Here is a 60948-nt window from a genome sequence, read left to right on the forward strand (position 1 = left end):
ATTAAACTTATAAGCATTGAATTAGAATTAATTTTGGTATATTAATATAATGATAATTATTTATTATTGGGTTAAAAATCCAAGTAAAGTTTATTGTGTGTTTGTAAGTGGCATAACTCAGAATCAGAAAAACATTCCACAATGCAAAGTTCAAAACATCAGCCCAATGGAATAATGAGCAAGAATCAGAACCAAGATACAAAGATAGAAGGTTATGCATTTGTTAAGAAATAGGAAAAAAGAAACAAATGGGATATTTGGTAATATTTTGATGAATGAGAGACAACTAGAACACCCACAACATAACAACAACGACAGAAGAGCAAAATGGATTGTAATTGCAATTTCAAAAGACAACAGATGCTGGTGGAGCAAAATAAAAAAACAATACATGTCAAAGAAGACAACAACACAAACAAAAGAAGTAATAAAGCAAAATAAAAAAACAATGTATGCTAAGAAACAGGAGTGAAACTAGACAAAATATTAGAAGGGAATCAAAAATATTTATACAATAAATTAAGACTAAAATAAAATTTTAAAAAGAGAATAAACTGAAATTTACATATAATTTACATGTAAAAAATTGAAATTAGAGGGTCATCGCCCCCCTTTTTTACTATCTGGCTCCGCCCCTGCTAAGAAAGACAACCATAACAGGGAGAATCAGCAAAGAAAATGAATTGAAGAGGCAGTGAACTAATTTTGACGAAGCAAGCTTTTTACTATATAGTTAGTTCTTAACAATATATGAAGGCAAAAAAAAAATAGAATAAAAAATTCAAAGCATTATCTCATACATGAAGAATTATTTTCCTTCAATTTTGTGGTTCATTTTAGATTTTATTATTATGACTATTTGATGTTTATCTTTCTATAATTGAAAAAAAAAAGATAAATTATTGTGAGGTGAAAAATAAAAAAAATCATCAGAGAAAAGAGGCAAAAGAAATACCTTGAAAAGGTCAGAAGAAATTTTTTGTGTATTTTGTTATTGTTGAACTATGAGTAGTTTTCTTTATCAAATTGAGATAGTATTTAGTGGTTATCGAACCAGTTTGGATTTTTCTTTGCCAAATTGAAATAGCATTTGGTAGTCACTAGGCTTAGGTTAGACGTTTAGTGGTTGATACTACATGAATTAGATTATAATTAATGGAGGCCACTTACATAAAGACACAAAAAATGTCTTTTTTTAAAGACGTGCATATGTGTTATAATATGATTGGACATCTTTATTAAACCGGTTAATAAATTATTTTTTAATAAACCAGAATAAAATCGGTTTATTATAACAAAAATAATAAACCTAATTGTTCGTATTATAATTATTAGATCCGGTTTGTTCCCATCAATTTACACAATATAAACCAAATTATATTTAAATTTTTTTATAAAAAACAAATATATCCTTAATTTTTTATTTTACAGACATTTAAATCCTTAATAATTTAAAAATACAATTAAATCTCTATAAAAAAAATTGTAACCCTAACCCTTTAGGCCTTTATCTTCCCCAAGCCCAAATTTAAGCCTAACGGTGAAATAAATTGTAACCCTAACCCCTTCTGGGATTCTCCCAAGCTCACTCGATCATGCTCAAACCTGGAAAGAAGGGATGTTCTTGGTAATACAATTCATCAATTCCCAGATTTAAAGTCGCAATCTTTCGAGAATTTACAGGAACTTACAGCAGGTAAAGTGGCTGCTAATCTTGAAAGCCCCAGGTCGAGAATTTACAGGAATTCACCTGTTGAACCTTGTGTGGGACAGGAGTTTGAGTCAGAAGCAGAGGCACATGTATTCTACAATGCATATGCCACGAGTGTTGGATTCATCGTACGTGTTAGTAAACTCTCGCGATCAAGGATCGATAATTCTACTATTGGGCGGATTTTTGTCTGCAACAAAGAGGGATACAGGATGACTGACAAGCGTGAAAATGTTATACGGCAAAGGGCTGAGACAAGGGTTGGTTGCAAGGCAATGATAATGGTAAGGAAAGTAAAATCCGTTAGCTGGGTTGTTACATGTTTTGTAAAGGAACACACACACCCTCTTGCTGGTCCAGGAGGTGGCAGAAGGGATTTCATCTACGAACAATATCCGGTCAGTTCTCCTTCTTCCATTGCTATGCACTACTAAATTAGTTATCTTCACAGTTACTTCATGCCAGATTGATTAGAAATGACAAATTGGATGGATCATGATGTCACTATTAAGCTAAATGTTGGAGATTAGCATCAGGCTATTTCAGAATGAAGTTTTTCAGGATAATATTGGTTCTTTTACATGTTTTCAGCTTATTTTCCCCCACTTACCTCTTTGTTTTCTGATACTATTTTCCAGGGCGAATGGGATAGAATTCGGGAATTAAATCAGCAGTTGACAGCAGAGAAAAAGAGGTCTGTCACCTACAAAAGACATCTTGAAGTCGAGCACATTGACGTCGACGAGTATAACGAGACCCTATTGAAGAAAATACAACACATAGTAGACAATGTAAAGGAGATGGAAAGCAAAGAAGAACAAAGTCAATTGAACTTTCAATCAGCCACCCTTTAAATAATTTTCCGTCCGACGAAACACAGAAACCAACCGTCAATTCAAAAATATTGCGATGCGAAGCATACAAAGTGTAATGTTAGTAGTATTCTGCTAATTGCTGATCCTAGGGTGTTTGCTCTCTGTTCCTACTTTAGATGTCTGGTGGAGTTCTCATGCAATGAAATTCATTGTATTGTTTTCTTATTTATGCTACGAATGAATGACACTTTTAATTGGTAGAAGAAGAAAGCCAATTACTGTCAATGCCTGGTTTCATCTGAGTTGATTATTGTGGTGTTGTGCCAAAAATATGATATTATTACTCAAGAGAGGCATTCAAATGCCATGGTAGAGTTGAATTGTTCCATTTTTTTATTGGGTTTGTAAAACATGATCCAAGGCTTTGACTCTTGTGTCTAGTAATGATTAATCTATTTTGTATATATAATGAGACTTGTATGAGCATGTTGTGCTCCCAATCCATGTTCATGTTTTCTCCCTTAGCTCAGCTTCCATCAATTGATTTGCTGTAAACTGTTATGTATGATTTTCTTTGCTGCAACGAGTGAAGTAATCAATGAAAGTTCAACCTTCCATTGCTAACTAGATTTACTACTATAAAAAATGGTTAAGACATTAGAGTGGATCTCAAGTATATAATCCTAAAATTTGCTTTCTGAATTTATTGTTTCATTTTTTCTTTGGTGTTATCATGAGAATGAATTTGTTGATTATTTACATAATCGTTACTTCTATATGTATTTTTTTACTATTTATTTTCTTACTCCCATGTCTTATGGGAATCTTAGGATGTATTCAGCTTGTATTTTTATTTTTAGTACTGAAAATAAAAAACATTGAAAATGGTAATAGAAAATAAAAATACAAATAAAATATATTTTATGTTTCAAATAGATATCACAAAATAAATAAAATAATATATATAAAGTATATATCAAAAAGTCACCACAAACTTCAGACACACACAACAAATTTTCCATATAAAAATGCAGAAGTCAGATTAAAATGTAGTTTAAATACAAAATAATGTCATATTCTTAGTTAGGTAGTTCTCTTCATAAAAAAAGGTCAAAATCAAACCATAGGATATATGAGCAAACCATAAGATATACGCCAAAACATTAGAAGAATTACAATTGAACTAAGAAGCAACTATTAATAAGTAGCAGAGCTCATGATATGGTGCATCCATTAGCATCACCATAATATGAGCATGGAGGAGGAGGAGGAGGAGGAGCCTGTTGCTGCGGCTGTGGTTGTGGTGGATAACGCTGTTGATGATGATAGTAACTATATTGATACGGTGGTTGTTGTTGTCTACCATAACCCATTGGAGAAGGAACACATTCATTGTGGTTGTTGTGGTTGATGCACATTATGTTCCTCCTATTTGCTATCATAAACCAGGTTCATGATCCCAAAAAGCATCTGGATCCGGACAAAAGAGAGAAAAATCTTGGATTTCTCTATTTGCTATGTGCCAATTGACAAAGCGAGCTTGTATCGACTTGAACAGAAAAAGGATGACCGAAAAAAGCCAGCATTTATCATCTTCCCTGCAAGACCATATTCAAACTTGAACACAAGGACCAACATAAAATATACTAGAAGCAAAGCAAAAAGCCCATCTAAAAGCAGTTTCTCAGAGGAATAAATAAATGGAATTATTAAAATTTTTCTTTTTTCATCACAAAGACAATGCTTTATCTATGATAACTCAAAACTACAGGAATAAAAAATTATGAGGGACATCCAGTAGTTATTGCCAAGTGGTGGACTACTGGAGAGAAATAGATAGAAGCTACAGACCCAAATTACCGTAAATTATAAGTTGAACAAGCATCAAAATATAGCCAAAAGTGCCTCTTCCAAGAACAATGTGCCTAACAAAAAGCAATTTAATCTTTATAGTAGCTACAACATATAAATCAAATGCAAAGCATCACATAGGCATTCAATCAAACATGTGGTGTGCAATGCAAAAATTCCGCATAATCAAACAACTTTCATCGGCATTCAATCCATAACAGCCATAATCCAACACTTGCAACTTAACAAGGATCTAATAAACTAATCCTAACCTATCTTAACCGCTTAAATCCACTAACAACATGCAAATTCTAACTAACTAACTAATTAAAGAAAATAGACTGGAAAGCAGAGCAAAGAGAGAACCTGAGGTGATGACTAGGGTTCTTGAAGCAGAGAAAGGGGAAAAGAATGCAGTGGTACTATGTCATTGCCGCTGCTGGAGGTGTGGTGACAATGACGCCAAAGAGGAGGAGCTGGGCTTCTGCCATGTCATTTATCATACCTAGCATAGACTGCCTTCTACCATGTCAAATTCCAAAAGATTGTGGCAAATGCATTAATATTTTATCCGCCTTAAATAAATAAATGTTAAAAAAATTTAACCATTTAACATATTAACTCATTGAAACTCACCATGGCTTATTCTATGGTCATATATGCTATGACAAAAAAGTCTTTTGTGGAAATCAAGCTCATATAAGGACTAAACGATTATTTGAAAAAGAAAAAAAAAAGGTTCTCATACCAAAATATCTATAGCTTTCAACGCCATATCTAATTGATATGTCAAGACTCAGGATTTGGTTCTTTTCGATGCTTATTTTCAAATTCTATGACAAGTTTTGGTAAGAAGTTCTATGACATCACAAGTTAATGCAATTGGAAAGAACAAATCTAGAAACAACCTTGCCACTAGAACTAACCATTTATGTGCTAATTTATTCAGCACAAGACCAAGAATTTATTTCCTGTTCATGACCTACATACCTAAGGTTTTAAATTCAACATAATGTCATAAATTTCAGTGTTGCTAGTTCACTTCAATCTCAACGAATACCATTTAACTAAGCAACTTGACTACTTAAAAGTTAAAACTACCTTCTTTTTTTTCTTTCTTCTTTCTTCTTTTTGGGGAGTTGTTGGATACTTAACTACATTTATATTGCTAAAGTTTTTAAAGGAGAGAAATGAAATTCACAGCTAAAAGTTACTCACTAATCTTTGGCTGTATTGTATGTAGATGTAGTAATTCTCAGTCAAAATAACAGAACTTAAAATATGACCTTCCACAACTTTCTCCCATTGATCATTTTGTGGCATACAAATCTTGATCAACAACCAAAACAACTAACAACCTATTTTCTAGGACTGATTCCAAACTTCTTCATGTCAACTTCACAATTGCTTAAAACAATATACATCAATAAGGAAAAACTTGAACAAAAACTACTAGAAACTAGAAGTATAACATAGCATGACACAACAATAGCATGGCAATTAGGCAACGAAAAAACTCAGCTAAATTAATAACAGCAGCAAAATTAATACTACCAACAGCATTCAGCATTAAACAAGAAAAATTATCCTTAATCACAAACAAGTAATCCCTAATCACACTAAACCTGAAATCAATAAAGCTAAACAAAAATTTCAATAATGATTTGATTTCTATTTTTAGCAGCAGCAAGAAAATTTCAACAAAAATTTCAGGAATTAAAAAAAGAGCAACAGCACGAAATCAATTATTTGATTTTCCATTAACCCATTCACAGTTTCACATTCAAAAATCAACAACAGGTCACATTCAAAATTCAACAACAGGGCATAAAAGGAAGAGAAGAACCGAAGAAGTGAAGGCAGTGCCGCTAACCTTCGACGGCGACATGGACGGCGTCCGGCGAAACGACAGCGAGTGGCAACACAGCGGCGAGTGGCAACACAGCGGCGAGAGAATCCAGGGAGAACGGGGACAGGGGGAAGGAGGATGCCGAATTACAAGAGAGGAAGCAGAGGCGCCGACAGCACGGACGGCAGCGGCACCGCGGCAGAACCATTGCAGGGAAATTTAGGATTTTGGTAGGTGAGTTTGGAAGGTACTATGGGTTCAGAGTTCATCTGATAGTGATATGGATTCACGAATTGGGGGGTGGGGTGGGTGCTAGGGGGAATGGGTGGGTGTTAGGGAGAAGAGGTGGATTTGGAAAGTTGACCGGATCATTTTTCACCTAGGTTTCAGGTTGAACCGGTTACATCGGTCGATCCGGTTGATTTTTAAAATATTGATTATTGTTATAAAAAATCGGTTTTATTTTGGTTAGTTAAAAAATTTAAAAAAATTGGTTCACTTAAAACGTCCAATAATATAACGACACGTAGGCGTCTTTACAAAAAGACATTTTCTGTAAATTTATGGGAGCATCCCCCATAATTAATTGAAATTGGTGTACGTAGTTAGTTTGATTATAATGAAAATTCTACCATAATTACGGTGGAGACTGGATATAAATTTTTATTGCACAAAAAATCAAATAAAAATACATATTTACCTGATTCTCTTATTTTTTACTTTGTTTTGTTCTCGTTTTAGAAATAAAACCAAAAAAATATTCTGTATAATCTACTTCTACAAAAACAGAACAAAAAATTCAATTTTTGAAATTAACTTGATTCAACTCTCTTTCGCATAAGAATTAAATAATTAACTAAAAATTTTAACAGTTTGCTGCCTATAAAATAAAATTCTTTTATATATATATATAAAAGAATTTTCTCAATTTTAATCGATTGAGTGTATTATATTAATTTTTTAAGTAATATATCTGAAAATACTGATCAATTTTTTATTATTAACACTTTTTTTAGTACAACAGATATATTTTAAAATAATTTTATTTAGATATCTTTACTTTTGGTCATAAACCTCTTTTTTCTTTCAATTTTAAATTCACTTTTTTTTGTATTTGACAAAAAAAATAAAAAAGTAAAAGTTGATAATTCTAAATCCAATTTTATTTTAATTAACATTAATATATTACCAAAAAATTAAAGTAATACAAACAAAACAAAAATTATATATATAGTGTTTTTAAAAAAATTATGAATATATCAAATCAAAATTTATAAAAGATATTACTAATTTGGTCTCGAAAAATAAAATACTAACAAAATTCTATATAAAAAGGATATTCTTAACTGTTAATTTTAAATATAAACTTTAATTAAGATAGATCCCTTATTCACAATAAACGAAATTATATGCTAAAAATAAAATAAAATAAACATGTATTAGATACATAATATTAGAAATAGTTTTAAATTTATGAAAATAATTTAATACTTAATAAAAGTTTTAAGAGAGGACTAAAACTTTTAAAGTGAAAAGAGCGGCTCAATAATCTATTTATCTACTTAATATACTAAAATTGAATTTTTTTTTCAACTAACAAAAATAAGGTGTCATTTTTTCATAAATCCATTTTTCCTCCAAAATGAATGTATTTAATAAATAATGTATAATTTTACTAATTTAAAAAATATCTTTATTATAATTACATAAAATTAATATTTAATACATTATTAAACTACTTATCAATTATCAATCGGAAATTTTTTTAATCATTTTAATGAATAATGCACAATTATACTAATTTAAAAAATATTTTTATTATAATTATATAAAATTAACATTTAATGCATTATCAAACTAATTATCAATCAAAAATATTTTTAATCATCATTTTAATTATATTGTTACCATTCTAATTCTTATTCATTATCCAATGATTTTATTAGTGGCAAGTTGTTACCTTTAACGGTAATCCATTTATATTGATAATAATAATAACAATAATACTTTTATTAGGATAAATATCAAATTCTATTTTTAATATAAAAATACAAAATTTTGTTCCTTTTATTTTTATTTTACCACTATAAATGACCCATGTATGCTAGAAGAAAATATCATTTGTTTACCAATTACTCTTTCATTTGACAATTTTTAAAATAATTCTTTTTCTTCCAATGAGGCGTCGTTGCAAGAAGGTAACTATCGTGGACACAAACCACCACACTCTCCAACTTCCATGCTCATCATTCGGTGCTATATATAATATGTTATCCATGAAATATTTATAGACCATGGTATTATCATGTATGCATAAATAAAAAAAAGTTTCGTTTTTAAATTTCAGTCATTTACCTGTTTGTGTGATATATTATAGTGTGAAGTTACTTTAAATTTGTGTTGTGCAATGATATTATGGTCTAATTTAAACTTTTACTTTAGAACTACGTACTGTATTATGATTTTATCTTATCATTTTTTCTTAGATATCAAGTTGATATTACGTCTTTATTATTACGATTCTCTTAGCCCCTATAAATACCCTTCTATATTGTATCATTTCAGATAATTTGAATAGATAACCTGAATACACTCTGAATAATACACAATCCTTTCTCCAGTTTAGTCTTTTGTTTCTAACATGGTATCAAAGTCATGGTATCCTCCTTGAAGAGGATAGGTTATTTTCCTTGCAGTGAAATCACTGTAGTTTTTGCATTTTTTTCTATGTCATTCTTCTTTCCCTTTTATCACTCCTTTGATACCTTTTCACCTCACCGACTAACTTATTTTCTATGTCTTGTGTTTTTTCGAGTCAAATGATCAAACACCATTGTCATCTGCTGCTTACCTATTCTCATGAAAAAATCATATAGTTTTCGCTCTCTTTCGACAGTTCCGTCTGCGTTCTCTCATGGCAGTTCTATCTGCGTTCTCTCATGGCAATTCCGTTTGCATTTCTCTCGTGGCAGTTCCGTCTGCGTTCTCTCGTGACAGTTCTGTGTTTCGTTTGTATTACCTTATGACAGTTTCGTCTGCGTTTCTTTACGCCAGTTCCGTTTGCACTTTCTTTAGAGAGCGGCAGTTCCATCTACGCTTCCTTCCGATAGTTCCGTCTACACCCGTTTTATCAATTTATGCAGTTTTTTCTCTCTTTATTTTGTTGTTTTAAATATATTTCAGTTTGAGGGGGATGTTAAAATATAATTAGGATCAATTAGAATTGTTTAGTATATCTGAATATTTATTATAGAATATTACGTCTTTATTATTACGATTCTCTTAGCCCCTATAAATATCCTTCTATATTGTATCATTTCAGACAACATGAATAGACAATCTGAATACACTCTGAATAATACACCATCCTTTCTCCAGTTTAGTCTCTTATTGCATAATAAAATAGATCATTTGTTACTTATAACATTAATTCTTCTAAAATCTAAATCTGAATAATTATATTTTTACTTTTTGTTATGAACAAACTATTATTAATAATGAATAAATAACCACTCATACTTTTAATCAAAGTGTTTGAATGTTTTTTATATTTATTAATATTAATTGTTGATTATTTTTTCGTAAATAAAATGTATTATCATTCTATGTTAGTTCATAATTGATGAGTTAAACTCCAAAATGGTCCCTTAGATTGGTATCATACACTGACATCGTCCATGAGATTCCAATTGCACTAATTACGTCCATGAGATTGAGAAAAGTGCACCATATTAGTCCCTGACCCATTTTTCATTAACGATATGATGACATGACTTGATGACGTAGATAGTAAGTGATACGTGTCACTCCATGATTTGACCACTGTAATGATATGATGATGTGGTAACCAGTGACACGTGGCATACTGATGTGGCTGGTTGTGTCACGTGTCACAATGTTTTTTGGCCACGTGTCCGTTTGTAAAAATAGAGAGGAACCGATACAGCAACGACAAAATACTCCAGGAAGGAAGGCTAAAGAACTTCCCTTCGGAAAGAACAAGGATTGTAGACAAAGAACTTTTAGAATATGAAAGAAAACAGAGAAAAAGGAGGGACAAGTATTTATAACACGCAAGGGGCATAAGGGTAAATTGACGCGATCATTAAGAAACGCGCCGTTACCAATGTAACTGCCCCCATGTGTAAATGCGAACGGAAAAGCTCTGCATACAAGCCATTAGGGCTTGTATGCTTTACAAGTTTATTAAATAATAAATTTAAAATACTCGCTCCTCCAGCTACGTTGATCACACGCGCTATATAATATGCCGCGTATATCTAACTTCCAAATTTAAAATATTTGTTTCCTTCTTCGTTTTCGTTATTTTGAGATTTGGTTGTTCTTCTTCTCGCGCGTTTTCGCTCATTCTTCTCCATCGATCTTTTCCTCTTCTTTTCTCACTGGTATGTTCTTCGTTTACGTTCTGTTTTTCTCTCTCTGCAACTCGAGCTTCGTTTTCTCTGTTGATTTGTTGTTTTCTGAAATCAAAGTTCGAACTCGTTTTGAAGATAATGGATCCTTCAAGCTCAGATTCTGCGCTGAATCCAGGCGATGTGGATTATGAATTTGAATCTAACGAAGTTCCTGAGGTTTGATTTACAGTAATTTGTATAGCATTGTGTAGTTTAAAAATTGCTGAACATTGTTTAATTATCTGGAATTTATAGCAGACGCTCGGGTGTAGATCAATCTCTTCTTTGGGTGTATTTTAGCTATTAGTGTGGGTGTATATACACTTTACTGGTTTTTGTTATTTTTAATTGAGTTGTTGTTGTTCAGTTGTATTATATGTATTATATCAGACATGATTGTGTGTGTTTTTATTTTTTGAGATGGTGTATTCTGTAGTCTGTGTATTTCACAGTTTATGGCTTTAAAGGTCACTCTGTAGTTGAGTTGTTTCGGTTCGGGTGTATCATATAAGACATGATTGGGTGTATTTTGTATCATATCTATGGGTGTATTCACAGTTCTGACACGGTTTATTGTGCAGCCTCTCTCTGTTGTTGATGACGAGCTTGTTCCGAAGGTCGGAATGACCTTTAGGACCCTTGAAGATGCCGGAAAATTTTACAGGAACTACGCCAAGGCTGCAGGTTTCTCTACAAGAGTTCGGTGCACAAATAGGAAGGGAAACGAGATTAAGAATCAACTGATTACATGTAGCAGAGAGGGAAAATGGAAATCTAAAATATCTCCAACCGAGAAGACCAATCCAACAGCCGGTTTAAACTGTCCTGCAAGAATTTATATACACATTGAAGGATGTCGGTGCTTGGATCATTTCAAAGGTTGTGCTGGATCATTCACACCCCTGCTGTCCAAGCAAAGCAGAGATGCTCAAACAGCACAGGGAACTAAGCATGTCCATTCGTCGTACGATAGAGAATAACGACGAGGCCGGTATCAGACCAAGCAAAACCTACCAATCATTTGTTGCGGCTGCCGGGGGTCACCGCGAGTTAAATTTCATCGAAAAGGACGTGAGGAATTACATTACCAGGGAAGTGCGGAATGTTTCCGAACAAGAAGATGCAAAGGAATTCGGGAAATATTTGTTAAGGATGAAAGAGAAGAATCCGAATTTCTTTTTTGAGCTCCAACTCGAGGAGGATCAATCGATTAAGCTGGCCTTTTGGGCCGACGCAAGAAGCAGAGCGGCCTGTGAGTATTTCGGAGACGTCATTTCATTCGACACCACCTACAATACAAACAGGTAACAAACTGTCCCTTTTTATGATGCTAAATTAATTTATTTTTACTAATCCGCAGCAGAGGTGTATATGGCCGTGTCATTGGGTGTATTATAAGCATTTGTTGGGGTGTACCTAATGATTTTGCATTCTGGACCATGGCACTTCGTTTCAGGTATAATTTGGTCTGTGGTTCTTTTGTCGGGGTGAATCACCACGGCCAGTCAACACTTCTCGGATGCTCTTTGATGAAGAACGAAGAAATTGAATCATTCAAATGGTTATTTCAATGCTGGCTTCGTTGCATGGGAGGAAACGCTCCGAAAGGGTTTCTCACCGATCAGTGCGCATCAATGAAAAGGGCTTTAGAGGCCTGTATGCCAACAACAGTTCACCGCTGGTGTATTTGGCACATCATGAAGAAGATTCCAAGCAAATTAAACGGGTACAAGGCACACACCGATGTCGAACAACAAATGAGCCATGTTGTTTGGAACTCTCACAGCAAAGACTCATTCGATAGGAATTGGAACGATTTTCTGGTGAATTTTGGTCTTGCGGACAACAAGTGGCTCTCAGGTAATGTGTTTTTAAATTCTGCAGCAGAGGTGTAAATTGTACTGTCTCTCGGGTGTATTTTACAGTGTGTGTTTGGGTGTATTATGCAGATCTGTACGAAGACCGTCACATATGGGTTCCTATCTATCTGGACCACCACTTCTGGGCAGGGATGAGAAGCACACAAAGGAGCGAGAGCATGCATTCATTTTTTAACAAGTACATCACCCGTAACAGCTCGCTCATTCAGTTCGTCAAACAGTACGATAATTGCCTCGGAAGCAGGGAGCAAGCAGAGAGAGAATCAGATGCTGCAGATTTTCATACGGTCATACCATGTGCAACCAAATCCCCCATCGAAACTCAGTTTCAAGATGCGTACACCCAAGCAAAGTTTAGGAAAGTCCAAGCCCAATTCAGAGGAAAGGCGAATTGCATCACCAGATTAAAGAATTCTGCTCTAGGCTATTCAGTATACAAAGTTGGAGAACAAGTTTCCAGCTCAATATTGGACAAGTTCGCGGTTACCTACGACCAGTTGCAGCCGAGGTAAAATGCCAATGTTTATTATTCGAGTCGAGAGGGATACTGTGCCGTCACGCACTAAGCGTGTTAAGCTTCGAACAAGTAAGCCAAGTGTCCCCTAGGTACATACTGGAACGATGGAGCAAGAAGGTAAAGAGGCAACACACACATCAAGAGCAGCCACGACGAGCCACTAATTGAGCCAAGAAGCAAGAGGTTCGACCAACTTGTTTTCCGTTCGCAAAATATTTGCGAATTTGCCTCCGAATCAGAGGAGCTGACTGCAATTCTGCACCGTGCGTACGACAACGTCATGGCCGAGATGGAAGCAGTAAAAGCCAAAAGGAAGGGGACATCTTCTTTCCCACGAAGACGCCAACTTGGAATCCGTTAACGAGCTTCAAAGCCCGCCAAGGATTCGAACAAGAGGACGTCCAAAAAACAGGCTAGGTTCAAAGCTGGAGAAACAGATTGCAAATGCCACAAAGAAGAAGAAGACAAAAGTTTAAGCGAGGTAAATGTGATGTTCTTTAAATCTGTGGCGATTGAGTTTATTTTTCTAGTTAATTATTTAGCTAATGCGTGAGTGTTATTCAGATAAACCTGTTTGATGCTGCATCAGCGGCGCATTCAAGTAGCAGCCAATACCAGGGACAAGTTATAAATTATCAGTTCAGGGTACCAGCAGCAGGGGATAACTCTTTGGGTGTATAGTTATAGGGAGTATGGGTGTAAAATCCCTGTTACCTTTGGGTGTATTTTTGTTAATAGACAATTTACATATAGACACATATAGATACATAGAACAAAAGCTGTAAAAATTCACAGGTTATGGGCGTATTTTTCAGTTGATGTTTTTTTTATATTTTAGTAGTTGTAATTCATTCATTTTGAATACTGCACAGACAATTGGGTGTATATTATTACTCAACCTCGGGTGTATTATTAGACTAGCGTTGGGTGTAACAATTTATAATATGCGTATGCCTTGATTTTTTGCTTTATGTTTTACGACCTGTAATACAGTTTTTAAATACATCACAGACAGTTTATTAGCACAGATAGTTTAACTATGGGAAAAAATATACATTGAATAAATTGAATGGCAAACATTTACATCATTTGTTCAATTTACAAACTACCCAGTTTCTATATCCTCAGAATTAATCTGACAGAACGGACTCAATACAGAGGATGGCTTCGACAGCCTTATAGCACTACTCTCTCTAATTGCCTGATCTCTCTGTCTATTCAACTCACTAAATAGTATCCGGGAAGCATATTCCACTCTGTAGTGGTCCACCTCCTCCTACAATAAAAAAGTATGTTATGTTTAAACAGAAATATTAATTCAGTAAAGTAATACAGAGTTATATACTTCTAAAGACAGTTACCTGTGTCCAGTTATCCCATTCATACTTCCCCTTTTTAATGTTTTCCGGCTCTATTAACTCAAGCCACTTCATTACGTAAATAGCGCAGTCATAGCTGAAAACGAAGAAAATAAATTACAAATCTCATTTAGGAAAGTTTAAGGTTCAGAGTCACAAATCTATACCTTGTTTTTTGGCCTGAAATTTTAACATATGGGGCTTTAATTTCCTTCTCTTTTCGCCTTTCTCGAGAGGTTCCCGCCGGCATATGCTATCAATCTCGAAAATACATATCCCTTAAATACCAAACAAGTCAGTAATACACCCAAGTCAATTGACAAGACACACCCAACTTAATATGGAATATACACCCAATTGAATATGGAATACCCAATTGAATATAGAATATACACCCAACTCAACTTTCAAAACAGACGTATCTATTAAAGTAAAGAAGACAGAGGGAACTTACAGTGAATTTATTAATGTCCTTTCTCTCATGGCTTGGAGCTTTTTTGTGCAGCGGGTCAAGTATTTGACATTTCCGCGTTCTTGTATTTATCAGCCATAACCACCAATGTCCCGAGTGGCAAACAGGAGCAAAAATCTGAAAGATTGCCACATTTCAACAGTCTGTTATTTTACTTGGCATATAAGTAAATAAGCGTACTAACAAATTACGAAACAAAAACTTACATATGGATGCGAACTTAATTTTTTCCTATCTATGAAGGGAATGAAATTGGGGTAGGCTTCCACCCTGAATTCTCTGTTCGTTTTCGGAGATATGAATTCCCCCTTTGGGTGATCAGAAAGTGCCATGCTCTGCAAGAATTGCAATACAAGAAATGAAAACATGAACATAAACAACTTACACCCAATCTAAGCTAAAAAAATACACCCAAACCAATGCATAAAATACACCCAAAGTTCGTAGAAGTAACACTTACCACAATATCTGGAGGGAGACAGTATATTTGTGCATGAAACCTCTTTTCCTTTTTCTGGTTTAGGATGAGGCAGATGGCAGATACAACCTAGAAATCAATTTTAAATTAATAACCATTGCAGTTGACTTTGGTGTAAAAACATTAATGTTAGTCTAAAATTACCTGACATTCTATATCACTGTTTGCCTGGAGGGATGCAAGGTGCGTTCTCATCAAAATGTACTCTCCTTGGCCAGTCACAGTGCATATCTCCTCAAACTCGTTAGTATCGCCCTTTGCATCCTCCTTCAGTCTCGTCCCCCAGATGTAGCACTTTTCTTTCATATCATCCGGAATTTGATTTGTTCCCCCCGGTGTTTCAAACTTAGCAGAACTTTCTCCCCAGTCTCCCTCCGAATTTGCGGACTTTCGTCTTTTCCCTTTGCTAACTTTTGGACCAAACTGTCCAATTGTTCCAGTATAGTTGCAGTTTCTGGAGATTTTTCCCTTTCTGTCTCCTGCGTCGACGCCCCCTCCTGGCTTGAATCTGTCAATCCGAGGCTGAATGATGGCATCGGCAGATCTGTTTTAGGAACATAGCTTGCTGTCCGTGCCATCATCAACAGGGCAGCGTCCTCGGTGTCTGGATGACTGCATCAGTATGTATAAGAATGAGAGTAAGAATAAGAATATACGGATGACAAGTAAGGATTGATTCTAGTCTAATTAACTTACATTTTTGTTGGAGCTGGGGGAAGCTTGGGTGTTGTTTCTTGATGTTGTTTGGGGGTTTCAGGAGTGCTGCACAGTTGCACAAAATCGATCAGGAAGAGTATACACCCAACTCTTAGCAAATATACACCCAAACATTAAGCAAATATACACCCAATACTATTTTCTTACGTTTCTCTAGCCCCTTCAATCTGTAGCATAGGGGTTGGTTCGGAATCTGCGTCAGTGGTTGTTTGCTGGGATGGCGGCACAAAAATTGGATCGGGACTCTAAACAAGAATAAAAATGAAAGGTTAACAACATATTTGAAAATATTAAGGTTATAAGGTTGAAATATTCTTGCATATCTCACATTGCAAGCGCTTCCGACGGCGTTGTTCCCTAACAACCATCATATTCGAATCGTCCGGAGTCAACCTAAAATACATGCAAAGAAGGTCAACAAATACACCCGAACAATTCAAAAAGACGGGCTTTGTTTTTTGAGAACTTACATAGTTGCAGTTTTTGCTTTTTTTTGCTGCCTTTTTTTTCTTGAATAAAATAATAAAGGGCTTTTTTTTCTAAAAAAAATATATACAGAATTAGAAGTAGAAGTTATTAGAAGAAGAAAAGTAACGGTTATTTGAAAGAGAAATTACATGCTCTGAGACGGCAGGGTTACACTACTCTGTTCTGTGCGTCTTTGAGAGGAAGTATCATCACTTCCCAAGTTGACAGCCGGTAGTCTAAACAGATTTCATGTTATTCAAAACAAATATACATCCAACTTAGTGAACAAGATACACCCAACTTGATGCACAGAATACACCCATATTGTTTCACAGAATACATAACAAGATTTTATTAAATAATAAAGCTTCTTACGTTTCAGAGGACACATAGCGATCTTCTGTCGATCCCAGGTCAGGCTGGTTGTCCCTGCGAAACAAGATACAATTATTAGCAAACAAAAGACACCAAAATCTCAAATACACAGCACAGCAAGACATACCCCTCTGCAGCAGATTTACGAACGTTTTCCCCTAGCCATTCATCGAGTTCGTCACTCGATATTTCATATGTCTCACTACATTCATAAATAAGACGTTAACAAAAATAATTACGATGATAGACCATAGTATAGCTTACGAGGTACTGTACCCGTCAAAGTATTGATCTTCTTCAGGAGGTGAATCCTCCACAACTACTTTTTTCTTTTTTTGTGGTGTTCTGGGTGAAAAAAAAACAGTACCAATCAGAAATAAAAAATTAATTTTATCACAGAATTTATCCAAAGAAGTGCTTACTCTTTTGGAGTTGTTTTTGTTTCTTTCTTTTTCTTCTCCTTCTGCAGGCAATGATTCTTCGCTCCTATAAGTCAATAACAGACGCTTCAGTTAATACACGAAATCTTTATAACGAAGCCAAAAGAAAGGAGTAATAATTTCAGGACATTACTCGTCACTTGGTTCAGATTCAGATTCTGAATCAGAATCCGACTCCTCTTCCCTCTGCTTTCTTTTCTTGAGTCCATTCTGCAGGCAAACAATCATCATTAGAACATACTAAAAATACACCCAATTGAATTCATGAGACACACCCAACTGAGTATACAATATACACCCAACGCAACAAAAGAAACACCCCTGCTTAATAAGCTACATACACCCAACGTGGACAAGCAAAATACACCCAAACCCTATAAAGAAATTACACCCAAGTATGGTACTTACTTTTTCCCTTTTTGCCGGGGTGTTTAATTCCCGAATCCTCCGAGTCTTCTTGAGCCTCAGACTCAGAGGTAGAAGTGTCACTCTCGGTAGTTTCTGTCTCCGAAGACGATGTTGAGCTCGCCTTCCTTTTTTTTGTTTTTTTTATTTCCTGTTCTTTTTGTTTTTTTTTTTTTTTTTTTCTCATTTTTTCTTTTGTCTCTGCCAAATTCAGAATCCCCTGAAACATGAGATATTTTAGTTAGCACCATTAGGGTAAATAAAGTACACTAACTTATTATGATTACTCACCAAAGTTTCCTCTCTCTCTTCATTCATTCTTTTCACCAACTGCTCCTTAGTCCAGTTGGCAATCCATGGCTTTGGTGGTCTTTCACCCCTGTTGTTGCGTTTGTTTTTTGAAAGGTGAAAGTAGATTATCATCAGGGCGAAGAGGCAGCCATTGATTGCCTTCTTCTTCTTCTCCTGGTAGTCTGTTATGCCCCTGATCATGAAGGTCAAGACATGCCCCCCCCCAGTTTCTCTCCTCTATGCCCTCCATCTCAAAAATCGGGACCAGGTGCACCGGCGATATTTTGTTTATCGTCGTTGGCAAAAGGAACGCCATCTGTATGTAGAGGATGAATATCCTCTTGAACATCAGGCGTTCCTCTTCGTTGCCAACGCCGATTTCCATCATTTCATCGGTAAGACTTTTGAGGGTCTTACCCTGGAATCTTTTATAAATTATTTGTCAGATTCAGAAAGTTTCTTGTAGTCAACTTTCTCAGGAAATAGATCTCCTACAAAAAGGAAAACAACAAAGCAACCAAGTCAGTTCAGATACACCCAAGCATCAGGTTAATATACACCCAAGCAACAACTTAATATACATCTATAATTTTTAGCTAATTACCTGTTGCATTGATGCCAAGCGCATCACCTATTTTTTTCGGGGTTATATGGAAAGAACCATATCCTGTCCTCAGTTTGTTCTCCCCAAGTTTGAAGTTTTTGCCAACTCTCTCAAGAGTTGGTGATCCACCCTCAGTGGTGGGATGTGCATCAACCCACCGAATCCAAGATCCCTGACAATGGCCTTCTTCTCCTCAGTCATGTTTCTGAACTTATCATTCAGGAGATGTGTGGCACATTTGAGGTCTTTGGTTTGGTTCTTGCTGCCATTTTCTCTGAAACTAAAAATACACCCAAAGACATCAGTAATATACACCCATATATATATGACTCAGACACCCATTGATAACACCCCCATTGATAACAGTACACCCATTGAAGATACACCCAAGACAGAGATCGCAAGATACACCCATTCATAACAAGATACACCCATTCAAACAAGATAAACACCCTTGATTACAGATTACATACACACCATAGATATTATTCAGATACATCCATATAGATATCAGACAGATATCACTCAGCCATGCTTCAATATAAAGCCACATTACAAGGTTAAGCAGTTTACACCCCCGAATATACGAAATAAACCCCCAAAAAATCAACAAAAATAGCAGGAGAACTTAGAACGACGTAGAACTAAGAAGAACGACGTATAACTCAGAAGAACGACGTATAACAAAGAAGCAACAGTAACAGTAAACCCTATCAGAACGACGTAGAAGAAAAGTAAAATATACAGTATTTTAATGCACTTACGTTGAGTATTCTTGGTTTGTTTTTTCTTCAGATTCTTCTTCACAGAGAGGTTGATGGTGTTTTGATGCAGTTTTCGAACTACGATTTCTATATTTTGAAAGTTGATCTTCGCTCGAAAATGAGAGGGTTTCGTTGATTTGAAAGTGCCTTGAGAAATGGAAGAAGTGGAAGAAGTGGAAGAGTCTCCCATACGTAACCGTTCGAATGCTGAGCGCGTGATTTGGACGCGGCATCTTATCTCTCTTTCGTGCGCGTGTTTCGTGTTTGGGCTGGGCCAACTTGGTTGCTTGTATGCTTGTATGTGTAGCAGGCCCGAAATGCGAAACCCCAACGGACACGATATTTGATTAGACGGTTGAGAAATTTGAATCACGTCAGTTTTAGAAAATCACGTCGGCCACAAGTCCGAGTTCAAATACTCGAATCCAACTCAAAAGCAAAATAGATCGGACTCGAGTAGGGGCACTGTTCATACCCTAACCCAATACTATGGCCCAGGTCCAAACACACCAAAAGGCCCAATTTAAAGATTGGCACTACCCACCGACCTCAGAAGAAGTCGGATTCAACACAGACTCCACCTCAAAGAAATCGGGTTTGAAGGATAACTGGCAGATAACACTTATTCAAATAAGTAACTGCCCCTAAAATTTCTCAACCCACTTCCAGAAGCCATATCTCAACTACCCCCAAGATAAAGGGATGGTTATCCACCTTAAAAGGTGACACTACTCCAACGGTGATTATTGGATCACCACTATAAATACACTGACACCCTCAGGTGTCTCTAAGTTCTAATGCTCTTTAAACCTGTTTACCCCCTTTGCTGACTTAGGTATCGGAGTGTCTTTGCAGGTACCACCTCCCATTCTTTCACATACACAAGTCGGACGGCGGTTCCCAGACACAAACCAAGTCGGAGACCACCTCCTCACATACACAAGTCGGACGGCGGCTCCCAAACACAAACCAAGTCGGAGACCACCTCTTCTTTGACGTTTGGGCCAACCTTTCAAGCCCAATTCATCAATCTCAGGTTACCATTGTAACACGTCTAATCAATTAAATTATTAGAAAATACGATTTTTCTGACGTTTACAGATGTAACGAATCAAAGTTAAAAAAAAAATCGTTGATTTGTATTGCCAAAATATATATAAAGGTCCGATTAATAAAGATTTATTTTATTATTGTTTTTGTTTCTAATTATTAATAAATTTGATAAATGAATAATAAAATAATAATTTATTAAATAAAAGATAAATTTAATAATTAAATAATATATAAAAAATTAAATTATAATTAAAATTAAATAAAAACTATTGAATAATTATTAAAAAATTTGAAAAATATTTTTTGTTACTGATTCTCCAAACGTTTTGGGACCGTGACGGAAGTTATTATCATCCATGTCAAGTGGTTTGTGCTTATCCATTTGGAAAGCTTCAAGAATGGTTCTGTCGGTTCAAAATAATCACGATTCACGCATGCTCATGAGCTGCTACTCACTTCTATCGTGATTTTACTTTTGCTTGGCCCCGCTGTTGGTTTAATTTTCTACAGTGAATTCTCATATATTTAATTCATTAATTATTATTATTATTATTATTATTATTATTATTATTATTATTATTAGTAGTAGTAGTAGTAAAAAAAATATTTTCAAAATAAAAAATGAGTAAAATGAAAAATGAAATTTCATTACTGTATATGAGATTTAATGTTAGGGCATTATTGTTTCCAGAATTTCTTACATACCTCAGTATTTATATTTAGTCTTAAGAAGATTCGAAAAAAAAAAATTTAAAATTTTTAAGTTGATAAATATTTAATTTGAGTCTCTCTTTTGTTTTGAATAAATTTAAAAAAAATAATATTTAAAATTTTTAAGTTAGTAAAAAACCAATGTATGTAACTATTTAATATTGAGAATGTTTAAAAAAATAATATCTAATAATTTTTTTTCACGTTATTGAGATATTATTAGTTCTGTATCAATCATCCACCAAAGATATAATTGTTACACTTTGAACGGATCATCACATAATATTATTGTTGCCATCTGAATAGCCATCTCACTATTATTAAATAAAACTTATTGGCCCAATCTTTGTATCGGCTCCCCAAGACGCCAAAGGCTTGGCTCTAACAATGAGTTCGCAAAATGACAAAAACACGTGGATGTGCCAACAATTCATCTGCACCCTTAGATAGTCTCGCATGGCGGCCTGATATAATAGTGTAGTACAGCAGGCAATACTTTTATGATTCCGAATAGGAATAATATACCACCAAGTTAACCCAAAAGTGTATTCTCATTGTCATATAAACCCTCTTTGAGGTCGTCAATATGATCATCAAGCACAAACAATTTAAAACAATGGCAACCACCAATATCTCCATGTTCCTTCTTCCCATAGTCCTGCTTCTCATATGGGTGTCTCCTGCAGCACTCTCCTGCAGCCCACATGAGAAGAAAGCCCTCCTCCAAATAAAGCAAGAACTGGGCAACCCAAGCATGCTCTCATCCTGGAACGCATCCACCGACTGCTGCTCCTGGGGCACTGTACAAGTAGAATGCTCCAACACCAAACCTTACCATGTCAGTCAACTAGAGCTCTATGGGCTGGACCTCCCCGGCCCAGTTAACATCCCTCCCTCCATATTCAACCTTCTTGATCTTGAACAACTCTCCCTATTTGAAATGCCCAACCTAACAGGCCCAATACCTTCCCAGATCACAAACCTAAAAAAGCTTCAGATCCTCTACATATTCAGCACCAGCGTCTCAGGCCCGATACCCGACTCCCTGGCCCAAATCAAGACTCTCTGGTCCATTAACCTCTACGGCAACAACCTCTCCGGCACACTCCCTCCCTCTCTCCCCTCACTACCAACCATCCACGTGATCTTTCTCGATAATAACAGGATCTCCGGCCCAATCCCAGACTCGTATGGTTCTTTCGCGTCAAAGAACCTGGTGACGCTGGCTATGTCTCACAACTTGCTATCGGGGAAGATTCCGGCGTCGCTGAAAGGGCTGGACGTGTATTTTCTGGATCTGTCATGGAACAGGCTTGAAGGCGATGGGTCGGTGCTGTTCGGAGCGGAGAAATCTACCGAAGACATAAGGCTTGCTGGAAATTTGTTTTCGTTTGATATCGGGAAAGTGGAGTTTGGTAGGAACATATCGAGGCTGAATCTGAAGCACAATCGCATTTACGGGAAGCTCCCTGAGGGACTGACGAAGCTGCAGCATTTAACGAGATTGAATGTGAGCTATAATCAACTGTGTGGACCCATTCCCCAAGGGGGCAGGCTGCAAGGCTACTTCCCCATTGATGCGTCTTCCTTCGCAAGTAACAAGTGCTTGTGTGGGCCACCCCTCCCTCCATGCAAGTGATCTCGTGTTGAATAAGTACTTGTCCACGCGCCACTTTTTATTTTTAGTGTGGGAGAGAGAAGAGTGTATCTCTCAAAATGTGACAAGAGGGAGTTACAAATTAGTGTCTTAGTGCCTCGGATTTGTTTTGTTTTTTTCCAAAACAATCATAATGTTAAAATTAGACCGTTCGATTTTTATTTTAAAAAATAAAAAAATAAAAAATACAAAATATATCTTACAATTTGTAATTTTTTTTAAATAAATGGAACCTTTTAATTTGTAGTTTATTTTTTTTTTAAATAAATTAAACTGTTCATTTGAATAAAATACTATATAAAAAGAACATCTAATCTTTCAATAACAATATATTACACATATATTTAACCAATATAAAAAAATTAATCATATTATTTTGTATCATTTTAATAAATATATAATATAAAATTTATAAATTAATTATTAAATACCAAAAAATTAAATAAAAATTATTAACAAATTAAATTTAATAATTTAATGAGTACAAATAAATATTATTACTATATATTATTAAAAAAATTTAAATTGTAGAGACCGTTGCCCACAACAGTAGTAATAAATCCGTCCTGGTCATTGCTTATCAGAGAATTTCACAAGATGTTTTTAGAGCAAAAAATAATGTCTACTGTCTAGTCTAAAAGGTTTAGTTGTGTCTCCTGTTTTTAACCATGTGCCATATTTGATGGGGATATATATATGTGGCACGTGTAGCTACAAAGATGGCAAAGATAAAAGTCTTGTCCAAATTAATTCTCATAATTTTGGAACGCCCCTTAACAGGTATTTGTTAATAAAGATAATAACATTAACTATTAGTGGACTAATTGTGGACTAATTGAAGATAAGAAACATTATTAAGCATCAAGATTAGAGTGACATTTCTGTTAAATTATCTATCTATCTATTACATAACGGGGTCATCACAGCTAAATATGGTTGGGCGAAAAGTGGGTGGGGGGAAAGTGTATGTGTATCTCAATTTGCATGTGGCCCTAGCAATGACATTTTTACATTGCAAAAGCGGGGCCAAGACAAACAAAAGAAAACTCGCTATAAAAGTGATGAGAAAGAAACAGCTCAGCATGATTTATGATAAACTCAAAGAATCGCTCCCTAACTTTTCCATGGATAAGCACAATACTCAAATCACCCACAGAATCGTTCCGAAACTTTCCATGGATAAGCGTAATACTCAAACCACTAGGATTATGAAACGACGACGACTTTGAAGTTTTCTTTCGAATCAACTTTGAAAGAAAAATATCAGACATATTGTACAACTTATACTTAATATTTATTTTAGGAAGAAATATGTGTATATTTAATTTTTTTTTATTCTTGTGTCATGAATAAGCAGTCTAATTAATTTTTTTGTCTTGTCAGGATAAAAGATTAAGAAGCTTTATACTTAGTGTTAGGTAAATAATTAATAATTATCTTGAACAATATAAATAACTATCAATCAAATAATAATACATTATATTTTAATTTAATACTATTAATTAAATTTAAAATTAATTTATTCTTTTAATAACTCTATTAATTTATATTATTCATATATTATTATTTAAAAATATTGTTAGTTACCTATATTTTTCCTGTTTTAAATCATTCAAGTATATATAAAAGGTACATTCTCTGATGATTTCTGTAGATGTAATTAGCGATGGTCATAAATTGACTCGCGAATAGTGCAATAACATCTGACATAGCCGATTATGCATCGAAGTAAGCCTAATGTTAAGAAAGATTACGTTAAAAGTAAGTAACTTTTTAACTTTAACTTTGGTGACAAAAATAAAATTTGACACCGAAATATAATCTTTTGAACATAGAAGTTTAACTGGATTGACAAAAATAAAAAAGAAGTTAGATAGAATGGCCATAGAAAAAAATAATATATGAACACAATTTTTCAAATTTAGGTGGAAGATCTTTTCTGTTACTTTGCTGACAACAGCAACCCTCCAACGAGGATGAGGATCACGCTGATACTTTTATTGACGTACAACTTCAATGTCAATGTCTATCATCTGTCCTCTTCTTGATGAAGTCTAATGAAATACTAACTGTTGGAAGTGAAAATGCTCAATCTTTTCATACATGAACACCAGTCATACCAAGAATTTAGTTTTTCATTCACTCTTTTTCACCCTAAGACAGTCTACGCACTTTTCAAAGTCCGCAAATATTGGTAACCATCGAAAATAGATTAGGTTGTTCGATTTGTCCATTTAACTTTCAATCATAATAAAATATAACACCTCACATTCTGTTAGAGTGTCTGTGGATCATCCGTCTCAGGCATATGGCGGATACAATTCTGAAACTATGTAAATTTTAATGAGAAGGACTATTTCTTCTGCGTCCCCTGCTGCACAATCACGGGAGACTTAGCACCGAGCAGTCGCTTCATTAACTCCCATATCTCAATGTCGTACTATCTGTAAAAATCACGAAAGCACCTCCTACTGGCTCTCCGTGCGTGCGTAGTCTTAGGTGGTACGCAACGTCTTGTAGGATGATAGTGGCCTCACTTCATGGTAGGTGAAACGTGTGGGTTTTCGGACGCTAGTGCTCCACGAATGTCGTAATCAAAGAATTGTACCTGACAGGCACCATGCCACCGAAGCTAGCCTCCCTCAAATACGAGACGATGGCGTCCGGTGATGGAAGCGTGTGACTCACTCGTCGAGGTAGAAGTAAGCGAGGATTCTGACAAAAAATAAATGATTACAATTAAAAAAAAAAATTATATACATGCATGACATAACAAATTGAATTAACTATTATATACATTTATTTAACAGAAATTTACACCTATGTACTAATTGAATTTATGTCAATAAAATTTTTTATGTTAATATTTACTTAATTAATTAATAAATATTTGCTCAATACGTTATTTAAAATAAAAACATTCACTAAAATAATTAATAATCTAATAATTAAATTTTTATTTAATAATTTAATTTAGATAAATATAAAATTACATAATTGTTTACTTAAATTAAAAAATATCTTTTACTTGAATAATTAATAACTAAATTAAGAAATTAAAAAATATCTAACCAATAAACTAAAATTAACGATTAAAAAACATCTACCCAAATATTTAGTATTTAAATTAATAATTATGTAATTAAAAATTTAATTATAAAAAATAAGAATCACATTCTTAAAATTATATTTTATTATTGATTTTGTTAACGATATAAATTATATTCTAATTCTTGATAACTATCCTACTAATAATAATAATAATAATAATAATAATATAAACATCAAAATAATAAAACTAATTGTCAAGTTAACCATCTCAGCATAGTGTCATGTCACATTTAATTAATTGATGTCCTAAAATATATCTTATTATTCCATTATTTACAATATCTGTTGTCATTGGTTCCAATAAAGTAAATGGAGCACACAGAAAATTTTCCAACAGGTTATGCCTATCTTTGATATTCTACTATGGAGACTTTATATTTATCAGCTAGAGCATATAGGTAGTATATAGAGCAGGCCACACCACTATACCAATAACATACCATCGTATTCCTTATTAACCCAAAAGTCGATTCCCGACATTATATAAAGTCATATCAGGCTCTCAGCACAACAAAAGAATGGCAAGCAGCACCACCACATCCATCACTATATTTATTCTACCCATATTCCTATTGACATGTCTTTTTCCTATAGTACTCTCAGAAAAGTGCAGCCCACACGAAAAGAAAGCGCTCCTCCAGATTAAGCAAGAACTGGGCAACCCAAGTATGCTCTCCTCTTGGAACGCATCCACCGACTGCTGCTCCTGGAACGGGATACAAGTAGAATGCTCCAACACCAAACCTTACCATGTCAGCCAACTAGAGCTCTATGGGCTGGACCTCCCCGCCCCAGTTAACATCCCTCCCTCCATATTCAACCTTCTTGATCTTGAGCAACTCTTCTTATTTGAAATGCCCAACCTAACAGGCCCAATACCATCCCAGATCACAAATCTCAAAAAGCTTAGCATCCTCTACATATTCAGCACCAACGTATCAGGCCCAATACCCGACTCCCTGGCCCAAATTAAGACCCTCTGGTCCGTTAACCTTTCCGGCAATAACCTCTCGGGAAAACTCCCTCCTTCTCTCCCCTCACTACCAACTATTAGCGTCATCTTTTTCAAAGGTAACAGGATCTCTGGCCCAATTCCCGACTCGTACGGTTCCTTCGTGTCGAAAAACCTGTCGACGCTGACTCTGTCTCACAACATGTTGTCCGGGAAGATTTCAGCGTCGTTGCGGGGGCTGGACGTGAGTTTTCTGGATCTGTCATGGAATAAGCTTGAAGGCGATGGGTCGGTACTGTTTGGGGCGGAAAAATCGACGGCGGAGATAAGCCTTGCTGGGAACTACTTGTCGTTTGATATCGGGAAAGTAGAGTTTGGTAGGAACATATCGAGGCTGAATCTGAAACACAATCGCATTTACGGTAAGCTCCCTGAGGAGCTGACGAAGCTGCCGCATTTGACGAGATTGAATGTGAGCTATAATCAACTGTGTGGACCCATTCCGCAAGGGGGCAGGTTGCAAGGGTACTTCCCCATTGATGCATCTTCTTTCGCAAATAACAAGTGTTTGTGCGGGCCACCCCTCTCTCCATGCAAGTGATCTCCTATGTCCGAGGCTCCTAGCCGTTGGAGGGTAACTTTTGATGGAACTGGAACATAAGGATGATGAAATTGCGATGTAATCCTTGCTGATTATTGTGTAAGATATTTTAAGATCAAAATTCGTACTTTACTTTAAAATTAGAGGTTACTGTTCTGTATATATGTTGTCTCACAGTTGCAAGTTGCAACATCAGTTAAGCAATATGTAAATTCAATCGAAGCATTTTCAAAGTAATGCACGTGTTTAAACTTTAAACTATTTTAGTAAAAAAAGTTAAAGTTTATTTTATATCAAAATTAAACAAAACTACATCAAATTAAAAAAAAATACATATATGTTTTAAGTGACCTCGTGATAAAAATAACTAAAATTATCTTCACATCAAAATACAAATTCAACAATTGTCATGTATCATGTTACAGTTCAATCCAAAAAGTAATTACAAAAGAATAATTCTCCCTGCCAAAATAATTTTACATCTAAGTTCGTCCAAATGAATTGAGATATGCATCGTCCAAGTGATTTGAGATAGGCGTTTCTTTTTCTTGTTTTCTTCTCCTATTGCGCCACTTTTTTTCTTTTTCTCTTCTTCTTATTATTTTTCAATTTCATTATCGTCGTCACCAACAACACCTTTTCCTCTTCTTCCTCCTCCTCCTATTGGAATTTCGTCTCCTCCTTCCTTTTCATCCTTCTCCTTCATCATCATCATCATCATAATCATCATTGTTATCATCATTGTCTTCTTCTAATATGTATCATGGTTATCGTTACATCGAATTCGAATTTATATAATGAATAATTTTTGGTTCATTTGGTATTATACAATTGTTTTGTTTTGAGCTAATTTTCGGTTCATTCGAGACGCAAATGTTTCTGAATTCAAATTTATATAATAGACAATTTTCGATTCATTTGGTATTATACAATGGTGTTGTTTTGATAATATTTTCGGTTCATTCGAGATCCAAGTGTTTCTGAATTCGAATTTATATAATGAACCATTTTCGGTTCATTTGTTATTATATAATAGTTTCGTTTTGATAATATTTTCGATTCATTCGATCACCACAGAGAATCAGAATCAATAAAGATGCATGTTAGTAAAATGTTGGTGTTGTTGGTGATGACGATATTGATGATGGAGGAGGAAGAAGAAAAAGGAGAAGGAGATCAAAGAAATTCAAATAAAAAAGAAACAGGAGGATAAGAAGGAGGAGGAGGAGGAGATGGATATGGTGGTATGGCGGTGGTGACAATGACAATAATGAAAAAAAATGAAGAAAAAGGAGAATGAGAAGAAGAAGAAGAAGCAGGAGGAGGAGGAGAGAAAGAAGAAGAAGAATACGAAGTCCTGTAGCATAAACTAAATGACTTGGATGAACTTGGATGTAAAATTGCTTGGATGTGTAGTGGGACTCATTACAAAAACGGTTTTGCTAGGAAGACAATGACTTTTGTGAACAACATAAACAATGAGTTCTAGAATTGACCTAATAAAGTAAAAAAATACTCTACCCCTAAATTACCTCATAAACCCTAACATTAGGATAACCATCCGCACACCTAGTAAATTGAACTAGCCATTGTTAACTGTACATGAGTAAAGCGAATCAAAAGGAATAACCACCATCCAACGAAGAATCAACAAAATCATCTGCATACCTATTAAATTGAACATCTAATATATCAATTGTTCACATTGTTCAGTATTCTCATTGTCTCCCTATATTTTTCCTTACAAAAAATTGATCGGATAGAAATAAATTCTTAAGGTAAAATACTATTTTGGTCTCTAATATTTGGGTAAATTCTATTTTGGTCTTTAACATTTTAATCGTCCTATTTTAATCCCAAAACGTTTAAAATGACATCAATGTTATCCCACTGTTAAATTTTTCACTATCAGTTAATGAAATTGATGTAATATTAATAATGCTTTTGTTAAAACTATGTTTACTCAACCTCTTTCTTTCGCCTTTATCCTCTCAACAAACGCAAATCTCATTTTCCTACTCTCTTTGGGACGGAGAAACCGACGGAGGAAATAAACCTTGGTGTGAACTACTTGTCGTTTGATATCGGAAAAGTGGAGTTTGGCAGGAACATAACGAATCTGATTCTGAATCAAAATCGGATATATGGGAAGCTCCCTGAAGGACTGGCGAAGCTGCAGCCTTTGGCAAGATTGAATGTTAGCAATAATCTCATGTGTGGACTTATTCCGCAAGGGGGCAGGTTGCAGAGGTACCTCCACATTGAGTTGTGTGGGCTACCCCTCTCTCCATGCAAGTGACAATCCTGCTACGTAACCAATAAGGATTGTACTAATTCCTATCAACTCTTGTTTATGGCTGTGTTTAATAGAAGTGTCTTTGTGGATGTGTCTAATAGAATTGTCTTTTTTATGGCTGTGTCTAATAGAAGTGTCTTTGTAGATGTGTCTCCTTATATATGTATCTTTTAATAGAGGTGTCTTTGATCAGATTGAGAAGGTAGAAACGAGATAGAGGGAACGCGTTGCGGTAGACGGCGGCGATGCAGATCACGAGAGGGAAGATGCCACGGTGATACTGCGGAATAGAAAATTGCGCATGCAAAGCGCGCGTTGCAGCAACGGAAATTGGTTGCGGAGGGCACCGACAGTGCCCAGAGAATCATCGGGGTGGAGGCCACGGCGGTGGCGCAGATGCGAACCACGGCACGCATTCGAAGCATTGCAACTAATGGCGCGATGCAGCAGTGACAACTCCATGGGAGGGGTCCATGTGGCAGTGAAGACGACGGTACAGTAGCGGAGGAAATGCGACGCGACGATCACGGAGACGTAATATGGGCAGTGACTTTGTGAAGAGCATGTTCGGCACGTCGTGCAAGGACAGCAACAGTGGAGGCAGAGGATGCAATGCTGGGGTGAGGGAGAACGCAGGGACGAGTAATGACGACACAATTAGGGGTTGCTGTCGAAGAGGGTTGGGTGACACCTTCCTGAATTCACGTCGCAGATCTCTTCGGTGCGGTTATAAATTCTTATAATTCAATTTTTTTATTAATTTAGGTCAATTTAATGCTAATTGTAATTAAAATATAATAATTAATTATTGTTGATAATAAATTGGCAGATAGTATATTGGTACTCTATACTTTTTTCTTTTGATAAATTTATAAACAAAATATTTTACAAATGTTTATGTTTATATAAAATTAATTAAAATCAAACAAGAAAAAAAAAACCAGCAGATTATTCAGCTTACACAATTATATTTACTTAGCTACGAACCCCCACATGCAACACACAAGAATATCTATCTATACATACACTTTATAAACATCCAAGTTCTCATCACAGCTAATAAGTGTCATCCTGACATGTTTGACCATTTCATTCAACAAGAAGATGCATGGAGGCCAATCCATAGAATAGTAAAGAGCTAGCAAAGGTGGCAATGCAAGTAGCCATAGCCGTGAACCCCACAAGTCCCTTTCGGCTTCGATGAACAGCTAGTTAAATATTGACAAAATCATTATAATTTTCATTACCGTAAGTCCGTAACATTATGCATAAATGCAACTGGATGCTGCTGTAACATTATAAATAAATAAACGTATGCCTTCATTACCTTCACAGGCAACAAAAGCCAGATTGGAATCAACAATAATCAGCATATATAATGGTGAATTACTCCTCAACCATATTCCGCTTGTGCTTCCTCCTGCAAGTATTATTAGTAGTAACACCACTAGTATCAGCTGAGAGATGCCACCCTGAAGACAAGAAGGCACTTCTCCAAATCAAGAATGACCTCAACAACCCAACCGCCCTCTCTGTATGGAACCCAACCACCGACTGCTGCCACTACAACCAATGGAAAGGCGTCACCTGCAGCGCCCAAAACGACCGCGTCTTCGCCCTCAATCTCTCCCACATTCACATCCACCACGGCCCCCTTCCAATCCATTCCTCCATCGCTGCCCTACCTTATCTTAGTGTTATCCAAATCATGTCCGTCTCCAACCTCATAGGCCCCATCCCCACCTCCATCACCACCCTCGACCTCAACCACCTCCAAATCTCCAACATCTCTCTTTCCGGCACCATTCCCGCCTTCCTCTCCAACCTCAACAACCTCATCACCTTGGAACTCTCCAACTGCAACCTCTCCGGACCCATCCCACCCTCCCTAATCTCTCGTATGCCCAACCTCGACGGCCTCACCCTCTCCGGCAACTCCCTCAACGGTTCAATCCCGGACTCTTTCTGGTCCTTCTCCAACCAATTCCTGTATCTCGATCTCGCGAATAACCGTCTGTCGGGGTACATACCAAAGTCGTTAGAGAATCAGAATGTGGCGTTTGTGTTCCTGAACGATAACATGTTTGAGGGTGATGCGTCCTTCTTGTTTAAATCAAACAGGAGCACAAGGATAGATCTCTCGAAGAACAAGCTGGCATTTGATTTTGGAAGAGTGGAGAGCTTCAATGACCTCTTGATCGCGTTGGATCTGAGGTACAACAAAATATATGGCAAGATTCCAGAAGCGATAAAGTCCCTCCACGTTGAAAAGTTCAATGTGAGTCACAACAATCTGTGCGGTAAGATTCCAACCGGAGGCGTCTTGTCCAGTATCACCGATGCGTCTGCGTATGCTCACAACAAGTGCTTGTGTGGCACTCCGCTTCCACCCTGCAGCAGAGACGGTTAATAAGCCGGAATAATTGATCTCAGGCAACCATGTTTGATTGTTTTCATCAGTGGGACATTGAGTATTTCCGAAATATTATTGTAATAGAATCTTCTGTCATTAGTGACTACAAGCAAGCTTATTATTGTAGTTATTTCTCGTCGAATAATGCTACACATCTAACTGATTTTGTTAACTAAGTTTAATTAAGTTAGTTTAACATTAATAAAAATAAGTTATGAGTAGTAGTATTATTCTAAATCTTATTATTTAACTTGATTAGACTTATTTCATAAAAAGATTTGTATATGTTGTGTTGTTTAATTTGCATCCTAAATAATTACGTTGCTTAACACCAATGCTAGATAAACAATAACCATCACAACATGAAAAACCACCAATCAAATAAAAACACACTACATCTCTAAATTAACAATTTAAATCTTAATATTAAAATAATCATCCGTACACCTAATAAAATAAACATCCGATATATTTATTGTTCACATTATTTAATATTTTTATTACCTATCTTTACTTTTTCTTTTTAATATTAGATTTAATTTTAATTTTATTTTAGATTCTAAAAATAATACATAAATATTTGTGAAATCATAAATTTAAAATAATAATTTAAAATTAAAAATAAAATTTATCTCTCTAATATTTAATTTTAATCTAATTAAAATTTTATATTATTTCTATCTATTTTATCAACATAAATATATAAATAACAAAATTTTATTAAAGTTTCATCAAAGTAATACTGTATTTTTAAGGTAACACTAATTTCATTTAATCAATCAATTCGAATGTAAATTTAATTTTAAATTAATTTATTTTTTAGAATATTAAAAATAATACTATAAACATATTCTATTATCGGAGATGTTCTAATTATTAATAATTAATCAAATGTTATTTTATTTTATAATAATTCCTGCTGCATTCTATTATTGAGTAATAAAATGAGATTATATTAAAATAAATAACTTTAAGAATGAATAACTAGCTATGGAGGGGGGAAGAATGGAATACATTATTTATGACAATAATAAGAGTACAATTTTATAACACTCTTGATAAAGAGAAGTTAATTAAAAGAATACACATTTATATATATACACTAAAGAAATAATATGATGGTTATTGATGACTTAGGAAAAGGAGGAGTTAAATTTATAATTACTTTTTATTGTTTTTAATTTATCATCAAACAAATTTAATATTTATTTTTAAGATTTTGAAAATCGAATTAATTATTAAACCTTTTTAATTATTAATTTATTGGTTTATTAGTTTAATCAGTTTAATAAATTCTAATTTAATTGAAATAACTATTTTATAATAAAATATAAATAAAAATATTAAAATATATATAATTATAATCAGATGGATGAAAATTTTCATTAAAACTGAGATAATTAAAAGTCAAATTATTCTCCACAAGATACATTATTATTCTTAAGTGCTCCTTCATTGATATTATCATCTAAAACTGAAAAAATTAAATAATAATAATAATCATCATCATCATCATAATAATAATAATACAAAATTTAAAGCAGCCATCATTTACCAACAATAAAAATTAGTTAACAATTTAGCAAAAACACAACCTTCCAATAATAAAAAAGTTAAAAATAGGAGAAAAAGAATTATCACACCGTATTATATATTCTTTGTATATAAAAACAGCACCATAAAGAATTTCATTTAAGCTAAATGGTTTATCCAGAACAAAAAAAAAATTAATTACAAAATTAGTTAACAATTTAACAAAAATACAACCACCCAATAATCAAATGGACAAAAATAGGAGAAAAAGGATTATCACACTGTATTATATATTCTTTGTATATAAAAACAGCACCATAAAAAATTTTATTTAAGCTAAATGGTTTATCCAGAACAAAAAAAAAAACCTTTAAATTAGAGGAGAATTTGTACCACAAAAACGAACACAATGAACAATTGAATATACAATACCAACAAAAACAATTGAAAGTTACATAGTAATAACAATACCAACAATTAAATCACAATAATACGATTAAAAATTATACAACAGTAAAAAAAATTAAAAGATTAACAAAAATTATCAAAATTTTAGATTTCCAGCAAAATTTTTTAGCTAAAATTAACAAAATTTTCAAAAAGAATTAATAGTACAAATTCAAAATCAAATAACTTGATTCCTTAGTTTATATTTAATCAACCAAGAACAAACAAGAATAATGAACAATAAATCGGTTTTAACAAGCAGTAAACTAGTAACATAATTAATCAACCAAAAATAAATAAGAACAAGCCAATAATAATATTACAGACGTATAGCAATCCAATCATCTCAACAATCAACATTAATATAATAATACAACAATATTAACAACAACAAGGTTCAGATCAAAAATATCAGAATCAAATCAATTATTTAATAGAACTAGAGCACATCAGAATTAATATTTCAAATCATTCACAATTCTAAACCACAATAATGAGTAATGATAACAAAAATTGAAAAAGAAAAATGAAAATTGAAAAATCACATATTAACAAACCAATTAAAACAATAATTCGTTTTTTACAGTTAAAAAAAATATTTTATAGAAAGTAGAGTAGCTAACAGAGCATAGAAGGAGACAATGAGCACGACGGAAAGATTGACACGGCTGAACGGCTAGAGTGCGATGGAATAACGCCGGCGCAGTGGGACAGTGACTGCATGATGGAGGCACAAAGTGAAACTAGTTACAGTGATGACAGTAACTTCAAAGTTTGAATAGTGGTAGAGACCACCGTAGTGGGAAAGGCAGCTTCCATCAGTTATGACGGCGACAGTGACAACGCAGTGGTTGGACGAAAGTGAGGGAGTGAGTGAGGAGCTCGAGATGAGAGGCAGAGGCGAAAGGAACGAGAAAGAGTGAGTGAGTGTGAGTGAGCGAGAGAAACGAAGACGAGTGGCTAGGGTTCTTTGAACAATCGGTGCAATTTAGGGCAAAAATTTGAAATCGGTTAAGTTTGACCAGCCGATTTGACGGTCTAATTGCGATTTTTGAATCCAACGATTATGACCTTTGATCGATTCGTCTTTCTCACCGGTTTTTTATTTGACCAGCTAACCTTGCTTATTTCTGCAGTGTCTGCTAAATTAATTACGCAAGCGATATTTTATTTTTGTCTTATAAAACAAAAATAAAAGATAGAGGAGAAAAGAGTAGCTTGTACCAACATACATTCTAGTTCAATCACTTGGTACTATATAATCTACGTACATCCATTCTCCATAACAATAATAATGAAATTTTCACTGTAATTTTCAAAAATTACAATTATCGATTCCCTTAGATTTTTCCTAGTCCTATCAAGGAACACACAAGTTTTTAACTAAGTTTGTCACCACTAAACTTCTTAGATTAGACTTTAATGTTAAGTGCTCACCCAACTTAGTAAGAAAAATTTTTCAGAGTCATGGCACAAAACAGAAAATATATCAAAAGAGTTTGACATATTAATGACTTTTTCTCCAAGTTAAACTCTCTTTGTTTTTTTTTTCTTAATGGCTTTTACATATTCCTCACATATTTATCTTTTTCCATAGTTGTCAGAATCGAACTAGTAATTAAATCGATGAAATTACTAGTTTACTAGTTTATTGATTCAACCAATAAATTATTGATTGTACCGGTAAAACCAGTCTCATGTAAATAAAAAATAAAAAATAGTAAAAAACTTAACATTAAAATTTGAAATACATATTTTCACTAATATATTATGAAAAATTAAGTCTCAAATTCTAAAAATAACTAATATAAAATTTGTCAGTACTACATACTACAATAATATTTTAATTTGACACAATAAGAGTAACAATTAATTCACAAAACCTATTATCTAACTATAATATCAGTAGATTTTAACACTAAAATAAAAATAAATAATCTTAATCATAATACTAACATTGAAATAGATCAAACAATTTAATAAATTTTTAGTGAAAGATAAATTAGAAAAGCTAAATATTCAAAGTAAACATTCAAGGAGAATAAGTAACTATAATGCTATGAAAAAACCATATTTGAGTGCTCACTTTTTTTTGCCTTCAAATTTTATTGACTCAATGCACCTTTTGTATAGGTGCATTACTTTCAAAAATTAAAGATGATGTGCTTAGTGACAATTTCTATATCACAAAGACGGATCATGGTTATCTTTTTCTTTCGGAATCAGAGTGCAGTGGTAGAGGTAGTGAAGGTGCAAAACATGACACAAACACAAGGTTTATAGTAGCAAAGAATCATGGTTGTGCTGTCCTTAATATCTTTTGTTTCTTTTTTTTTTTATTATTAGTGGATATTTGTTCTTTATTGTACTAATCAAATCAGCACCATTAATTTTTAATGTCGTCCAAATTTCATCCTTTAAAACAAAAAATTGAGCTCCTTTCTTTTTACCCAAAAGTGTGCATATATAAGCTTCATATATCAGCAAAGAATGACCATCATGAGACTTATTTAGAAGGTAGGTAGTTTGGTCCAAGTTGTTAATCCATCTAAAAGCTTATCTGCATTCATATCATTAAATAATGAGTTAAATTTTTGCTATTATACCATCACATTTAATAAGCCTACACAATATAGATTCATTAAACAATCTTTTGAGTTTTCAAATCCAATCGAATATGTTTGTTATCATAAAAAATAATATTATTATTTTCTAAATTTAAGATAATAAAAAAGGAAAATTTATTTATTAATTAATTGAGTTATCAGCTTATTATAACCTAGAGTTCTTTTATTTTAAATTTATTAGGTATACACATATAAATGAATTAGTAATTCTGGATAATGTAAGTTGTTTCTAGCCGACACAAATTGCTGGCACTCTTAAAACATTACTATATATGGAAAAAGGATGACATCATTTATGACCAAAGATGACATCATTTATGACCACTTGAAAATAGTAGATGTCATAAGTTCAAACTCGAACGCAAATAAAAGGCTTAAAAGTGGATGTCATAAGTAAAACCACAATCAATATTAATATTGTCTAATAATACCAAATATTTAAATCAATACAAATAACATAATATTATGTATTAGTTTAAAGTCTTATATATTCTAAACATAAAACATTAATTTATAGTCTTATAATGACTAATAACACAAAATATTAAAGTTTATAATATTTAAATTTCACATAAGAATAGTCATGATCCATCACTAATAACACAAAATATTAATTGTGTATGATGATCGGGTCACTGGGTCGACTTCGGATGACCCGAACTATGGCCCGAACCCGATCCGAAATAATGACCAAGTCTATTTTTAATACCTTTATTCAACCATAAACCCAATAAAATCACACCAAATTAATCCCTAAAGTGTTTGGGACCGGGGTCGGGCCTGTGCACCCCTAGCTAATAGTATAAACCAATTATTCGCATAGAGATAAAAAATGATTAGTTGCATGACCTTCTTACAAGTTACGAATTTTTTATTTTTAATATTGGAGTGGTAGTGGTGTTTTTTTTAAATGTGGATTGTTGGGATGTTATACTTAAATGTGGGATCGTTTAACTAGAGAAGCAAAAATCGGTGCCAGGGATTTGTGTAGGTACACAAATCGGTGCCAGGAATTTGTGTAGGGTACACAAATCGGTCCAGAGATTTGTGTTAAAAAAAATTAAAAAATTTTAAGTACAGAAATCGGTGCCAGGAATTTGTATACTTCCACAATTTTAAAAAACACAAAAGATTACCATGTTAAAGTATATCACCACTTTTATTTCCATAACAAAAAAAATTAGCCTACAAGTTACAACATATTTAATATGTATTTTATAAAATCTTTACAATAATAGATTTTTTTTTAAAATAATAAAAACAAACGAGTTATAATCTAGTTGTCACAATTGCCAATTATTGGCCAGTGGTGAGAACAACAAACCATATGCATAATATGGACACAGTTGTCAAACGATTCTTAGATGATATAGAAATGATCATCGTCAAGCTTTTTGAACTGGAATATCCAACAATAAAAAAGATTTACATACATAGCAACATCATACGTATTTATAAATGGTCAAATTACTCTTTAAAAAATCACTTAATTTTTTAAAGTAGTTTTAAAAAAAATTAATTAAATTTATTCTTTAAAAATTTTAAATTAGTCATGTTATATAGTTTTTTTGTCACTTTATTTATTAATAATATCAAAATTTACTAATATAATACGTTACGTAATACTCTAAGTCTCTAATATATATTTAGATGTTTTAATTGACTGTTAACATAATAAATTTATGAAATTAAATCAAATGAAAATTGAATTGAGAAAAAAACTTAAAGTATTGGTCTTTCTCAATCTGAAATTAATATATTAATAGTCAATTAAAATTTTTAGGTGTGTATTAAGGTATTGCTTAACGTATCATATTAATAAATTTTGATATTATTTACAAATAAAGTATTTTGATATTATTTACAAATAAAGTGATAGAAGAAACTAACATGACTTAAAAATTTTAAAAGATAAATTTAATTAAAAAATTCTTTTGAAAATCAACTTAAAAAATAAATAATTAAGAGACTAATTTGATTATTTAGTATTAGTTTGATGGGTTGCATATAGCAATAAGTTATGGCAGGCCACCACTGCGCTCCCACTAGATAAGTAGATAGCTAGTTTCTTTGATGGCTTTTGTGAAGCGCAAACACGATTTGACCGTTTTGTCGATTATTTGGTCAAAACTCAAAAGACATGTGGTGTTATCCATAAAGGAAACGAATGCATGCAATGCATCTCCATTTCTCCAATATAATAACAAAGTTAAGAAACTATTTATAGAGGAGCATAATGCCTTCATTTCTCATCAAATACAATAAACTCGAATCAATCATAATAATGATGCATTCCTCAACCATATTCCAGATCTGCTTCCTCCTCCAACTAGTGCTAACACCACTCTCTGCTTCAACAACACAGCGATGCCACCCTGAAGACCAGAAGGCGCTTCTCCAAATCAAGAAGGACTTGAACAACCCAGCCGCCCTCTCCTCATGGCAGACCACCACCGACTGCTGCCGCCACTGGAAATGGGTGAGCTGCGACAGAGGCAAAACCCACCGTGTCAACTCTCTCAGCCTCGAAAACATAGACATGAACCCCCACCCTCTTCCCATGCCAGCTTCTGTCTCCGCCCTCCCTTACCTTACCATTCTCGGATTCGGCCCCGGCAACTTCACCGGCCCCATTCCAAGCTCCATCGTCAACCTCAAAAGCCTTCACACGCTCCAGATCACCAGCACCCTCCTCTCCGGCACCATCCCGGAGTTCCTGTCCCAAATCACCACCCTCACCGACTTAAGTCTCTCCTTCAACAATCTCTCCGGCGAGATCCCCGCCTCCTTGTCTCGCCTCTCCCACCTCCAATCCCTCGACTTACAGTCCAACAGCCTCAGCGGACCGATCCCGGACATATTCGACTCCTTCCCAAACTTCACCTTCGTGTATCTCAGCTCGAACCAACTCTCCGGGAAGATACCAAAGTCGATGGGGAATATAAACGTGACGTATTTGTACCTGGACAACAACAAGCTGGAGGGTGACGCTTCCATGCTGTTTGGGTCCAAGAAGGACACGTGGACGATAAACCTTGCGAATAATAAGAAGCTGGCCTTTGATCTGGGAAAAGTGGAGTTCTCGTATGAGCTTCAAATATTGAATCTGAGTCACAATGAAATCTACGGGAACATCCCGGAGGTACTAACGGCGGTGAGAGACTTGGTTTCGGTGGACCTGAGCTACAATAATCTGTGCGGTAAAATTCCAACCGGATTGTCCAGTATCGCCACTGCATCTGCGTTTGCTCATAACAAATGCCTCTGTGGCTCTCCACTTCCAAGCTGCAGTAGGCGCCGATCATTTTAGATCGATCCATGCAGCATCAACTGGAAGGGACTGCATAATTTAATACTAATAATCTTATGGTATCCATTATTCCTTCTTTAATTTGCAAGGAAGCATTAGCATTAGACAGAAGGATTTGTTTTTTATTATTACATTTTGCATGCAATAAATAATTAATGTTATAATGAAGTCAAAATGATTCTGACTTTCATTTCTGATGTAATAAAAGCTTAAAAAAATTGTGTCTTTTTCTTATCTTATCCTTGTAATCTGTGTTCATCTTTTCTTTTCTATTTTTTTTTAATGATATTTGATAAACATAAGAATGTTAGAAGCTAATTCTTTAATTAGTAAAAAAAATAAAAAATTGACTAGTATATATTAATTTAATACAAATAAAATAAATATAAGAAAATATTGATCACTTAATTTTTTTTAAATGAAAAATGAGCTAGTTATCTATCGGTTTACAATAGCCTTGTGCTTTATTTATTTTAAATTTTAAGTATACACATAAGTTAATTAATTATATATTATTATATAAAGAAATGAAGTAACTATTTGATGACAAAAGAGAAACATCTTTGTTCCTAGACACAAAATGTCAATATTGTTAAACCATATTTAAAAAGTATTTTTATTAAAATAATTTTGTATTTAAATAAAAGCATATTAAGTATTCTTTTAGCAGACAATTCATTATTTTTTAATATTTTATTTTTTCTTAAAGCAACATATTACTTGGATAAAATAAAACCAATTTTTATTTTTTTTAAATAAAATAATAATTAAGTCATTGAAATTTTTGAATTTGAACTAATTAATCATTAAAAAAATATCAATTTAATTTTTTATAACAATAAATAATAAATATAGTATATCTTTTTATTAATTTATCACGTAAAATTTATCATAATGTTTTTTATGTGCATTAATAGTAATAAAATAATAAGTTAAAATTCTGTACCGATTTTAATATTATATAATAATATCATATGTCTAAAATATCAGGCTATTTCTGTTCTATTTTCTTTCGTTGGTTTGATCAATATTTCTCTTCTATTATCTTTCATTATATTATAAAAGGTCTGATATGCCAATAAGCTTCAAGCACCGAAACACAATTCGCCTAATAATTAATAGAAAATATTCACCATTCGTTTTAATTTCGTAAGTGTTCAATCTTTGATGTATAATTATTTTTTTATATCCTTTGCTTTTTTTTCTTTTCTTTTTTTCTATTTGCTTCTTCAATGTTTTTTTTTAGATTTATTTCATACTTTTCTTCTATATTTCATTTTCTAGCTATTTTTATTTATAACAATCTATGTAAAGAATAATTACATAATGGAAGTTGTTAAAAATATTATTAAATTAACATCTATAATTACATATATGTAACATTCATATTTGTATAAATTACATATAATAATTCTCAATTCCATGCAACACATCTAGTATTAGATATAATTATTATCCATTATTTTTTAATTGTTCTATATACCTGCTTATTAGTTTATTCTAATATGATAAGAGATCAAAAAAATTGGTAAAATTTGTTTTATATTTGTTTTATATTTTATTTTTATTTTTTATTTTATAATAGTCTGTAAATAAAAATATGAATTATATAATAATTATTAAAATTCTCTAATTTAACTTTCATAATTTCATACATATAACATTTATAGTTTCAAACTCATAACATTCATAATAAAAAAATTGATGCTAATTTATTATTTTTGTTATTTATCAGTTATTCTTTTATTTTACATGTCATAAATCAACAATTTTAAATATTTTAAATTTTAATATATAAAGACGTATCAAATTTAAGATATTTGAATTTTTGTTTTATAAAATGTATTGTGGTGATTTGAAATATTTGTTAGAGTTAATAATATAAAAATTTAATATTTTTGTTTAAAAGAAAGACTGTTTAATTATTATAGATATAATAATAGGGGAGAGTTTTTTAGAATTTTATTCACAATAAATTTAAAATTAATTTTTTGTGTAATTAAATAAAATAATATAATTATAAAATAATTAATTATTTCAATTAAATGAAGAGAGTGATTTAGACTCTCTTGTAAGTGAAAGTGTTATTAAACATATATTATTTGTGATGTTTTGGCTACTTAGTCTTATTAGAATTTTAATTAAGAAATTAAATAAAAAAATCTTATTTAATGTTAAATTTAAGGTAAAAATTTATATATAATTATTTTTATGTAAAATTAATAGTTAAAAATTATTAATAATTTGACATATTTAGTAAATTATTATCTAATAGTTATTAACAATTAATTTTATGTAAAGATAACTGCCGATAAATTTTGATTAAAATTTAAACGTCAAATATATAGAGTTGATCTAACCCTATATATTTAAATTCCCGATACTTATTTAAACGGACTAGTGAACTAATTATTACATTAATCCAACTTATTAGGATGTATAGTATTATTTAATAAATTTTGCTAGGTAGACAATGATTTTTCTGAACAATGTAATAAACAATGAGTTCTAAAATTGGTCCAATAAAATAAAAACGCACTACACGTCTAAATTATCTACCTAAATCTTAATATTAGAATAATTATTTACACACATAATAAATTAAACATCCAATATATTTATTGTTTGTATTATTTAATATTTTTATTATCTATTTATATTTTTTCTTATTTAACCTTAATATATATAGTATTGTTGACAAATTGATCAATTCCAGGCGGATTTAAAGGTGGATGGGATAACTTGAAAGCAAAAAGATCCGAAAGTGGAGAACGTATAAAAGAGGACCACAAGACCCAAACCATTGAATTTCAAAAGTTAAGGTCAAAACCAGAAGCCGTTTCTTCATAAATATTAAAATAAAAAAATTCGAATTTTAATTATAGGGTTTCAAAAAATTATGAAAAAATATACGATAAGAATATTAAATAATGTAAATAATTGATATATTGAATAATTAATTTAATAAGTATACAGATGATTATGTTCATTATTTTTAATTAAATGGTTATTTTTTTATATGATTTATTCATGCATAATTAATAATAACTGGATATTCAATTCACTAGATGTGCAAATGATTATTTTAATATTAAAGTTTAAAAAATAATTTATAAATAGAATATTTTTTATTTTTATTAAATCAATTTTAAAATACATTATTCACATTATTTACAAAAATAATTATCTACTTAACAAAACCGAAAAACTATTTATCGCTTTCAATTATTAAAGTAGTTGTCACATTTGTAAATCAATACTTACTTTTTAATTAAACTTAGTTTATTGAAGCAAGAAGTTCAGTATAATTTGTTTGATATGCAAACTATACATGGCAACTTGGTTCATATAATCATGGAATAATTGGGCAATTGTTTAATGCATGGGCTCCACCACACTACTCTTCCACCAGTATTCATTTATGGCTTTTGTGAAGGACGCCACCCGGTTTGACTTTTTGGTCGCCGCTGAGACTAGGACAATACCATTACCAGTCCATGGTAATAAAATTGCCATGAGCTAGCCGTCTTCTGATAACGAATGAACGAATGAATGCATGCATGCATCTCCCATCCAAACCTCAATTATAAATAAGCCACTACGTTCCCCTCATTTTTCATCCCAACCCAAAATCAAAACTACTCTAACTACAATAATAATGCATTCCTCAACCATATTCCAATTCTGCTTCCTCCTCCAACTAGTGGCAATAGCACTCTGTGCCACACAGCAATGCCACCCTGAAGATCAGAAGGCGCTTCTCCAAATCAAGAAGGACTTGAACAACCCAACCGCCCTCTCCTCATGGAAGACCACGGCCGACTGCTGCCGCCACTGGAAAGGCGTCAGCTGCGACAGAGCCAAAACCCACCGCGTCAACTTCCTCAACCTCGACAACATAGACATGAAACCAGGTCACCCTCTCTCCATTCCTCCCTCCATCGCCACCCTCCCTTACCTTAACACTATCCAATTGGGCCCCGCCAACTTCACCGGCCCAATCCCACGCTCCCTCCTCAACCTCACCAACCTCAAAGACCTCTCCATCACCAGCACCCTCCTCTCCGGCACCATCCCGGAATTCCTGTCCCAAATCACCACCCTCACCGACTTAAGTCTCTCCTTCAACAATCTCTCCGGCGAGATCCCCGCCTCCTTGTCTCGCCTCTCCCACCTCCAATCCCTCGACTTACAGTCTAACAGCCTCAGCGGGCCCATCCCCGATATTTTCAACTCCTTCCCAAACTTCTCCTTCCTGTGGCTAAGCTCGAACCAGCTATCCGGGAAGATACCAAAGTCGATGGGGAATATAAACGTGACGTATCTGTACCTGGACAACAACAAGCTGGAGGGTGACGCTTCCATGTTGTTCGGGTCCAAGAAGGACACGTGGACGATAAACCTTGCGCGGAATAAGCTGGCTTTTGATCTGGGAAAGGTGGAGTTCTCCAATAACCTTCAAATATTAGATCTGAGTCACAATGAAATATATGGGAACATCCCTCAACAACTAACCACAGTGAGAGACTTGACTTCGATGGACCTAAGCTACAACAATCTGTGCGGTAAGATTCCAGGGGGAGGCGCCTTGTCGAATATCGTTGCATCTGCGTATGCTCACAACAAGTGCTTGTGTGGCTCCCCGCTTCCTAGCTGCACTAGGCGCAGATCTTTCTAGATGAACTAGATTAGTTATCTCAAGGGCATGGATAATCTACTACAGTAGTGCAATCTGCATTCATGTCCCACTACTCTTCCTTTTTGTTGCATTTACCGACGAATAAGATACCCTCTGTAATCTGTATTGCAATAATGTAATAATGTTGTAATGCATGTGTCTTTTTCTTATCTTGTTCTCTATTCATTTTTCACATGTTCAAATTATTTTACCACTTTTTATGCTTTATTACTGCCGAATATAAATGATGGCAGCAGAAACTCGATGCTCGAATACCCAAGCTAATAATTCAAAAGAATCATTTTGTAACGGAGGATCGGACCCACAATAGATAGCCAGCATTTCACTGCATAATAGGATGAAAAGATCATTTATATTTGGGTAATGTTCTATATACACTAAAATTAGTTACAAACTTAATTACTAATATAAAATATATATTAAAATATAAATATATATTAAAAAATAAATTAAATCACACGTATATTTATACACAAATATATTAGTGACTGATTTTGATATATAAATAATATTTTTGTTTATATTATATAATATATATAAATAAAAAATGCTAAATTATTATAAACTCAATTCTTTTAATTTAGTAATTTAACAATATTTTTTAGTTAATATTTTTAAATATTAATAATTAATTTATGACAAAAAAATTTAATAAATTTTATGATTCTCTAATTTTTTTTATATAAATATATGAGAAAAATTCAAAATCAATAATTTTTATTTATATTAATTTATAATTGTAGTTATTACATACATTTTATTAATATATTTAAACTTTTTTTAACATCAACTTATAAAAATACATTAATTGACTAAATCTTGGTCAAAAAGAGAAAATTAATAAGAACATTTACAAAGTTTAATTTCATAAAAAGAAAAGTTCAAAATTTTTTAATGACATATAACTTTTACTTAAAAACACAAAAGCTATTTTATATCGAATAAAGTATTCTTTAATAATTAAACGACCCCTTTTTTATAAAGTAATATTTAAAATATACAACTATATATAGCCATCAATATTTAAGTATGAAAAAATTTTGGAACCAGTAATTTTTAACATTTGTTATTATTATTTAATTAGTATAAATACTAAATTATTTTTAACAAATAAATTTTATTAAATATATGTGTACAGATTATAAAAAATATAAATACAAATTATATTAATTTATGTATGAAAATTTTAATAAATATAAGTACAAATAATATTTTTTTTGTAAAAATTAGTGCAAGAAAAAATACCGCCCAAAAGGGTTTTAAAATGCGCTTTGCTAGGATTAGCTCGAGTAATTCTAATTTCACAAAACAGTGTCAACCGATCAACAATTCAGGTGTCAACTAGATCCAATATAGCAGTGAATGTTGCAACTCAGAGAGAATGACAATAGAAAAATATGGAGGAAGAGAGGATGTAGTGAGGGTGGGAAAAAAAAGATATCCAATCTAGTGTTTAGAGATGCTAGCTCTAGGAGTCTCCTTAGAAAGTTACTTGCTGATCGACCCTTCTCCGGAGGCACTCTAGAGGCAGCAATGCAGGCAATATGGAAACAACCAATAGGATTTAGGATCACGGACCATGAAAAAAATCTCTTTCAATTTTATTTTGATGAGGAGATGGATATGGTAAGGATTGAAAGAGGAGCTCCATGGATCTTCAAAAACTATATCCTAAATTTGAGAAGGTGGAAGGAAGATGTGCTAATGGATGATGCAGAATTTTCTCAAGTACCTATGTAGGTCCAACTGTGAGGGCTTCTGGAACATCATAAAACCAAAGAGATTGATCGAAAGATAGGAGAAAATATGGAAAAAATTTTAGACGTGGATATTTTCCAAGTGAGAGGGAAGCAAAACAGAATAATCAAGGCTCAAATTAATCTTGATATCACCAAACCAGAAGATAATCGAGGTAACACTCAAATATGAATGCATTGGTATATTTTGTAATTATTATGGACACTTAGGCCACGAAACAAGAGGCTGCCAGAAACAACTGGAGGACTCTTTGAAAAGAGAGGTGGATGAGGAAGGATGGAAAAAGTGGCTAAGGTTATAACAAGGTGGAAGGCGGGAGCAGAACATGAACGATACCATTATTTCTAATTCTGTAGTGGAAGATCGAAGATGGATAAAAGATAAAAAGTCAATGCCAGTGAGTTTGCTTAAAGGTATGACCAGCTTATCCATGGAGGAGAAAAATCAGAGGAAAAACGAGAACAAATTGGTAATTAACTCTCCCAATAGGAAGCAATTGCTACTGAATCTTGATGATGAGAGTAGTAAAACCAATGACCCTGTTGGGAGTTCTCAATAATATTCAAGGGAGTAATGAATGCTTTGTATTTAAAGAAGGCAGCAGCTACGAAAAACAGAGCAGACAGAGAAAACCCAAACTGAAACAATTAGCCGCGAGAAAAATTATTGACATTATAGGAAGAAAAAGAAGATCTCAGGAGAAGAAGGATAATACAGGGCAGAAAAAGGTTTGTCAGGAGATAAATGCTGGTGTTAACGAGGAAGAGGATGTCATCCTTCAAAGAGCACCCAAAGAGCCATGAAAATGGTAATGTGGTACTGTCAGAGTTTGGAAAAACTCCTGACAGTTCACAACACCAAAGGGATTACGAAATTTCATTCTCCCAAAGTATTATTTCTCTGCGAAATAAAAGTAATACTTCGACAATGGAGAGGGTGATTATAAGAGCTGGTTTTCAGTTGCTATTTTGTGTTGAACCGGTTGGTCTTGCGGGAGCTTAGAAGGAAGAGGTAAAACTGCAGATTTTGGCACATGTTTCATTCTTTATACATTTCACTTGGGAGGTTCAGCAAAATATGAAGGTTTGGGATGTCATAGCATTGCATTTACACACGAATGAGGCAACTAGGGCAGAATAATTTGCTAAGATATTATGAATTAGAGAGTTGATAGGCAAAAATCTAGTAGTGGTGGGAGACTTTAACACAATTAAAGGTCACCATGAGAATGAGAGAGGAAGGATGAAATCGGTCTCATCTATTCAGAGCTTTACTGACTTTATTAATGAAGGTGATTTGGTGGATTTGAGGTATGAAGGAAAGAGATTTACATGGTGCAACAGACACTTTGGAAGGAATTTCATTCAGGAAATTAAAGGTTGGATAGAGCTTTAGCATCTGAGAGCTGAAGGATAGCATATCCGAATGGTTTTGTTGCTCATTTAGATGATACCAGATTAGATTGCTGCCCATTATCAATTAACTCAGAGAGAGAAAGTCGAAGAACTAAAAGATTCAGGTTCCAAGAACATTGGTGTTTAGAGAGGAGGTTTCTACAATTGTTAAACAAGCTTGGGACCTAAATTAAAAACTGTAGGCATAATGAGAAGGCAAAAGGAGTGGTGGCGGATAGCACTACTGTCCGAATTTTGGAGGCTGAATTAGAGAAAAACTTGGAACAAGAGGAGCGTTTTTTGAAGGAAAAATCCAGGGTACATTGGCTAAATTGGGGTGATAAAAATACAAAATTTTTTCACTCTAAATTTTAGTCAAGATTTCGCAGAAGCAAAATTCAAGAACTGGTAGACGATGAATTTGGAGTCTGGCCATGTTGGTATTGCGGCAGCTGCGTAAGATTATTTTGTTAAGTTTTTTACAACATCTAACCCGATGGATCCAACTGAAGTTCTTTAAAAAATAGGCACTAAAATTAATGACACTACCAACCGTTTTCTTACAAATTCAGTGACAGAGAAGGAGATTAAGTCAGCAACTTTCTCTATTAATCCTTTCTCAGTCCCCTGAAGATGATGGTTTTATGGATAAATTTTTTCAGTTCTATTAAGAGTTAATTAAAAAAGATGTGATATGTGTAGTCAAAAGCTTCTTTTTCAGAGGTAAAATGTTAAAAGCTTTCAATCATATAAATATTTGTTTATTTCCAAAAGTTAGAAATGCTAACTCTATGAAATAGGTCAGACCAATTAGGCTGAGTAGTGTTTTCTATAAAATACTCTCAAAAATCCTAGTACACAGATTACAAAATGTCATGAATAGGATTACTAGTGACACTCAGGGAGATTAATTAGTAACAATATTCTAATTGCTCACGGATTCATGCACTTCCTGAAAAATAAGACCTATGGAGATTATAAATTAACATTAAAGCTGGATATGAATAAAACATATGACAGAGTTGAGTAGAGTTTTATATGGGCTATTTTGAATAAAATAGGTTTTTGCAAGAAGTGGATTGACTGGATCAGAGAGTGTGTAGAGATGGTTTCTTACTCCGTTACTATGGAAGGTCAACCTCATGGTTTCTTCAAACCATGCAAAGGTTTACGTTAAGGTGATCTCCTCTTTCCCTATCTATTTTTGTTTTGTGCAGAGGATCTATTCCGTCTGCTCCATAATCCATAGAGGAAAATGGAGGCCAAAAATCTCTGATTTAAGACTGAATCCCAGATACTCTAAGGTCAGTCATTTATTCTTTGCGGATGATTTCATTTTGTTTAATAAAGCTACTACTAGAGATTGCAAAAATTTGCTTAAGGTACTACGCACTTATGAAGAAGTTAGTGGACCGGTAGTGAATTTCGACAAGTCCTCTATTTTTTTCAGCAAGAATATTCCTTTTATTGTTCGGGATCAATTGGCTGGTCTACTCTCAGTTCCACATATAGGCTGCCAAAACAAGTACCTTGGCCTCCCAGCCAATCCAAGAAAGAAACCTTTCTACATGAAAGATAAGGTTGCGCAGAAGCTCTAGCATTGAAAGAGGAGTCTTCTTTTTACTAGTGGTAGATAAGTTCTAATTAAAATAGTTGTTACGGGGATTCCAATCTATACACCAAGTTGTTTTAAGCTATTGAAGACTCTCTTAGAAGAGATTCAAAAAACAACTATTTCACTAATTGGGGTTACCGTCGAAATTTTTCGACAATAAATAATGCGCCAATTTATTTTTTTCTCTTCAAATATTACCGACGAATTTATCGTCGGAAACTAAAATCCGTTAGTAATTACTTAACCTTACGAACTCGACATCGTTATCAACGCTAAATCTGACTGTACTTATCGCTTTTCTTGTAATGTGTCCTCACGGCGGCGCCACTATCTTCTTCATGGTGACATTGGAACCGATGTTCCTCTTTTCCGACGTCGATCAACATCTCTAAATCGCCAATCAACATTTTCAAATTGCTTCTAACCGACGCAGTCAGTGTTGGCCAGTTGCAACTGATGCTTCTCCGATGTTGTTCTTCTTTTTCGCAGATTAGTTTTTTGACGGTATCCTATAGATCCAGCTCCATCACAACGAATCTATTTGTTGCCGCTGCTCGTGTTGTATCGTCTATTAGGAATCGCCGATCATCATCATCTCTAAATTGCTTTCCACCGAAGCGAGCAGCCACTGCTGATCCCTTAGCAAGTGGTGATTTCCTTCCTTTTGCTCCACTGCAATGGATTTGGTTTTTTTTTTTTCACTACTCAACCGCAACAAAAAATTGTTTTTTGGTCTTGTTTTTAAGTATTGCTATTGTGATAAGAGAAGGAAAGTTATCGTACTTTACTAAGTCTAAATCACATATTAGTATTTTTATTTAAGACTTATTTTAAAAATATTATTGCTACATGTCACCAAATCATTAGTCGATCAAAAATTGGCCTTTCTTAGCCACCAAATTCTTGGCCATTATCCTAATTAATTATATGATTTTATGTTTAAACACAATCAATCATATGAATTAACTCTTACGTAGGTTCATGATTATAAAAACAGTTAGGAAAATGATGATGACGACTTATTGAGGGACAGATCAGACTGGTACAATTTCAACCACTTGGAACGGGCCATAGCCGCAACATCCATCTATTCCACAGAGACGGCTATATATCAATAACTAGCTCATTTATTGTATAGCATTTTCATATTCATTCATTTTAACATCTTTGAATCTCAATTTGCTGTGATCCCTATTTTCAATTAATACCTAATAAAATCTTATTTCATCTTTAAATTAAGTTGACTGTTTATTTTTAACGAAAAAATGAAAAAACAATCCAATCAACAGTCTATATAAAGGGACAGTATCTCATGCATTCTACTCAACCCAAACAAAAACAAAACAAGTCGCATGCACATTAACATGAACATGGGAATCACCATGAAGCAGCTACTAGTCTTAGCCATAACCACATGTGTGCTCACATTTCCGGCGCTCGCCGCCGATAAATGCAACCCTCAAGACAAGGCGGCCCTCCTCCAGATCAAGAGCCAACTAGGCAACCCCTCAGATCTCTCCACCTGGAACGCCTCCACTGACTGCTGTGGTGGCTGGAAGGGTGTCTCCTGCGACACCGACACCCAAACCTACCGCGTCAACAATCTGGACCTCACCGGCATCACCCTTCAAAAGGCCACACCCATCCCTCCCTCCATCGGAGACCTCCCGTCCCTCAACTTCCTCACCCTCTCCCAAATCACCAACCTCGCCGGCACCATCCCCAATACCCTCACAAAACTCACCAAGCTCCGCTACCTCTACATAAGCCACACCAGCGTCTCCGGCACCATCCCTGATTTCCTCTCCTCCATCAAAACCCTCGTCACCCTCGACTTCTCCTACAACAAGCTCTCCGGCGCTCTCCCAGCTTCACTCTCTTCACTCCCCAACCTCGTCGGGATCACGTTCGACGGGAACTCTCTCTCCGGACAGATCCCGTCGTCGTACGGGTCGTTCTCGAGTCAGTTCACTTCGATGACGCTGTCTCAGAACAAACTCTCCGGAGTGATTCCGACGTCACTTTCGAATCTGAACCTGGCGATCGTGGACCTGTCACAGAACTCTCTGGTGGGTGACGCTTCGCTGCTGTTCGGTGCGAAGAAGAACACGCAGAAGATCGCGCTGGCGAAGAACGGGTTCGCTTTCGATATTGGAAAGGTAGGGTTTTCTTCGAACTTGAACACGCTTGATCTGAGGAACAACGGCATCTCCGGGACACTGCCACAGAGCTTGACTCAGCTCAAGTTCTTGAAGAGGTTCAACGTGAGTTACAACAGTCTTTGCGGTCAGATACCTCAGGGCGGCAACTTGCAGAGATTCGATGCTTATGCGTATGCTGGTAACAAGTGCTTGTGCGGCTCTCCTCTTCCCAGCTGCTAAAAAACTCAATGGATTCTTCATCAACTTCATCTCTCGCTCTCTGCTCAATGTTCAGTTAGTTTATGTTCTTCTGCCGACATTGGGGTGCTGGATGAAGTATTTGTCGTACTTTATAGTTCCACGTCCTTTTCATGGCAAATAAATTAATAAATAATAAATAAATCATCTGTGCTTGACATAGGGGAATAGTATTTGTATTCAAGATTTGAGACATTAAATAATACCCATTTTAGTATATAAATTAGATAAAGTGTGATCTACGTTTATGATGCAACATGATAGACTAAGCCATAACAAATGCATGGTAATTTATATAGCAAAAAAAGTACATATTATCGCTTTAGGTAATTGATACGATAATTTATATATGTTACTCTTGATTCTGCAACAAATCCCGGATAAATATTATGGAAAGAATGTGTGTGTGTGTTGAATATAATTTGTGTCCATAATATGTGTCACGTATAATTTTTGTTTGCTCAGATATGACCGACCCTAGCCAATTCATTTGACGTGTTTTCCTTTTGTTTTCTTTCTTGTTTGTTTAGTAAAAAAAAAAAAATTATTTGTGTCCATTGTTATAAGTTGAGCAAGTGTCCATTGCAGAGTTGAGCAAGCAAACACAAAATCTTTTAAATGGGCCCCATGAGAGTCCTTTTCTTCCGTTGGTACTCATTTTGACTTATGAGTATAACCGAGTGAGATAACTCACACCGGAGTTCCAAGCAAAATGTTACAATCATATAGGTAGCTTAAAAAAGGAAATCACCTCACTAGAAATCTTTGGGACCTGTCGGCTAGAAGATGCTAGATATGCCAAAAAATTTGCATTTCACATTACAATTATACAAGCTTACTTACTGTTAAAATGATGACAGGCATAGACAAACAAACTAATACCTATTCTAAGAGTATTATAATAATATAACATGGATATCATATCAAACAAGTTAGTCATCACTTGATGATCCTGGGCCTATTAGCTTGTGACTTAGATCTGGTGCGGTTAACCTTCTTTGGAACATCTGTGGTTAATGCATACATCTTCACAGCGAACAATTCCTCCGGGAATCCTCTCTGATCCTGTTACAATTAAAAGCGGATAAGAGACTCTAACGATAAGGCTCCAACCTTATTTTTATATAAATACGTGTCCACGATAAATAAATAATATTAAATGACGACAGGACGTGGCTTGACATAGTGGAAAAGTGCATAACTAATTAAGAAAATCAGCGTCTGGAAATAAATACCTTGCAAGGTTGAACTATGACATATTGACAGCTTGAAATATGATACTTTTGTTCTAAGAGATAGGCCAGGAATTTCACAAAGATTTGGAGGGCCAACAAGAATATTATATGTTAAGCGTGTCTCCATTAAGGGGAAGTAGAGATGACCAAGTGGATAAAGGATTAAAGAAAAACATCTTGGTTTATTGACCTTTTTGGCACAGACGTATTAAATTGAAAAACCTCTAAAGGCTACTTATTATTAAGTTATAATGGTCATAGTTGAGCATCATCAAGCATAATTGAAAAAATAATAATATATCTAGGAAGCATTGCTCTAGTTTATCTCCAATTTCTAATATAACCAAAACTGGAACATTAAAGAATACTATATCAAAAACATTACTGAGGCCGGTTGAGCCTCGGCAGGCACATTTGGTTTTGAATACCTTTGATTTGTAGACATGCAATCCACATCGAGAAAACAGTTCCTTGAAGTACAAGTCAGATCTTGTAACGCTTCGATCTTCATTATCCAGCACAAATCCTGCAGGGAGCAAAGTAGAAACAAAGATCCAAAACAAAATGGTAAACTTTCAATTTCATGTTTCAGATAAATAAAATAACCACAGCCACTGAAATTACTAACATCATATGAAGGGTTAAATAGAGTTTGGGGAAAAATCAGAAAAAGCAACAGAAGAGAAGCTAGAAACTTCAAAGTTAGATAACCTACATTATCTCATGCAATTTTTAAATAAATATATTATGTGCTCAGAAGTGCTCAAAAACAGTTTCAAAATGTAATCAATTATTCTCTTGGACTGTTCTAAGCTGTATTATATGACTTTGCCAAAAACGTCTCATCCAAAGAAAATGTGTTGTAGTATGTCTTAAGTCTTAATTCAGTCAAGATTTGGGACTTTGGATATACTGTATAGATTTCAGAACAGCAAACTAAGCAAATTCTTTGTTGAATGTTATACATGAAGTAAATCATTCACTGTGAACAGAGGAAAAAAATAAAAGCACCAACAGTAAATTACCACTTCTAGCAAGATTCTCCTTCAAGATGAACAATCCACCTGGTTTGAGGCCAACCTAAAGAAACGTTAGCCAAAGCCATTAGCATGGAAACATGAGACAGTAGTGACAAATTTTATAACTTCATTCAGTACATGTGAGAGATAACAGATATAGTAGAAATATCCTGCATACTTATATGAATAGTGAAACTAAGAGAGTGGAAATGATTGAGTCCACCAGTATTCAATTGAGACAGATATAATAACTTCAACCCAACAAACATCGCAAATGTACAAATTAAATGAAATGTAAGGGTTAAAGAACACATCAAAGTTATAAACCTTCAGTCCACAATATCATTACGATAAATTACAGATGACAGGAATATAGATGACGGTTTATTCTGTATCTCTGAACAAAGAAACAGAGAGACTCACTCATAGTGAATAGCTGAATACATCATATACTATTTATAAATGGTAACTAAATTCTTATTATGTCATCTCATCCAATGAAATATCGCAAGAATAGCTAGCTAGTACCAAGGCATACCACATATATGATAAATGCCAACCAAAAATGATTGATGGATAAATATGTAGACTTAAGTAAATCTATAATTCTACAGAACCTTCCCTAATTCAAATTAATTGCATCAAATGTTCTGCTGGAGGCACTGTAAATGCTCTGATTCCAGAGTAACAAATATTAATAAAACAAAAAAGAGAACTTACCTTTGCCCTCTTGAAAAATGAAACAAAATCATCATCAGTTAGATGACCAATACACCATTGAATCCATATTACATCATATCTTCCAGATTCTGGTGTAAAATCCTACAACAGGAAATGCAAGAGCTGTTAAATGATAAATAAAGTAATAAATCGGCTTTGAGGCTATAAAATGTGTAGTTGGCCAACAAAACATGTACTTATCTATCATGGGCGCAAGGAGGGAGTATGGGGGGAGCAATCATTAAATACCTTACGGTGAAGTACACATACCTGAAGAGGAACACAATAAAAATTAACTGCTTTGTGAGTATCTGAATTCATATGATTTTCGGGGCCCAAAGTTTGACGTGCAGCCTCTAAGAAGTGTGATACTGGCTCAAGAAGATCAACCTGAATTTTTTTTAACGAGAAAATTTAGGGGGGACCGTAAATTGTTCAATTACTTTTAATATATCAAGCTTGAAAGAGTTCCAAAATGAACTTTTAAAAAATCTATATTTTATCAGTAAAAAAGTTAGAGACATGACATCTGTAAGAGAGGCGCAGTCAAGCAGATATGCTAGGCATATAGATTAAAACAAAATAAGTAAAACCTAAACTGCATTACTCATGAGCCAAAAGCACAAAATTAAATTAGGAAAAGATGAGGAGAGGAAGAAGGGGGAAAATAGCCACAGACATTGGCAATTTTAGGCCATGGATATCGGTAACATCAAACTAAAAAGGACATATGCTCCAACTAATTGTAGCACCACTAACAATTAGTTTAAATATGCATCAGTTGATGGATTACAAAAGAACACAAGTTGCTACAGCTAGAATCAGACAGTGTATAAATGCAATGCAAGGATGAAAAAGTCTGACAGACCTCATTGAAGTGTCTTATTAACAGATTTTTTGTAATTCTGCCAATGCCAGAACCGCAATCTGGAATTCAATATATTGCTTATTAGATCTCCCATGAATAAAAATTCAACATTTAAAGCAGTTATACATTCCATGAAAGCAGGTCTCTTTCCCTAACACACTAAAAAGGAGGAGTGAGTACCAAGAGCAACAAGTGTTTGGTGTCTAGCATCAGCTGGAAAACGTTCAGATAAAATAATCTTCAAAAACTCCTCACTGCATTTGATATCAGGTTCGTTCACATTTGCAAACCCTCCCAATACCCCATCCATGGATGCCTCAACACCCTGCTCACACAATCCAGACAAAGCATAAAAATAAAAACAAAAAATCACTACAAGCAAAAAATCACTACAAGCACTCAGCACTATCCAATAATAGTTCATTCATAACCTTCCCATGATAAACCCAATAAGAAAAAGCATAAAGGAATTGAATTTAGCTGAGATATCATAGAAGGGAATGGAGGAAGGATACCTCCCAATAGGAGACGCCGTTACGGTACCAAAGGGTCTTCTTGTTGGGGTCACCGGCTTGCTCGGTCCACATCTCGTCGGGGCTCTTGAATTCACGGCCATCGGAATCTAAGCCGGCGGCGTCCATGCACCTAATTCGACGGTTTGGAGGGAAAGACACAGAACAAGGATGACTACTACCACTACTCAGACTCACACAAGTGCGAAGGAACCCAATAACAGAGCATTCTCTATTACTAAAAGCCCAATTTGCTTTCATTACCTCCATCCAAATCACTCAGTAGTTTTATCAGCCCAACAAAAAACAAAAAGCAAAAAAAAAATAGAAATTTGATGTACTATTCCGTGGAAATATCTCAAAAGTTATATACAACTAAGAGATTTTTGTAATAACAGTTGACAGATTAAAAAAGGACTTAAATTTACGCTTTTGTTAAATAAATTTTAAGTCTTTCTCATGGTTTAATACGCTTTTGTTTTACAAGAGTTTATTTCATACACATAAAATACACAAGGATTAGATATAAAATTATCTCTAACAGTGTGTGTATTATTTATACACCTAGATATTGACATGCAAAAAGGAACCGAAAAGAAATATTAGACATACAATATCATTTCTATATTTCTAATGCTAGTTTGAATTTATCTCTACATAGATAGAAGTATGTATAGAACAAGTTATATCTTGTGTCCCTTAAATCTACTATGGCCTCCATGGGATCTTGTTATTGTATGATTTGCAGATGGCAAAACAAGGGTAGCCTTGTAGGCTCTGGCAATGCTATTAGATATGAAGGCCAAGCTCGGTTGCTCACTGTTTGATTGGTCTATGCACATTAATCCAAGGGATACAGCCTGTTTAACTTGATGAAAACTAGTCTCACCTAGTTCCATTCTCTCATCAATCATCTGTTGCAACTCTTCAGGATCAATTCTTCTCATATACTTAATGAACCCACTTGCATCCCCTTCAAACTCCTCTTGAACCTTCCTATTTAGTATCACTTCCAGCATGAATACACCAAACTTGCATATATCTAAACCAAATAGAATAAATACTGATTAGTGATTACTAAACAAGCTATAAAACCAGTACTATAACCATAATAATAATCAAAGGGGAAGAAAATAAGAAATTATGATTGTGTATGGTAATTGTTTATTAATCTTACTTCTTGTAGTACTAATGTTATGATCTACAACTTTGAACCTTGAAATTAATGGTTCCAAATCTTGAGTCAATAGCACACTACTTGTGTTGAGATCATAGTCAACTTGAGGCCATTCCTCCTGCAGATACTGCATGCATTCTACAACTCCCATTAACACTTTGACTCTATGACTCCATGGTGGTGGAGCAGACTCTGATAATAACCACATTTCAACATTCTCCTTTCTTGTCCATTCTGTGATAACAGCCCTGAATTTTCTGCTCTTACACCACCCTAGAACCCTAACAAGGTTCTTGTGGTCTAACTCAGAGAGCACCTTGCATTCTTCAACAAATTTACGATATCTCTCCCTTGATATCTCATCCCAATACATCTCAATTTTCACTTGTGTGCCGTCTCTCAAGACCCCTTTGTAGATGTGAACAACATCACTCTTCCCTACTAAATTCCTGCTTGAAAAACCAGATGTCGCCGCGTTTAGAATTGCAGGTGTGAAGGTCCTTCTTCTTTGAAGTTTTCTCGGAAGAAAATCAGGCCTTTGAAAACAAAGCCATGCTAAGAATATCACAATCAGAATGACAAGGATGGGAAAACCAACCAATAAGATCACAACCTTCAATGTGAAGAACCTTCTGTGATCCAAGAGTGCACCAGAATGAAGAAAACTTGAAGAATTAAACCTTTTGAAGAACTGTGAATCAGATAGTTCTTCACTCTCAGAGAAGCAGTTATAGGATAGGTTAAGGAAAGTGAGGTTGGTGAGAGGAGAGAAACTCTGAATTGGAATATCACCAGAAAACTCATTGATGCTTAAATCAAGAGCATGGATTTGAGTGCAATGAAGAACATCAATAGGAAAATTCCCCTTCAAAGAGTTGTTTGACACATCAATGGAAACAACGGTTAGGGGGCAATACCTCCAGAAGAATTCAAATGACAAGTAAAGAGGTGCAATGTTTGGACGGTTTCTAAGATCAACTTTGGGGAAGGATTCTATGCAATTGGGGTTCTTTGATTCATTGCAGAGATGGCTAGCAACAATGGTGTATTTGAATATTTCATCAAAGTTCATGGGAGAGGAACTGCAGTACCTAAGCGAAGGGTTATTGAGACAGTTTGTCATGATTGTGGAGTTAAAATCTGGAGGTGGATGCAAGTTTTTTAGGTCTTCTAACACTGTTCCACATAGTGTCATGGTGCATAACCATAACCATGATAGAATATAGAGGTAGCAAGTTGCAGAAATGGTAGCCATGAATGAGTTTAGTCTTTTTGGTTTTCTTTTCAGTTTAACAATTAACGTCCTAATAACGGTTGGCAAAGAAAACTGAACTGCAAACAGGGGAATTTCATGGGAACCAAAAGAAGAAACATTTATTAGTAATTAGTAGGACAATAAAAAGAATAAACAACGGAAGAATGAGTAAAATCCTACTTCCCCTTGTGTTGCGAAAAAGCTTGGGAGAGACTTTGGGAACCATACTAACATAGGGATTCATAATTATCTTTTTATTTTTCAATGCATTTATTTATTATTTTTTAATTATTACTAAAATAAATAAATAATTTTAGATATAATAAATATGAATAAAACTCTACAATCAAATAAAATATTTAATCGTCAACCAACTATAACTCAAATTGCATAATCTCCGTATATTCACTTAGACAGATTCGAGTCTCTCTCCTAACTTTAGAAAAAAATATATTTAATCAAGTCCACCCAAATTGTTGTACACCTTATTTAAAATCGAAATGCATCGAAATTACTTAAGGCCCAGTTTGTGTAACCAATTTAATTAAGCTCATTTTGATAAAATAACTTAAACAATAAATGTTTCTGTTAAAAGTAACTTATAAATAAGTTATTTTGTGTTTGGATTTTTAACTCTAAAAGTACTTATTTTATAGAAATGTGATGAAAAATAAAAGTATTATGAGAGAAGTCATTTTTTTAACTTCTCTATAAGCTCCTAAATAGTTTCTTAGAAAGTTGCAATTTAATTTTGAAAATTACACCAGACATTAATACTACTACTTTTCATAAGTCAAAAATTAAAAAAAAGTTACTTCTAAAGTTTTTCAAACGGACCCTTAACGATGCAGGAACAAATCCAAAGAGGCAAATATAGTTTTATTTAAAATTATTATATATTATATAATTTTATTTTTTGTCTTAAAATTAGAGTAAATAATTGTCTTATATAAATAATTAAATCATTAAACTCAAAATTGAATAACAATAAAAAATATTATTGCCAAATTTTTTTAATAAATTTTCAAATTCTCAAACCTTTAAACTATTTTTTCTCTTTTTTAAATATTTTTCTCTTAATTTTCATATTTATTATCAAATAAAACATACTTTAATATTTATAATAACTAAAAAAAATTTATACATTATAATAGATACATGAAAGTAAATTATTTTAAAATTTGTTTATTTTTTTATAATATTAAATTATAATATTTTAAATAAATTTATTAAAATAATTATATTTTATATATTTTATTTGTAAATATATTTTAAATGCCTATAATAAAGTTATTAGAATAACTTATTTATAGCATTTTTCTAAGGTAAATAATATAAATAAAATAAATGACATTTAATGTTACGTAAATGTTCTAAAATAAAATAGTCTATATGCATGTCCTGAATGATTTTATATAAATCGAAGAATTTACACTTTTTAGTAGTGAATTTAATCAATTGGATTCAATTTATTAATGATTCTATATTAATTTTAAAATATAAATATCAATAAAAAAATATTCTCCATTTGGATTCAAAAAAAATATCTAAAAATCAAAACGAATAAGAATAAAAATCTAATTTTCATATTTTAGTTCAAATTCCAGAAAAATCTATATTTTTATAAACCTGTGAATTTAAAATAGAACAATAAATGGTTTTTAAAAATTTATTAAAAATTATTTTTTATTCATTATTATCATTTAAAAAATTATTACCAGAGCTTTTTATATTAAAAAAATTAATATAAAGTATAGCCTTCTTTGACTATTTCGAATGATTCGAGACTTCGAGGTAAACGAGACTCTAAAGCAAATGAAAAATGGCAGGGCAGTAGGACCTGATAATATCCCGATTGAGGTTTGGAAGGGCCTTGGAGGAAAAGGTATCAACTGGTTAACCAAACTTTTTAATGAGATTTTAAGGTCAAAGAAGATGTCTGGTGAGTGGAGAAATAGCACATTGGTACCTATCTACAAGAATAAAGGGGATATATAAAGTTGCGAAAACTATAGAGGGATCAAGCTCATGAGTCATACCATGAAGTTATGAAAAAGGGTGATAGAACGGAGGCTGAGAAAAAGAGACATAAGTAACAGAGAACCAAAACGATATACCTGTTAAGAAAGATGATGGAGAGGTATCGTTGTAATAAAAGGGATCTATATATGGTGTT

The 60948-nt window shown here is 33.8% G+C and overlaps 10 protein-coding genes and 2 long non-coding RNA genes across 12 annotated transcripts in view; 7 read left to right on the forward strand and 5 right to left on the reverse strand.

Annotated features, from left to right (window-relative positions):
• The window catches only part of LOC130967258 (protein FAR1-RELATED SEQUENCE 1-like), a 4655-nt gene extending 2090 nt beyond the window's left edge, over window positions 1-2565 (forward strand). Inside the window, exons 2-3 of the mRNA XM_057892076.1 lie at window positions 1684-2109; window positions 2350-2565. Coding sequence (XP_057748059.1) covers window positions 1684-2109; window positions 2350-2565 — 642 coding nt within the window. The remainder of the gene's footprint in view (window positions 1-1683; window positions 2110-2349) is intronic.
• An 11636-nt stretch (window positions 2566-14201) lies between these two features.
• LOC130967354 (uncharacterized) lies at window positions 14202-14613 on the reverse strand. The gene is made up of 3 exons (XR_009081322.1): window positions 14564-14613; window positions 14400-14493; window positions 14202-14314 (listed from the first exon to the last, which is right to left on the reverse strand). It is a non-coding gene; the product is annotated as an uncharacterized LOC130967354 (long non-coding RNA).
• Window positions 14614-14634: 21 nt separating this feature from the next.
• LOC130966489 (uncharacterized) lies at window positions 14635-15240 on the reverse strand. The gene is made up of 3 exons (XR_009081272.1): window positions 15075-15240; window positions 14851-14985; window positions 14635-14674 (listed from the first exon to the last, which is right to left on the reverse strand). It is a non-coding gene; the product is annotated as an uncharacterized LOC130966489 (long non-coding RNA).
• A 1119-nt stretch (window positions 15241-16359) lies between these two features.
• On the reverse strand, window positions 16360-17574 carry LOC130967259 (uncharacterized). Its single transcript, XM_057892077.1, has 7 exons — window positions 17487-17574; window positions 17329-17392; window positions 17183-17251; window positions 17034-17108; window positions 16907-16960; window positions 16681-16767; window positions 16360-16456 (listed from the first exon to the last, which is right to left on the reverse strand). Exons 1-7 carry the CDS (start codon window positions 17572-17574, stop codon window positions 16360-16362), a joined length of 534 nt encoding a protein of 177 aa, XP_057748060.1.
• Window positions 17575-21517: 3943 nt separating this feature from the next.
• LOC130967264 (polygalacturonase inhibitor 2-like) lies at window positions 21518-23058 on the forward strand. Its single transcript, XM_057892083.1, has one exon. The coding sequence runs from the start codon at window positions 21761-21763 to the stop codon at window positions 22811-22813; it is 1053 nt and encodes a 350-aa protein (XP_057748066.1). The 5' UTR covers window positions 21518-21760; the 3' UTR covers window positions 22814-23058.
• Window positions 23059-26339: 3281 nt separating this feature from the next.
• On the forward strand, window positions 26340-27638 carry LOC130970062 (polygalacturonase inhibitor 1-like). The gene has a single exon (XM_057896020.1). It carries the CDS (start codon window positions 26461-26463, stop codon window positions 27493-27495), a length of 1035 nt encoding a protein of 344 aa, XP_057752003.1. The 5' UTR covers window positions 26340-26460; the 3' UTR covers window positions 27496-27638.
• Window positions 27639-31169: 3531 nt separating this feature from the next.
• Window positions 31170-32201, forward strand: LOC130967260 (polygalacturonase inhibitor 2-like). Its single transcript, XM_057892079.1, has one exon. The coding sequence runs from the start codon at window positions 31170-31172 to the stop codon at window positions 32199-32201; it is 1032 nt and encodes a 343-aa protein (XP_057748062.1).
• Window positions 32202-39050: 6849 nt separating this feature from the next.
• Window positions 39051-40355, forward strand: LOC130967881 (polygalacturonase inhibitor 2-like). Its single transcript, XM_057892920.1, has one exon. The coding sequence runs from the start codon at window positions 39096-39098 to the stop codon at window positions 40119-40121; it is 1026 nt and encodes a 341-aa protein (XP_057748903.1). The 5' UTR covers window positions 39051-39095; the 3' UTR covers window positions 40122-40355.
• A 3367-nt stretch (window positions 40356-43722) lies between these two features.
• On the forward strand, window positions 43723-44969 carry LOC130967720 (polygalacturonase inhibitor 2-like). The gene has a single exon (XM_057892711.1). The coding sequence runs from the start codon at window positions 43780-43782 to the stop codon at window positions 44797-44799; it is 1020 nt and encodes a 339-aa protein (XP_057748694.1). The 5' UTR covers window positions 43723-43779; the 3' UTR covers window positions 44800-44969.
• Window positions 44970-50896: 5927 nt separating this feature from the next.
• Window positions 50897-52148, forward strand: LOC130968943 (polygalacturonase inhibitor 2-like). Its single transcript, XM_057894463.1, has one exon. The coding sequence runs from the start codon at window positions 50940-50942 to the stop codon at window positions 51966-51968; it is 1029 nt and encodes a 342-aa protein (XP_057750446.1). The 5' UTR covers window positions 50897-50939; the 3' UTR covers window positions 51969-52148.
• Window positions 52149-52598: 450 nt separating this feature from the next.
• On the reverse strand, window positions 52599-56586 carry LOC130968944 (alpha N-terminal protein methyltransferase 1). The gene is made up of 8 exons (XM_057894464.1): window positions 56344-56586; window positions 56009-56153; window positions 55829-55887; window positions 55231-55350; window positions 54961-55062; window positions 54247-54301; window positions 53650-53747; window positions 52599-53051 (listed from the first exon to the last, which is right to left on the reverse strand). The coding sequence occupies exons 1-8, from the start codon at window positions 56467-56469 to the stop codon at window positions 52926-52928; spliced, it is 831 nt and encodes a 276-aa protein (XP_057750447.1). The 5' UTR covers window positions 56470-56586; the 3' UTR covers window positions 52599-52925.
• Window positions 56587-57023: 437 nt separating this feature from the next.
• On the reverse strand, window positions 57024-58772 carry LOC130967261 (probable serine/threonine-protein kinase At1g01540). Its single transcript, XM_057892080.1, has 2 exons — window positions 57518-58772; window positions 57024-57382 (listed from the first exon to the last, which is right to left on the reverse strand). Exons 1-2 carry the CDS (start codon window positions 58770-58772, stop codon window positions 57024-57026), a joined length of 1614 nt encoding a protein of 537 aa, XP_057748063.1.
• Window positions 58773-60948: the final 2176 nt, after the last annotated feature.

Source organism: Arachis stenosperma, chromosome 3 (assembly GCF_014773155.1).
Source record: "Arachis stenosperma cultivar V10309 chromosome 3, arast.V10309.gnm1.PFL2, whole genome shotgun sequence".
In the NCBI taxonomy this organism is placed as follows: domain Eukaryota; kingdom Viridiplantae; phylum Streptophyta; class Magnoliopsida; order Fabales; family Fabaceae; genus Arachis; species Arachis stenosperma.

Bases quoted from the DNA above. Each gene is read 5' to 3' on its own strand.
- LOC130967260 (XM_057892079.1), top strand. From the start codon at position 31,170: ATGGTGAATTACTCCTCAACCATATTCCGCTTGTGCTTCCTCCTGCAA.
- LOC130968943 (XM_057894463.1), top strand. From the start codon at position 50,940: ATGCACATTAACATGAACATGGGAATCACCATGAAGCAGCTACTAGTC.
- LOC130967881 (XM_057892920.1), top strand. From the start codon at position 39,096: ATGATGCATTCCTCAACCATATTCCAGATCTGCTTCCTCCTCCAACTA.
- LOC130967261 (XM_057892080.1), bottom strand. From the start codon at position 58,772: ATGGCTACCATTTCTGCAACTTGCTACCTCTATATTCTATCATGGTTA. The intron at 57,383-57,517 runs GTAAGATTAATA...TATTTGGTTTAG, and splicing joins TAACATTAGTACTACAAGAA to ATATATGCAAGTTTGGTGTA.
- LOC130967720 (XM_057892711.1), top strand. From the start codon at position 43,780: ATGCATTCCTCAACCATATTCCAATTCTGCTTCCTCCTCCAACTAGTG.
- LOC130968944 (XM_057894464.1), bottom strand. From the start codon at position 56,469: ATGGACGCCGCCGGCTTAGATTCCGATGGCCGTGAATTCAAGAGCCCC. The intron at 55,888-56,008 runs GTACTCACTCCT...ATTGAATTCCAG, and splicing joins CCAAACACTTGTTGCTCTTG to ATTGCGGTTCTGGCATTGGC. The intron at 54,302-54,960 runs GTAAGTTCTCTT...ACGTTTCTTTAG, and splicing joins CATTTTTCAAGAGGGCAAAG to GTTGGCCTCAAACCAGGTGG.
- LOC130967259 (XM_057892077.1), bottom strand. From the start codon at position 17,574: ATGATTGTTTGCCTGCAGAATGGACTCAAGAAAAGAAAGCAGAGGGAA. The intron at 17,109-17,182 runs GTACAGTACCTC...TTATGAATGTAG, and splicing joins GAAGATCAATACTTTGACGG to TGAGACATATGAAATATCGA. The intron at 16,961-17,033 runs GTATGTCTTGCT...CTTGTTTCGCAG, and splicing joins CGTAAATCTGCTGCAGAGGG to GGACAACCAGCCTGACCTGG.
- LOC130970062 (XM_057896020.1), top strand. From the start codon at position 26,461: ATGGCAAGCAGCACCACCACATCCATCACTATATTTATTCTACCCATA.
- LOC130967264 (XM_057892083.1), top strand. From the start codon at position 21,761: ATGATCATCAAGCACAAACAATTTAAAACAATGGCAACCACCAATATC.